We start from the raw sequence: 72,089 nt of genomic DNA, 5'->3' as shown, positions 1-72,089 counted from the left end.
ATAGCAAACATCAACAAGGGTATCCCGAACAACATTATTCTGATATTTAATGCCCACAATACCAACACAAGTCACCGCGTGATCACCTAAAATATCCCCAACAAAAACCCTTGAACAAGCAGAGCACGGCGTCATGATAGAGAACAATGGAACACCCAACCGGTAGCACAGCACACAGCACACCCCGAATAGGGACCTCCCTAAGCCAAGCAGAGGTGTGATATCCTTGCTGTGATTTCCATAATGCTGATTGCCGAGGAGTTAAAGAATTAGAAGATTCTGTAGAAGCGCTAACCTTTGTGAAATATATATCTACCAATTTCTTCATGATTTTAGGGGTAGCGACCTCACTAGGATACTCAAAATGTCAGACTCCACTATTCCATTAAACATACCCAGCGCATCCTCAAAGGCTCGTCCAAGACCAACAACACCAACATGCCATAGAAGTTGTGTCTACAACCCAGCAGATTGCAACCGAGAAGCAAGAAAAGCATAGTGATGAACATCACTTGCGGAATAATCATCAAGCCCTCCAAACGCAAATGGTAAGGTGGAAAGCCGCCACTGCTAGTCCCCAAACCCAGGCCCCGAAGCACTAAGAATACGCTCCAAGGAAGATCGAAGAGCCCCATCGAAAGTGCGCTGAGCCGCCTCAAAAGTACTAGGAGGACAAATACGCAATGTAAAATAGAGTTTAAAAACTCCGGTACATGCCCTAAGTAACCACAGCTCACACCGAGGATCATCCAGCATAGCGACCTTATTTTTAAGGGCAATGGTCTTGGTCACCCTCTACATCACAAGCTCACCACTAAAACCAAAATCGGAACTAGCGGGACCACCAAGCAACTTAACACCACACAAAGGTCGAGCAATATTAGGTGAAAAGACACCCTCAAGCCTGCTTCGAGGGTCTTCTGTAGGCCAGAAAACTTCAGTTTTTTCCACGTTAAGACGTAACCCAGAACGAGGCCCTTCCTCCAAAATCAACTGTAAAACATTCCCCACCACCAACGTATCACCAATAATAGTGTCGTCATCCAAATACCAAGCCTGATGACATACATCAAATGTCTCTCTGATTTTACACACCAGGGGTTGTAAATCCAAAGTAAAAAGCGAAGGACCAAGGGGAACACCCTACTGCACCCCTTGAGAAGACCATAAGGTTTGGTCCCCATAATATAATCTGGCTAGATTAGAATAGCAGAACTCAACCCATCGCAAAATTCCTGGAAAACGGCGACGTACTTTACGTAACATGACTGAACCCACCAACAACATAGAAAGACCAACATCAAAACTACGGTCCTCAATCAACCGATTCACGGCATGAAGAATTGCCTCACCACCTGAAGAGACCCCAACACCAAATTGAAGACCATCAAAGTAACTCCCTAAAGACTGTCTAACCATTGAAACTAGACGCCGCAAAACCGTACTTGTTTCAGGTGTTTTTATGTCCCTTGGGAGAGTTATAACTCGAAGACTAGATTCAATAAGGGCGCTTGTACCTGCAAAACAAACAGAGCTCCAAATGGTCGGAGGTCCGCCTCCGAAGATTAAGATAGTACGGATTTAGAGAAAAACACACGGAAAGTAAGTATCTTCTCGGATTTCGAGATCAGGTGTTCTCTGTTTTCGAGAGCAATAAATGTCTTAATGACTAAGACGTAAAATTTTAGATCTCCCAATTATTAGGGGAATCTCCATATTTATAGGGTCCTAGAAAAGCCTGCCCTATCCTAGGGTTTGATGACCTAGGAATTAGGGCAGCACCGTTTTGCGGCTCACCTCGGGATTTGGGCCTTGAAGGTTGTCATTCCAAGAGGGCATCTCTGGGCGACATGTGCCGTCATTTGGGGAGTCCATTTGGACACCTAGGAGAGTGACACGTATCACCTTATCATTGGTCCACTTGGAGGGGTAAAAATACCCAAATCATTTGCTCCTCACAGAAGTGACGTGGTTGGCAACGTGACGCCTATGACAGGTGTCGGCCTTTTATTGGCCGATTTATTACTTTTTACTGTTTGGGGAATCTACGGTTTTACCCTAGGTTTTCACCCTTTCTATAAATAGGGGTTGACTTCCCCCTTGGATTCACACTTGCGTGAATCTTGAGAGAATCTTGAATCTTTGAATTCAAAGAACTTTGACATCTTCTTGACAGCATCCAACACCCGGCCGTTCATCCGCCTATAAGCAGACCTCAATACCACGCGACTCTCGTACCTTCTTCTAAGGTAACCGTCTCATCTTCTCTTTTTTTTTTGCATTTTTCTTTTTTCAAAAATGGTTTCCCAAACGCACCTGGCACGGCCTAGGTTAGTGATCAGCCGGTCACCGGGGACGGATGAATCTAGAACTAGGAATGCCGAATGCTCGTTCGAGGACTCCGCTTTGAGAACTTCCCCAAATCCGACACTGTCTGTGCCCCTGCAGGACACCATGGCAAGAACAAAGCAGACCAGTCTGACGTATGACGGATGGTTCCTAGTACCATTCGGAGAGTTCTACAGTCTATTCGGAAGGCTCCATTAGAGTGCCTGTCTCTGAGGTTCGCCAGAACCATCCTAGCAAAGTTAGTACCGTGAGCTCCTCAATTCTGGAGTAGTTGGATGATGAACATTAAATCCCTAAGCCGAGTGATTCGGTGTCGGAATTAGAAATGAGGGAGGACACTACTGCCACTAGTTAGAAGGCCCCAAATTCTGAGGAATATTCTTATAATGACTCCAGGTCATTATCCTCTAACGGTGCCTCTATTGACTCGGAGGAGGCGCGCTCAAAATTAGACGCTACCAGGGAGTCCCTGTCAGCGGACAAGGGAGAAGGATGGGCAGAGCCGTATACTTTGCGCCGGCTGGAACGTGCTCCCTATTATTTGCACGTTCCCAAAGGCAGGCGAGAGAAGATGATGGAAGATTTTGGAATTCAATCATGTCATGGGACATAAATTTCTTTTGTCCGTGCCGGATGTTGAGGACACAGTCATTTGGCCAAAGAAGGCCAGCTACGGCGATCAAGGCTTCGGCTGCTAAGAGGCGGCCATACAGGCGGGTCTGTGCCTCCCTCTCCATTCGGCAGTGGAGAGGATCCTTGAAGGATACCAACTGGGTATCTGGCAACTAGCCCCCAATTCTTGGGTAAATATCTTAGGCTATGTTGCCGCTTGTGAGATGCTGGAGGTGGACCCTAGCTTCGAGGCATTTGCTTATATGCATTATTTGAGCAAGACTCCCCAATCAAGTGGGGTTGGCTGGTTTACCCTTACTAGCCATAAGGGGTTTATGATGACGCTGGGAAAGAGAACAAATGGAAGGATTGGAGAACAAATTTCTACATAGTCTCTTCCCCATACTTTCAGCGAAACAGGCGGTACAACCGCTAGAACAAGGAACCTCCCCTCCTTGTTGGAAAGAAAGCCCTGCCGCCTGTCCCAAGGCAGGCGCAGGAGCAAATATTGGATCAGGGCCTTTTCTCTATGGTTGTTCGAACCAATGAGGAAACGGGGGTGAAGGAGGTGACCCCCCAAAGCTACATTCCCCGTTACGAGTGGCTATCGAACAGGACGTATCTAGATGCTTGCGGCCTTAGTTCTGAGAGGCCGAGAGGTAGTAGGCCGTTTGGTTTTTCTTTGCTTAGCTGCTCTTGATGATCTTTTTTTTTCTGAGTTTCTGACTCTTTATTATTTTGCGTGTAGGCGAAACAATGTCAAAGCTCTCGGCCAACAAAAAGTTGGCTGCACATTCTGCAGCCTTCTACCGTTCGTCCAATTTGGGTAAACGGTCGAATGAGGAGCAGCCGTCAGGCGGAACTCCTAAGGTGAAATATTTTCTAGTATTTGAATTGAGATTCCTTGAAATCATAAGTATAATAACATATGAATTCCTTGTAGGGTGTCTCGTCCAAGCCTTCTCCCTCTAAGCAGCCGGAGCCGAAGCTGCAAAAGCAGTCAGGTGGCGATGTTGGCACTTTCGGCATGGCCCGGAAGCACATTGCCCACAAATCCTGGAAGTTTCCTTGCGGCTCCACCCCCATCTAACCATCCTAGAAGCCGGATACCCCCAAGGGGATATCGAAGAGTTGCAAGCCACTCAACACTGCTATCGGCTCAGCAGCAGGCGGAGGCAAAGCCTCCATGGGGGAGGAGGAAGGTATCATCATTCGGCCCAACTCCCAATTACATGATTGAATAACAATTGCCAAAAAGGTAACTGGACTTTATTTTTTCGAAAATTTGCTAAACTTGTATTGTTTGATTTGATAGAGGTTCCGGAGAGGCCGACTATTCTACAGCTGGCCAAAAAGATGTTGAGGGCGCTTGGGCCTGAAGATAAGGCATCTGTCAGAGGAGTCGGCTCCCTCAACCTTGACGCCATCTTGGCGCTTCTTTGTGAGGTAGGATACTTGTGATTTTATCCTCAACAATGAGTATAGCTGCTTGATACTGACCATTCTCACTATTGGCCGAATGCAAGCTATGCTGCGCGTGAAGAGGCTTACAAAGCCAATCCTTAAAAAGTCCAAAGAGGTAACGGTTGCTAAAGCTCGGGCCGCCTCCTCCTAAGACACTACTCAGTTTGAGAATGCCCAAAATGAACTACTGACACTTGATATGATGTATTCCCAAGCGTCGGCCAATCTGTAGGTCAAGAAGGCCTTGGATGCAGTGAGGGGGCGGATAACCGAGCTCTAAAATGAGGTCAAGGACCTTAAGGCCAAGTTGGAACCCCTCAAGGAAGCGGACCAGAAGGCAGACCGCCTGCAGGGGCAGGTTGACAAACGCAAGGGCCGGCTGTAAAACCAAGAGACCCAGCTCAAAACTAAATACAAGTCCTTGGCAGAGGAAGAGAAAAAGGACCTAGTCAAACGAATAAATAAGGACTATGAATCCATCATGCGGATGACCTGGGAATCATTGCAGCCGGGCTCTGACTACCAAATTTGGAAAGCCAAGTTTGACTTAGCGAATGATGAGTTTAACTACCGGCTCATGAAGCAGGCGGAGGAGGCGGCGGCTGGGGATGATGAGGAGTCCGACTCCTCGGACGAGTTGTCCTCGGGGGACGATGAGGATTAGGAGGAGGATGAGAAGAATGATGAGCAGGCGCCGAAGGACAACAAGGATGCGGCTGCCAATGCTGAGGGCCTCCCTTGATTTTTTTAGCTTTATGTTATTTCTGCGGCCGAATGGCCAAATATTTTCTTTTTCGGCCTGCATGCCGAGTAACTGTATATTTTTACCGACCAAGGGGTCGGGTAATTTGATAATTTTTGGCTCTGCCGGCTGACATTTACAGTCGTCAAATTTGACGGCTGTTTATTTATTTTCATCCAGTTGTTTTGACCGGTTTTATTTATATTGGTGTTATGCTTTAAAATTTTTTATAGCTTTCAGTTTTTGACATTATATGCATAGATTTAGTATTTAACTTTGTATACTATGCGATTATCCTTGCCCTTGGCCGAATGTCGGTTGGTTTCAAAAAATGGATTGATTGACTTAGAAATTATTGATACTTTTAGGAGTATGCATGGTTTCTAAGTCAATCAATCACTATGGTGATTGCCCCAAACCAAGCGACAGACGGCCATGTAGAGCAAACGATTTAATAGCTTGAGTGCATCCGGCCAAAGGCCTCTTGAGATCTAGTTAAGCCGCTAAGTTTTTGGACTTAGCTTATAATTTAGAAGAATAATCTGTCCACCTGGATTGCCCCATAGCAACAACAGGCGGTAGAATTGGTATAGCCTCTAAAATAAAACAGTAGCCGCTTTCCGTCTGTGCTAGAACAGTCCGAAAAAACTCAATGCTTTTTAGATTTCAAGTTAGATTAAATCAAACGACTGTGAGTGTTGCCTTAACGCAAACAGTAGGGCCACTTGTTTTTTGTTCATAGAGCAATGTGCCACCCAAACGGGAGATGCTCTCTTCGACGAATTCGCCCGAATGGACGTCGCCGGTTGTTTGACTCATGTTGGAGCAGACAGTCGTACTCATGTTGGATCATACAGTTGTTTGAATAGAATGTATCCGGTCATTGGCCTCTTTTTTGAAGAGTAGATAGCCGCTAAGTCTTTGGGACTTGTTAAAGGTGAGTAATAATAGGGGCGACTGCTTTTGTGCAGTCGTCACTTTTTAGCAAGGTTTTGGGGCGTCTGCTATTGGGGCAGACGGTCCCTTTATAAGATAACTAAACATTGTTAAGCAAATAAGGTCACCTACACATTGTGCAGGCGGTACCTTATAGAGTGAACATTGTCTGTCTGCACATTGTGCAAGCAATGTTCAACTATGTCAAGAAGCTTGAGCTTGGTCCGTCTGCACATTGTGCAGGCGGCGCAGTAATAAAATTTTTTAGCTTGGTCCGTCTTCATATTGTGTAGGCAGCACCCTAATAACATGTTAAAAGACAAGTTTGGAAATAAAGGAAGATTTTCATTAACATGTAAAAAATTACAAAATTTCAGTAGTAGTACTTTTTTAAGTTATCCACATTCCATGTTCTCGGTAGCTGTCTGCCGTCTGGTGTCTCCAGACGGTAGGTGCTACCTCTTACTTCTTCATAGATTTGGTAGGGACCTTCCCAATTAGGGGTTAGCTTCCCTTACCCATTCGCCCTACCGACTGCCTCCCTTCTCAAATATAGCGCTTGTCGCCTGGAGCAGCTGTATAAGGCCCCAGAATGTCCATGCCCCATTTAGCAATCAATACTAGGCTGTGGATAGCCGTCAGGTCAGTGGCCGGTTGATGGATTAGCTTGCCAAATTTTTGACACTTATCGCATTTTTTAACCATCTCCATGGCGTCTGACTCAAGGGTGGGCCAGAAGTAGTGCTGCCAGACGGCTAAGGATCTGCTGCCTATGTGAGAAGCGTAGTATCCCGCATGCAATTCTTCGAGAACTTCTTTCCCCTTTTCTGAGGTAACACACTTAAATAGAGGCTTCAAGAAACCTACTTTGAAGAGCTCTCCTTGCCTCATCTCAAAGTTTGCAACTCGCTTCTTCAGCACGACCACCTCCTGGGGTGAATTAGGGAGCGTGTCGTCTGTCAGATATACCCGGATGCCATCCATTTAGGTAGACCTTTGGTCAAGTAATCTAATGGACTCTTCATCGGATATACTCCTTTTTTCCATGACTTCCTAGAAGACTAACCGAGGCATATCACAGAAGGCGGAGGATCCAATTTTGACAGAGCATCTGCCTGGTTGTTTTCAGACCTGGGCACTTGACTTAGATGAAATTCTTCAAGTGTCCCAGCTTCAGCTTTAACCGCCTAAAAATATTTGATCATGGTCGGATGGGTGGCCTCATAGTCACCATGGTATTGTCTTACGACCAAATAGGAGTCAAAGCAGGCGTCAATCTTTATTACCCCTGCCGCCTTGCACATGCGGATGCTGGCTAGTAGGACTTCATATACGGCCTTATTATTTGAGGCTTGGAACTTGAACCGTAGTGCATACTCATACTTGTCCCCCTCAAGAGACTGACAAATTACGCCTGCACCACAGCCGTTCATTGTGGAGCTCCCGTCCACATACACTTTCCAAACCTAATCAATATTATCCGGCTCAGCCAGCCTTGTCATTTCGACAATGAAGTCGGCTAATATCTTCCCCTTTATTGCCTTCCTTGGTTCAAAAGTGATTTCCAGTCCCTGCAACTCAATAGCCCATTTGAGCATTCGGCCTAAGGATTCTAGGGTTTCATTGGCCGCTTGATCGGTTGGTCAGTGTAGACCACAACCGGATGTGCCAAGAAGTAGGGCTTCAACTTCTTGACAGCCATGTAAAGAGCAGACAAAATTTTTCAACTATGGAGTACCGAAGCTTTGCGTTCCTGAGAAATTGGCTAATGAAGTAGACTGGGAGCTGGATGCCGTCTCTTTCAGCTAAGAGAACAGCACTAAGGGCATGATCTGAGACAGCCAGATACATATAGAACGTCTCTTTGGGCAAAGGGCTAACTAGCCTTGGCAAAGAGTGCTGATGTGCTTTCAATTTTTGAAAGGCCGCCTTAGCATCATCCCCCCATTCAAATCTAGTCTTCTTCCTGATCGCCTGGAAGAAATAGAGGCACTTGTTGCCTGATCGGTTGAGGAATCTCCCCAGGGCCGCCAGGCAACCTGTAAGCTTTTGTACTTCCTTAACAGTGTGGGGCGACTGCATGTCGATAATCGCCTGTATTTTCTCAGGGTTAGCCTCTATCCCCCTTTGGTCAATCAGAAATCTGAGAAACTTCCCAGACTCAACACCAAAGACACACTTCTTGGGGTTAAGCATGACCTTGTGCCGCATGAGGGTGGCGAATGTTTCTCGGAGATCAGCAAGGTGATTCATCTTCTGCTTTGATTTGACTATCATGTCATCAATATACGCCTCTAAATTCCTCCCAATCTGATTAATAAAGACTTTATTAATCATTCGTTGGAAAGTAGCAGGCGTATTCTTCAAGCAAACCGGCATCACAGTATAACATAATAACCCTTGATTAGTGACGAATGCCGTCTTTTCTTGATCTTTTCTCCACAGGGGAATCTAGTGGAAGCCTGAGTAGGCATCCATAAAACTCATCAAGGCATGCCCACTTGTAGAATCAATCAGGCTGTCAATCTTTGGAAGCGGGTAACTGTCCTTTAGACATGCCTTGTTCAAGTCAGTGTAATCAACGGACATGCTCCAGGTACCATTCGGCTTCTTTACTAGCACAACATTCGCAACCCAATCAGGGAAGTTGCAAGACGGAATGAACCCAGCGTCTAACAGCTTTTTTACTTCGGCGGCTGCGGCCTAACTTCTCTCCTCGCCATGATTTCTTTTCTTTTGCCGAATAAGCTTCTTTTTAGGACCCACGGCGAGTTTGTGGACAACAAGATCCGGGCTGATGCCTGGCATCTCCTCCACTTCAAACGCAAAGATGTCTTTGAATTCTTTCAGCAGATGATGTAAGCTTGCACCCAACTTAGCAAAAGCAGTCATCCCCACCTTAACAGTTTTCTCTGGCCGACTGTCGTCTAGAGGAATATCAATGTGCTCTCCAACCGGCTGGGACGGAGGTCATCAGACCGTTTCCCGGTCAGTGATTGTTATTGCTTTTCTTTCTTGACCGCCACCAGCTGATTAGTTTTTCTTTTCTTGGCGGCTGGTTGGGTCGTATGGTCATCCTTGATTTCATCAAGGTCTATTGGGTCTTTTCCTTGACCGGGTGCAACTGCCGCGGGCTTGACGTCCGAGAGATAGCACTCTCGAGTCGTCTTCTGGTCCCCGTTCAGGGAGCTAACCGTTCCATCATCCTTCTCATACTTGACCAGCATGAGAGAAGGGATGATGACGGCCTTGCACTCATTAAGAGTGGGTCGGCCAAGAATGAGATTGTAGGCGGTCAGGTCTTCAACCACCAAAAACCGGATGGTCATGTGTCGATCGCTTCCTTTCTCTCCCTGGCAGACCGGAAATTTATCCATCCGACTGGGTGCACAACTCCTCCCCCTAACCCAACAAGGGGATGGGAGACATCCATCATGATATCTGGACTGTATTTCAGGTTGGGTAGACATTTGCGGCTGATGATGTCTAAGGAGCTTCCAATGTCAATCAATATGCGGCCAACCTTTTGGTTCGCCACTTTGCATTCTATGACCACAGGGTCATTTGCGGCCGACGGACTTTGCCTCTGTCCTTTTCGGTGATGATGACTTCGAGGAAGGCGGATGTGCTAGCCGCCTGTCCTTCTTCAACAGATTGGACCATCTTTCTAAGATGGTCCTTGGTGTCCCGCATGGTTGGGCCACCAACGGCGAATCCGCTTGTTATTGTGCAGACCGGCTCCTCATCGGTTTTAGAACTACTACTAGGCTGGGGAGTCTTTCTGCTAGACTGCCCCGGATTCCCCTTGGAAGCCACTTTGGACTTCACATAAGACTTCAGCGCTCCCTTGTCGGCCAAACGATCAAGCGTCTGCTTGAGGCTGAAGCAGTCGTTAGTGTCATGGCCGACATCCTCATGGTCATGGCAGTGCTTGTTTTTATTTCGATTTTCAGTAGAACCTTTCATTAGAGTCGGCTCCTCCAGAGTCAGCCGATCCTTTATCTCCATGAGGATGGAGTAGCTGTCCTTGTGAAACTCGTACCTTGGAACGTACGGTTTCCACTCATTTTTCTTCTTTTGGGCCGGCTGATTGGAGTTATCAACTGCCCAGATCTCTTTATCTTTTTGCTCTCTTTAGGTTTTAGAGACAGCTGAGCAGGCCGACTCGACTCTCCTTCTGTCTATCAGACTGCTTGGAGTCCGACTGCTTATTTGAGGAGCAGAGTTTGGTCTCTTGTATGTAGGCTTCCGCCTCCATCAGGACTCCTTTGAGGGTGAAGAATTTCTTGCGGACGAGTTCGAACTTGAAAGTCGACCCGTCCTTCAGACCTTTGAAAAAAGTCCATATAAGCCACCTCGTTAGACAATTCTTCAATCTGGATTCTCACCATATTGAACCGCATGTCGTAGGAGCGCAACCCTTCTCTATCCCCCTGCTGCACATTGCCTAAATCAAGGCTCGTTTTCTTTGCAGGGATGTTCATAGAGAAGTTAGAAGAAAATAAGAACGCAAGAGTCTTGAAGCTATTGATACAACCAGCCGGCAGTTACCGAACCACAGTTGGGCTATGCCCTTCAGGGTAGCTGGAAAGCAACGACACCATGCGGCATCACCCAACCCCTGTAAGTACATGAGGTGGGTGTATGCCAGAAGGTGGTCTTCTGGGTTGGCGGTACCATCATAGGTCCCAACCAACACATTTTTAACTTTGGACGGCTATTTGGCCTCAGTTATTTCCCTGGAGAACGCAAAGGGTTGTTCCCCGAGGTTTTGTAGCCGAAGCTTCCAGTCCATAGGCTGATAGTTATATGCCACCTGTCCTCCGAAGAAGGCGGGTTGCATGTAGGGCAAATTAGGCGGCCTGTATAGTGGCCGGGTCATATACTACGCCGAGTTGATTACATGGGGTCCCGACTGGACGAGAGGGCCGCTTGACGGGGTCCCATGCACAGATTGAGAATTCCTCACAAAGGTATTCTAGAAGCTATCATGCTAAGTCGACATGGATGCCGACTGTGACAGCTTCTGGTTCTTCTTTTACTCGATGTATTGCCGAGCATCAGAGAATGTCTTTTTTCTACCATCCGATTGTACATGCTGGATGGCTTTTCTAGTTACTGTCTCTGGGAAACGGGGTCTTGAGAGGTCGGTCTAGGGTCGAGCCTTCTCCTTTGGAGCAGGATGAGGAGTCGGCTAACGGTCCCTGACCGACTTCTCCTTTCCAGCATGAGCTGGTTTCTTGGTCGACTGTTTCCTTCTAGGAGCAGCCGCCCGCTTGGTGATCAAGTCTTTGATTTTGACTAGGGGAAAACTAGGTCTTTTACTAATCCTCCCTAAGTCAAACTAAATTTATAAACACTTAACAAACCTAAATACGAGTATAGAGGTAAGTCAAAGGTCGAACCCAAAGGAACGGTAATGTTCAAGCACTCTCAATTATGCGCCTAAGCTAGGTCAAAGTCGAAGGTGAAGAAGGAATAGTAACAACTAACAAACTAACAATCAAACAAATAAAACACTAGGAATGGGGATCAACAAGCAATCATGATAATTGCAACAACTTGGGAAGATCATGCCAATCAAAGTTTGTGAAGACTAATGATAAGAGCTATGAATTGGAATCAAAGAGCTATCTCCTAATCGTTAAGCTAGGGTTCACTATGAATAACAAACTAAGAGAATCACAATCCAAACCAATCGATAATTGCAATTCCTAAATCAATTGGTTGTGTCATTAGCAATTACAATACAATCTAGCATAATTCTCAAGGCCTAATCGAATTACACACATACAAACCTACATTAATCACTTTAATCTCAACAATCAATCAACACAATTCCCAAATTAATCACAATCAATCAATCACACAAGTTTCACCCAATTCCTAGCCAAACAACTACTCAAGAATCATTATCTATCAACAAACAACTAAGAAATCAAGAATCAACAAAATATCAAGAACAATTACACTATTAAGAATCAAACATCAAGATTAAACCAAACAAACATGAAATTGAACAAAGCAATAAGGATGAGATAGAGTGAGAAATGCTCATTGATTGATTAAGAAGATCTTCAATACAATTGTCACCATTGGATCTTCAATCTCTTAAACCACCATTGAAATCCCTCACTTTATCTCTCTAAAACTACTCATAAACTATCCCTAAAACTAGAGAGAGAAACTCTCAACCTAAGCTAAGATATGAGAGAGAAAGTCTCCAAAACTAATCTAAAAAATCGTCCTCCAAAATAGATTTGAGAAGGCTAATTTATAATAAAACGAGCGAGGGGAAACAGGGCAGACCGTGCGCACGCACAACAGGCCACAGAAGATCTGTGCGCTCACACCACCTAGGCCGCGCGTGCGCACAGCAAGGTCTACGCGCACGCACCATTCCGCGCGCGCACAGTTGGGTCTACGCGCACGCACCACCATCCTCGCGCGCGCACCCCTGCTTGGTGCTCGTGGACTTGCTTCCTTCGCTTGCTCGATCAATCTCTGGGCTCCCGAGCATCCCTATCATTGGTGCACTCGAGGCGATGCCCGTGAGGAAGGCAGCCATTTATTCTTCAAGCACTTGCACACTCCGAACCAAAACATTGCTGCGAAGGTGCTTGTGCTTGCGGAGCTAGCTTGGTTGGCTTGAGTTGCATGCTTGGATTCTCGAACTTAGCTCCATCAACCTCCTTGAATGCGCTCAAGCTTCCTCCTTGATAATTAAATCCCGGGAAACTCAACACACCTACAAAACAAGTCAAAGAAACGGAGAAGCGAGAGGAATAGCCGAGAAATGAATAAAATAATAAGAAAACCATTAAAAGCACGCATTTCTCTAAACTAACACACAAACACACAAATCAAGCATTATTCCCTAAAAACACGAAATAAAAGACTAAAAACGAGTATAAAAATAAGAAGAAAACCTAGCCTAAGAGTGCCATAAATGGCACGCATCAAATTCCCCCAAGCTAAACCTTTGCTCGTCCTCGAGCAAAACAAAATCCAACCCAAGGAAAAATGATGAAATTATTCAAGCAAAGAAAGAAACAAGAAAGATAGAGGATGGGAATATACACTAACTTACTTTCGTAGGAATCACGATCAATTTTAGCAACTAAAGACAAGCCATTTAAACCCCTAGATCGCCCTAGAGGACGAGTAATGATCTCGTAAGGGTTTCCTAAGAGATTAACCCATAACTCTCACAAACCAAACAAACAAGGCAAAGCACGAAAAGGAAGCAAAAAGAAAAGGAAAGAAAACAAATGTTCATGAGAGGACTTTTGCAAATGAAAAAGCATAAATGGATGCAATTCTTCCTAAACAAGTAAGGAAATGGACGTTTCAAGATATCCAAGGTTGATTGAAACATAGGATATGCTAAGTATAGAGAACTACCAAAACGCAATCCACTTTCATCTAAAAACAATTTTAGCACATTTTCCCAATTGGCTTCAAATCTTCCTTTAGCAAGCATCTCTATAGTTCCTCGAAGGAACCGGAAAAATAATAGATTTGAGGTTTTCTCGACATCTTGACTTTGCATCCCCTATCCTTAGGCTTTAACTCATAATGCCCTCCCTCGGTATATGACTCAACTGCTAGGTGAAAAGGTCTTTCCCAAAGGTTGTAATGTAAGGGAAAAAGGGTGAGGGTAGGCTAAAAATTTAGAATTTGGTGGTACACCTAAGTTGTGAAGCAAAGATTGGCCAAATCTTAACACCAAAACAAAGAGATCACCAAACAAAAACAAACTAACACCCCCAAGCTTATTCAAAGCTATAACCACAATCATATATACAAAAAGCGTAAGACGCTTCCCCCCAAGCTTGAACGAAGCATTGTCCTCAATGCTTAAAATAGGGAGAAACGTTTACATCAAAATGTTTTTGAAATTTTTCATTTTTACTTCTTCTTTTTCTTTTTTTAAATTTTCCCAAAGCTCTTTGAATTTGCTTTGCTTATTCTCATTGATTCAAATATTATTATTCACCATATTTGATGTCCTTGCCTCTTTTAACTATAGACGGCTTTTGCTTTCATTTATTCATTTGCCATTATTCACAAGATATACAAAACACAAGCTTGCTTACAAATAAGAACCAATATCCAAACTCATATATTACAATCTCCAAGAACAAGAGCATTTGCTTCACAAAAACCAAAAATGGAACAAAAAGAAACAAAAGGCCCAAAGTTCTAAAGATGTGGCTTGAAAAGAAGGAAAAAAGGCTCAAATGGTTAGCAAGTAGGCAAATGTGAACCCAAGAACTAAAAATAAAGAAAATTAACCTAGAAAAGAAAAATGACCACCCCGAAAAGATGCCTTTGTCCTCCCTAGATGGTTTGGTCTCGTGTTTGAGAATTATGGGTCAAGATTCAAGATTAGCTCCGCAATAGTCAAGGATCCATGCCGCTCATGCAAGAAATTGGAGAAGGCTTGAAAAACAATGAAACCTCACAAAGATGTGGCAAAAACTCACTAAAAGCTTCAAATTCACCAAAGGTGAACGATTGCGAGTTTTCAAAAACAATAGAATCCGGCGTTAAGGTCCCAATAGTTCTTTAAACGACTACCTTAGCATACTCTATCCTATAATCAACCAAAGATACTCTCAAACCGTGCACACTGTTACCATTTAAGAAGAGAAGCATTCAAATATACAAGTCCAAACGTATTATGTCCAAAGCAAGAACAAAACAAAGACACATTGCAAATTTGCCTTGATAGAAACAAAAATCTTTTTGGAATTTTTCAGAATAAAAGAACATGGAAATGCATATACAATTGTGCATGGCATATATGAATCAAAATCCCACCAAACATGATAGAATACCTTCCCCTAAGCTTAAATGAGACAACATGCTCAAAAATAAATCATAGATATCATAGGAGGGGAGAACAAAGAGATTAATCCAACAATTCCAACACATGTCCAACAAAGCATCAACCATTAGAGAAATAGCAAGGAAAGATATTATCGGATGTTAGGTAAGTGTAAATACCCGCAAATGACCCAATTGAACCTTTCAAACCCGATTTTCTCTTTAATTGAATCTTATCTTCCTTATGCTAGCAAATGTTGAATCATAGTTCCTTGAATCTTGATCCAAACCAATGCACCAAAGTATATCAAGTCGTGTACCTAGGAAAAGGCACACAAACATTTCCATGAGAGAAAATCTATTTTAAAAAGAAAAGAAAATGAAAGCAATAAAACACGGGTTACTTCCCGAGAAAGGCTTGTTTAAGGTCCAAGCTTGACCGCTCTAGAAAATAATATTGCAACGTACGCAAGAGCTTGTCAAATTCACTACTACACATTTCATAAGATAGAAAGTAGGCAAATGACGAAAAGAGGATGTGCAACAAGCTTAGTGCACACCCATGAGGAGAGAGATGCCAAGAAAAAGAAGAAAAATCAAAAGCAAATTCGACAAAATAAGAAGAAGAAGAAGAAAAAGAAGAAGAAGAAGAAGAAGAAGAAGAAGAAGAAGAAGAAGAAGAAGGCAAACTCTCCTCAAAATGTTTTTGGGTGGCAAAGTCACCCTTTTCCTCAATAGGGGACGAATAAGGGACATGTAAAACATCATAGACAAGAGCGTCCCCAATAGGCTTATTGACAAAAGAAGGGAGAGACATAGGAGTGTAGGGGATATGGTTGAAATTTCTTGAAAAAGGGGCATGAGAGGAGGGGATAGGAGCAATGGTCTCACAAATGAGCTCTTTCTCACCACCATGCCTCAAATCACCAATAAAGCATGGAAATTTATCATAGAATCCTCAAATGAAGAACACTCATGATCATCATCTCCCTCAAACATCCAACTTCCAAGAGGAACTACATAATCCCCTCCATCACAACTATGAACAACAACTCCCTCAATATCCTCAAAGCCTAAAGTCTCAAAACCATGCATAAATGGATTCAAATTCATTTCAAACTCATCTCTCTCCCATGAAGCATTCTTAATGAACTCACTGAAAAGGCTATGAGTTTTCATTTGACACTCAAAGAACTCTTTGGTCATAATCTCAAATGAATCTAAATACTCATGGATAGAAGAATCACAATCATGCGCAAGAGACTCATCAAGATGGGAAGGAGGGTTGGGGTTTTCAAAATCAACACTATCTTCACCCTCAACACCTTTACCATCACTCAAATGCTCACTAATAGGATCCTCACACTCTCTTGGTTGCTCAAAACCATCATCATCATCCTCAACACACACATTAGATTGGAGGTTTTCACATACAAGCATCAAGGATAACAATTGGCTTTTTAACTCATCACCTCTCCTTTTTCCTCCTAAATACGCTCCTCATTCTTTTTCATTATCTCTAATTGACCTCTCATAGATGTAAGAATCATCTCCTTACTAGGCCCAAGATCATTATCAAGCTCAATGTGCCTAATTTGAGACTCAAATATATCAACAAGAGATTCAAAAGGTGTAGAAGGTTGAGGTTCAACAAAAGAAGAAGATGTATAACCAAGATTGGAAGAATCAACATGAAAATCATGAGCATATACATCACATTGGGGAGTGGGGGCACAATCAAGCATATAAGATTCATTATTAAGGGAACAAAGCACATCACAAGAAGGCATAGTAAATAATAAAGAATATTAAAACACACCATTAGCATCAACTTGAGTATGTACCTCATCATCATGAGCAAAAGAAGGAATAGAATTGAAATCATTTGTTCTAGGTTCACTAATGGGATCATGTGACAAATCATGGCAATTCATGTTAATATTAGAAGAATCAACACATTGCACATCAACATTAGAATCATGATTATCCCTATTATAGATATCCCTAGCAAACAAAACATAGAAATCCCAAGCATCATTTATTGACAATGCTCTAAATTCACCATTATGCATGCTTTCAATTTCATCCATAGTTTGCTCATTCAAACCAAAATAACAAATATTATAAGCCTATAAGTCTATGGAAGTAGACATTAAAAGACTCACCATCATATTGAGGAAAAGAAAAACATGCCATATTTTTTTTTACAAAACAAACAAAAACCAAATAAAAGAAAGGTATATACAAAGACCTAGACTCAAGCAATCAAAAACACTCAAACATAGACACCGTTCCCCGGCAACGGCGCCATTTTGACTAGGGGAAAACTAGGTCGTCCTCCCTAAGTCAAACTAAATTTATAAACACTTAACAAACCTAAATACGAGTATAGAGGTAAGTCAAGGGTCGAACCCAAAGGAACGGTAATGTTCAAGCACTCTCAATTATGCGCCTAAGCTAGGTCGAACTCGAAGGTGAAGAAGGAATAGTAACAACTAACAAACTAACAATCAAACAAATAAAACACTAGGAATGGGGATCAACAAGCAATCATGATAATTGCAACAACTTGGGAAGATCATGCCAATCAAAGTTTGTGAAGACTACTGATAAGAGCTATGAATTGGAATCAAAGAGCTACTCCTAATCGTTAAGCTAGGGTTCACTATGAATAACAAACTAAGAGAATCACAATCCAAACCAATCGATAATTGCAATTCCTAAATCAATTGGTCGTGTCATTAGCAATTACAATGCAATCTAGCATAATTCTCAAGGCCTAATCGAATTACACACATGCAAACCTTCATTAATCACTTTAATGTCAGCAATCAATCAACACAATTCCCAAATTAATCACAATCAATCAATCATAAAAGTTTCACCCAATTCCTAACCAAACAACTACTCAAGAATCATTATCTATCAACAAACAACTAAGAAATCAAGAATCAACAAAATATCAAGAACAATTACACTATTAAGAATCAAACATCAAGATTAAACCAAACAAACATGAAATTGAACAAAGCAATAAGGATGAGATAGAGTGAGAAATGCTCATTGATTGATTAAGAAGATCTTCAATACAATTGTCACCATTGGAACTTCAATCTCTTAAATCACCACTGAAATCCCTCACTTTCTCTCTCTAAAACTACTCCTAAACTATCCCTAAAACTAGAGAGAGAAACTCTCAACCTAAGCTAAGATATGAGAGAGAAAGTTTCCAAAACTAATCTAAAAAATCGTCCTCCAAAATAGATTTGAGAAGGCTAATTTATAATAAAACGAGTGAGGGGAAACAAGGCAGACCGTGCGCACGCACAGTAGGCCACAGAAGATCTGTGCGCTCACACCAACCAAGCCGCGCGCGCACAGCAGGGTCTGCGCGCACGTACCATTCCTTGCTTGGTGCTCGTGGACTTGCTTCCTTCGCTTGCTCGATCAATCTCTGGGCTCCCGAGCATCCCTATCATTGGTGCACTCGAGGCGATGCCCGCGAGGAGGGCAGCCATTTATTCTTCAAGCACTTGCACACTCCGAACCAAAACATTGCTTCGAAGGTGCTTGTGCTTGCGGAGCTAGCTTGGTTTGCTTGAGTTGCATGATTGGATTCTCGAACTTATCTCCATCAACCTCCTAGAATGCGCTCAAGCTTCCTCCTTGATAATTAAATCTCGGGAAACTCGACACACCTACAAAACAAGTCACAGAAACGGAGAAGCGAGAGAAATAGCCGAGCAATGAATAAAATAATAAGAAAACCATTAAAAGCACGCATTTCTCTACACTAACACATAAACACACAAATCAAACATTATTCCCTAAAAACACGAAATAAAAGATTAAAAACGAGTATAAAAATAAGAAGAAAACCTAGCCTAAGAGTGTCATAAATGGCACGCATCAGATTTCACCCTTAAAGCTCATCTCGGGTGACTGGGGCTGATCCTACCGCTTGGGATGGATCAGCCAGCTGTCCTGAGGACTTGCTTGTCTGTCCAGGGGGCCTGCTCGTACCCGCCTTGTCAGCATTGCGCTCCCACCTGTCTTTATGACGGATGCACTTAGAGATGAAGGACCCATCGTGGGCCACATAGGTTTTGATGTCTCCATTGTCACCAGAGTCATGGTCCGACTGGACCACTACATTTTCCAGAGGTCGATTGGTCTCTGGAGGCGGTACAGGTAGATCTTGTGAAGCCATCTTTGAGGTACTCTCCCCACAGACGACGCCAAATGTTTCTGGTGTTTTTATGTCCCTTGGGAGAGTTACAACTCGAAGACTGGATTCAACAAGGGCACCTGTACACTAGTACAAAACTAACCTTAGATAACATCCAAAAAATATTACGTAAAGTGGTAAAAGTGTTATTATAGACAATAGGTAACACTTTATAGGGTGATACTTCTGCCCACGTTCCCTACGGTCTTTTAGTAACACTTTGGGTAACGTATAGCAACACTTTCAATAGTGATATGTTCTTTTATTTTTCTTATTATATGTTATTGTTGCTGAAATCAATGTTGATTTTATATAATAAACGCATGTGCAATTGTTAATTATATATGTACTTTGTAGTACTCTGTATGTACTTTTCTGAAAATGGAATGTACTTTTCTGAAAACGGCATGTACTTGTCTAAAAATGGCATGTACAGTTGTTAAATATATATACGTATGTACTTTGTTTTACTCTGTTTTGTATTTTTCTGAAATCAATGTGCCGTTATCAATGTGCATTTAATAAAGAACATTACAAATATATTGAAGAACATAATATATATAAAAGAGAACATCATGTTGCTATATAAGAACATCATCTTAATATATATGTATTTTGATTTACTATTTCAGGTTTTACCGAGGCAACTGAATCAGAATTATTTAACTAGAAAAGTAAAGTCTGATGAAGAGGCTTATGATTTGTATAATAGTTATGCATTTAAACATGGTTTTGGTATACGTAAAGATAGGTTGAATCGTAGAGAAGACAAAGTTACACCTAGGCAATGTTGTTTGGTGTGTTCTTTTGCTGGCTTTAAGCAAGAGAAGAAGCCTGGTGAACAACCAAAAGTTTACCAAAAGAGGAATTTTCGCACAGGTTGCAAGGCTCATATACAATTTGATGTTGATAAGGATTCTGGTTTGTATGTCGTGGTCAATCACACTATGGATCATAATCATAGTAGGGTTCCTGTTTCAAAGAGACATTTGATTAGGTTTCATAGGAAGGTAATGGTACATTTTTAAAATTATTGAACATTACTATACACTATTTTTAAAAGATGTTCTTTAATACGCATCATATGTTATTTTCTAAATACATGATGTTTTTTGTTTCAAGCAATGTGTTTTTTGTATACAGGTTACTAATGAACAAGTTGTGATGCTTAGTACCTTGATTGAGAGTAGTATACTTGTTGCTGATGCAGTGCGTGTTTTAAAGCATCAAGCTGGTGGAGAGGCAAATCTTTCATTTCTCTGTAGGGATGCGTATGGTGCTTTATCTGAACATAAGAAAATGAAGTTTGATGGCTGTGATGCAAAGCGGTTGCTTAGCTATTTTAAGGAGAGGAAAACCAGTGAGTATGACTTTGATGTTGATGAAAAAGGTCATTTGCAATCTTTCTTCTTTTGTGATAATAGAATGAAGGTAGATTGTGATGCTTTTGGAGACTTATTAGTCCATGATACAACGTACCGTACAAACAAATATGGTATGATTTGTGGAACTTTTGTTGGCATGAATCATCATAACAATAATGTCATGTTTGGTATCGGCTTCTTGATCAATGAAAAATGGGAGTTGTTTGAGTGGTTGTTCAATACTTTTTTGAAAGCCAAGGGTGGCAAACACCTGTGACAATAATGACTGACCAAGCTCAAGCAATGGCCAAAGAAATTAAGGTTGTCTTCCCAAATTCCCGACATCGATTATGTACGTGGCATATTGGGGAGAATGCAAAGAAAAATATCAGAGGACTTAGAGCAAAGGAAGGTTTTAATGATTTGTTTGATATTGTTTTAAAGTATACATATACTATTCAAGAATTCGAGCACTATTGGTGAAGGTAACACTATGAATTACCTTTTTTTTTTATTTATGTAAATTATTTACTGTTGCAATATTATTTAATGTTTTAGATTATGTTCTTTATTTTCTTGTATCATGTACTTCGTTATGCTAGTTTATGTTCTTCTCAAGTATATACAATGTGCTGGATAAAAAAAAGATACATGTTCTTTTCTATTTTATGTGACATTCTTTTCACTTAGTATAATGTTCTTTAATTCTACAGCATGCAGAAAACGTACAAATGCACAGATAATAAATGGCTGCAAAATCTGTATAATATCAGAGAGATGGGGTGTCTTGCATATTCCAAAGATTATTTTAGTGGCGGTGTTATGTCATCTCAGAGGAGTGAAACTGCGAACAAATCAGTTTCCCGTCGACTACATGTCACTGATGGTCTTTGTGATTTCTAAACTACTTTTATTGAGGTTGTTGATGAGTGGAGGAGTAGAGAAGATAGTAATGATTATGATAGTATGACTGGAAATCGTCATTTAGTTTGGGCAGATATTGGATTGTTAGAGCATGCTAGGAAAATTTATACTATCCAAATCTATTTACATTTTGAAGACAATTTTGTCAACGGTGTTCCTTGCACGGCCAAGGTAATAGGATTTCAACCTCCTCTTTATGAATATCATGTTGGGCATCCAAAAAAAGATTTGATCATGCATACTGTTGCATTCGATGAATCAATAGTTACAGTTGATTGTACTTGTAAATATTTCGGTGACGTAGGTTTGTTGTGCAAGCACTCACTTCGTGTCTTACACTTAAAAACATTACTTATATCCCGAAGAGATACATTTGCAAGAGATTGACAAAAGCTGCTATGTGCACTAGAGTTGATGACAATGATGTTGCTGAAATGGGTGTCAATCCTTATAGTGTTTGGAGATTGTATCATATTCGTACATTTATCACACTTGTAAATCAGGTACAGAATGACTTGAGTGCTCGAGCAGTCATTGAGGAAGCAGTTGAAGAATGCACTGCTAGGATTAAGCTCTTAATGAGAGAAGATAAATATGTGCCACCTGAGTCGTCAAAAACTGGTGAACAAGATGTTACTCAAGATAAAGGTGATGGCAGTCTATTAGAACCACCAGTAATTTTTGAGGAAGTGGCTGTAGAACATGGAGGCCTTGAAAAAGAACATAGAGGCATTGAAAAAGAACATGCAGTTGAGGTAAATGTTAAGGATCCTATCCAGAAAAGAAAAAAGGGTCACAAGAATAGTAGGTGTAAAAGCACACAGGAAAAGATTTCAAAGAAGCTAAAAGGTCAGAAAATAAAGTCATGGAAAAAGAGAAGCGCAAAAGGTGTTTCAAAGATGAAACAACAAGCACAGACTACGATTAAGGTATATGATGTTCTTTAGTATATTATATTATATTATATTATTTTATAGTTATACTTTGTTCTTTCATGGTATACACGTTGTTCTTTTACTTATACTTCATCATTTTTTTTTGAAGGATTTCCTCCCTGTACCTGATGGAAATATTTTGGCACATTCTAACGAATTTGGAAGTTCTTTGGAGTTTTTTGAGCCTGATGACTATTTTAGAGTGAATATTATACGCTCACCAAGTAGAGAATAAATGATATGTAATATTTAGTCTACGAAGATGTTTTTTTTTTCCTTATATATATATATATATATATATATATATATATATATATATATATATATATATATATATATATATATATATATATATATATATGTATGTATGTATATTTAAGATCTTATAAGTGAGAACACTCTATTTCAGATTAATTTTTGTTTACAAGACTTATTTTGCAAATAAATGGAGATTACTCTAGTTCAGATTTAATTTAAAATTTATTAAAAGAGAATACTAGTTTTCATAGAATATATTGTAGAATCAAAAGAATATTAAATTTTTTTAAAAGAACATCACATACATAAATATACTTAACATGTAATAAATTATAAAATTTATTAAAAGAACATCACATACATAAATATACTTAACATGTAATATAATTAGCTGTATGAACAAAAAAAATTAAAAAGAATATTGCACACATAAAAAAGAACAACACATGTATTCAAAAGAACATTGAATAGAATCAGAAGAACACATGTTGTATATGTATATTCTATACTTCCTTCAAAATCAAGATGCTTTTCTTGTTTATTAGACCCAACTATTCAAAAAATAAACAGTGCTAATTGTTAAAAAACGACCAAATATACAGAAACAACCATGAACAAAATTAAAAAAAAAAAAAAAAGCATCAACTTCATAAACCAACACAAATGTCTCTAATCATTCCTAATTACCTTGAAATATTTCTTGGCCTTCATGGATACATCTGCATGATGCTTGTTCAGATCATCCACAAGTATCTCATATGTGTACCGCATTCTAAGAGTCTTCAATGCATCAAACTGTTAACCCCAAAAAAAAAAAGTATATTATTGTATGTTATAAGAAAAAAAAATTCAGTTATGATATTTTGTGGCCTTGATTGCAAAAATATTGTAATGATTATCTTACATCATCAGCCTTTAGCCCACATGTCCATTTACGCTTCCCGAAATATGTCTCCATGTGGCGCATTGTGTATATTCCGCAATCAACATTGTTACTCAAAGTTTTCCACGACATGTCAATCAATTTTATTTCATAATTGAGTACTTTTTCCCATATCTTAATCACATACTGCTTCAGGTACAATGCAAAGGCATGCCTCTTTCATAAACAACAAAAGCATATAAAGGTTATATAAAAGAACATAATACCTAGCTTTAAAAAACATAACTTTTTAAAAAATAAGTTAAAGAACACCCATACTAGTTTCTCTGGACAGTCATGATACTTGTCTGAAAAGGGAACACCCTCTCCAAGCGGTCTATTATCCTGAATTTCCACAGCCTTTGACTTTGTATTTATGACAATCACATAAAAGTGATCATGTGCATACACAGGGAAAAAGAATTGAAACAGGAAGAAAAAAGAACATGCAGTAAAAAAAAAAAGAACAATGAATATATTACAAAGAACATTATGTAATCTTGAGAGAACATCACATGTATCCAAAAGAACATTTTTTAAAATCAGAAGAACATAAGTATGAAAATTAAAGAACATGTGTAATCAATTACATCACATGTATCCAAAAGTGCATTTTTTATAATCAGAAGAACATCAAATGAATCCAAAGGAACATCACATGTATCCAAAAGAACATTTATCAAAATCAGAAGAACACAAGTGTGAAAGTTAAAGAACATGTGACTTACCAGCTGATATCCTTGAACAGATTCTATTTTGCAATCAATTAGCCAATATTTGATAGTTTCTTCGAATTTAAGAAACTTAATACCAGCTGTAGCTTCTTGACTATCATCAACATACGCCTCGCTCACGCATAACAAGTTCTATGTTAAAAAAATAAAGATTTGAATAAAATTAATAATACATTCATAAATTTAATGACACAACAACAAATTATCATTAATTGAACTACACTTACAACAGCGGTATTCGGGAAGAAAATCCCCTTTTTGTCATCAACATAATTTTTTGCATTGAGGATGACACTAAAAGCATCAACTATGTCGCTGTATATGTAGACATTGTCACCCATTGATCTGATTAATTTTCTTGTCAACATTGCATACCCATCATCATAAAACAACTCACTACATAAAAAGAGAAGAACGAAAAAAAATAAATTATAAAAGGACAGAAAAGCATACTCTTAATCAAGTTCATTTGAAAAAGCAAATTCTAGTACAAGGAATAAAACCATACTCTTCATCAAGTTCATTTGAAATTGCATATTCTAGTAACGCTTCTTTGAACTCATCTGTTCCTTCTATCAAATGAGAATATTGCACTAGGAAAGGAGACCTGTAGACCTGTCCTAACTTCCTAAGTCTCTTTGTAGGTTCAGGACAATCACTGCAAAAATAATTTTACAAAGAACATATATTAATATATAATAAAAAGAACATACATTTCATATGAAAGAACAAACATATATTTTACAAAGAACATATAGATTTAAATAAAAGAACATATACCTCTGTTCTTCCACTTTCTCCTTTCCTTTTTGTCTATTTTTGCACACTACCTCTTCTGCAGCTGCCTCACTGTAAAAGCACACACATATAATTCACTAGTTCCACTTTTAATGACATGGAGAACATCATATTAAACTAATAAGAACATTATAGGAAATCTAAAAGAACATAACATCATATAGATCATTATATGACACCACAAAGAACATTATATAAAATCATAAAGAACAATTTATGAAATCATAAAGAACATTACATGATCGGTTAATATTATAAAGAACATTACAACATCAAACTAAATATTACATAACTATTATAGATTAATATTCCAAATCATTCAAATCTAAATAAATATACCACGGAATTCAGAAATCACATTTTAAGATTATTAGTTACCCTGTCTTTTCACCACCTAACAACTCCCCTGGTGCACTTGCTTCTAGTTGTTGATAATTGAAGACTGATTCAAAATCACCAATGTCATCGAATTGCTGGTTTCTCAAATTCAGAGGACTTGATGTGCTCAATGCAAGCTTCAGGTCTAGATCACCTGAGTATTGGGGTGGTGTAGTCAATGGGGTATCCACAATAAAAGCTAGTGGCTCAATATCAATGGGTTGAGTAGCCTCATCATCACCTCCAATTTGCTCTTGCCCCTTGGTTTTTCCTTGCAAACCAGAATTCTTCACAACATTGTCAATCATCTCACCAAACCAGTCAGATGTAAAGAACTCTGTATCTTGGCTAAGAATGGAACTTCCCTCACCCTTTTGAGAAGGTGCATGACTTTTCACTTCTAAAAATTTTAGACCAGAAAGTTTGGACCACATTGAAGTTACATTGTACAATGTGGTATCCCCATCCAATGGTCTACTATGGAACCTCTCTCCCATTTTCAGAATTTTGGAGAGGTTCACAAAGTCAGAAGCAATTTTTTCTATTGCTTGGCGAAGCAACTGGGTATACTTCTGTAAAAAAACATACAACATAAAATAAAAGAACATGGAATCAGATGAAAAAGAACATAAGTATAACTATTAAAGAACATGCAACAACTATATACATTTAATTAGATGTAAAAGAACATAAGTATAACTATTAAAGAACATGCAATAGCTTAAAAAAAAGATAGTTTAATTTACACACTAGATACATTCTATTAGATGAAAAAGAACATAAATATTACTATTAAAGAATATGCAATCATATGAAAAAGAACATACACATTATTGGAGATGAAAAAAGAACATAAATATAACTATTAAAGAACATAATTATAAGAAAAAGAACATGCAATTATATAAAAAAGAACATTTAAATATCAATGCATACCTGTAAATTGGAAGGTTCTTGGTGAGGTTGTTGTTCCTCTTGAACCTGTTGTTGTTGCTGTCCATATTGAACCTCTTGCTGTTGCTGCTGTTTTTCTTGGTCTTATTGTTGTTGGTCTAATTGTTGTTGTTGTTCTTGCTGCTGTTGTTGATTTTGAAGCTCTGCTCCACCTTCAATAGCTAAAGACTGGGGACCACCATCTTGGATTTGAATTCTATCCAATAGTGTGTCAAGCCCAAAGCCAAGCTTCCTCTCAATAGCAATTCTTTTTGCTATTTTATCACTATCCCATTCCTTGATTAAAGGAATTTGTCTAGGCATACTCACAATTTGCCTTTGTAGTCTATCAAAGTAACAAACCTGTTAACCAAAAACCCAGTATGATAAATATAAAATGAGCATCACATACACATAAATTGAATGAACATAATAAAAGAATAAAAAGAAGTAAGAAATACCATAAGGAATGGTAGTGGACCAGGAAAGTATCTCTTCACATCTCCTTGATAGTAAATAGCATTTTCTATCAAGCTTTGTACTGTGTACGAACACCAATCAAAACTTGAAATTTGACTGGTGTCAACAGCTGTGTGCATGAATCTAGCCAATAAAAAAACAAACAATAAGAAAGAAGAACATCACATATAATAATAAAGAACATAACAACCTTAATAATAAAGCACATATCAATTAAATAAAGAACATAACATACAATGAGAAAAAAACAAAAATATATATTATTATAAAGAACATTACAGTTAAGGATAAAGAACATTATATGTAAAGAAAAAGAACATATAACACAATCAGACAAAAGAACAATATATTTAATGATATAGAACATTATATTTTATAAAAAAGAACATCATGTTTAACAATAAAGAACATTACTTGAATAAGGGTTGTGTGTTAGACACAGACTTAATGCAGCAATTCACCACCAGCGGTAGGAAACTCCTCTTCCATATATCATCAAGGGGGTTATTTGGTTTTAATAACTCATCAACCAAAGCCACCAACTTGGAAATTTTTCCACCATGATATTCCTTCAATTCCTTTATCACCATCATCAAACCCTCATCCTCATTCGCAGGCTCCGCTATTTCTTTACCTCCCAAAGGTAAACCATACACCAAATGGACATCAACAGGTTTGATGTCTATTATCCTATTTCTAGAACATACAATACATACCTCATTAGCATCCACGCTCAGAACCAATGTGGCATTAAAGTTAGGGGAGATCCTAGGCATATCAAGGTGTAGTATACCTCCAAATCACATATCCCTTATAGCCTGCAACTTCTCTTCTTCATTCTCCAACCCCTTTATTAAATTTTGCAAAGGTTGTACAGTGTGCCTTTGGGCGATTGTAAATTCCTGATCTTTTCCTCCTTGTACCCCCACATTCACTTCAGCTTCAACAGTTTTTTTCTCTCTTACAACAAGTCCTTTATCCTTATTATTATTTCTTGGAATGTCCTTTGACACTTCCACTATTGTATTTGGAGCCTTAGACTGTGAAGCTGATTGAGGAGCACCAGTTTCACACTTCTCCTTAACAAAAAAGTAAGGCTCTCCCATTGGAGCCCTCCTCTTCCTCAATGTTATTTTTCTTTCTTGGTGAACATCTTGGCTTTCTTCTTCAGCTGTATGCTTATCAACTTTCTACCTGTAATTTCAAAAATGAAAAAACAAAAAAAAAAAAAGAACACATACATGTTTAATGTCTATGCCATGTGCAATCTAATGAAAAAAAAAACATACAAACTAATAAAAAAAACATTAGATATAATCTACACACCTTTTTTTAGTAGCAATCTGTTTGAAATGATAGTCTTTCTTCTTCTTTGAACCTTTATCCTAATTTTGTTGTTCTGTATTTTCAGCCTTCACTTCCAATGGTTGACAATCTACATCCCTATATTATATTTATACAATATTAAATAACGCACACAAATTCTAAAAAGAACACACATAAGTTGGAAAGTGCATAACTTGCTTGAACAAGTTTCACTTACATGAACAAGTTTTGCTTGAACAAGTTTCACTTACATGAAAAAAAAGAGCACAGCTTGCTTGAACCATAAAGAACATATATGATTGTTAACCAAAAGAGCATGCATTACATAAAAAAAGAACACACATAACATAGGCATTAAAAAGAACAAACAATATATAAAAAATGAACACACATAGATTGAACCAAAAAGAACAAGTATGCCTCTTATAAAGAACACAATGCTTTAATTTAGGGAACATCAACATTGAATCGAATGCTACTACTGTTTTCGAATTAAAAAGAACACAATGCTTTTAAAAAAAAACATACTACCTTCATATAGAGAACATGCACTGAAAAAGAACAAATATGCCTCTTATAAAGTTTAATTTAGGGAAAATCAACATTGAATCGAATGCTACTACTATTTTCGAATTAAAAAGAACAAAATGCTTTTTAAAAAAAAGAACATACTACCTTCTTATAGAGAACATGCACCTAAACATACTTTAAATAATACTTCATAAGTTGACCCTACCATACAGATCTACCATTTTTAATGAAGTTGACAGTACATTGAAGTCCTAAAAACACAAAAAAAAAAAAAACAAAAAAGATATACTATAAATCCAAAAGAGTACTTCTTTATCTTACTTGGAAGTATCATCTTCTGCTGCAATTGCACTTAGAAGTGCGGGATTCACAATTGGACCAATAACAGTCGGATAGTACGGTTTTTTACCACTAACTAGTAGAAACTGATTGAGAGTAGCATTGTCTTCAACTTCTTCCTGTGTGTCTCCGATTTGCTGCTCTCTAACCTCCTCTTGTATAATACTGTTAATTCAAAAACCAAAAAATAAAAAAAAAATACAATAAAAAAAAATAAACAAATGAACAAACGAAAAAAAATCAAATCAAGAACTCTAACAACATAGTTCATTACGGACCAAAACAAAAACATAAAAAAAAATACAATAAAAAATAATAAACAAATGAACAAAAGAAAAAAAAAATCAAATCAAGAACTATAACAATTTAGTTCATTACGGACCAAAACAAAAAAAAAATAAAAAAAAAAAAACCATTGCATGTCACAAAATTTAACTTACAACTCATTAGACTTGGCCATTATATCAAAATTCTTTAGTTGATTGCACATATTTTGAATTTTGAGAGGGCAATTCTTGAAAATTTTAATCGGTTTTGTAGCTTAGGGTTTTGAAATTTGAGAATTTTAGAGAGAATATAGCGAGAGAAAATGTAGAGAGAGAAAGATTTTTTTGGGAAATGATATTTACCAAATGATTTTCTTACAGTTATTGTGGGACCGTGGACAGTAACTCCCCAAAATTACCTCCCTATTTCACGCGTTCTTTATTTCAAACGTAATGTACTTTATAATTCTAATGTTCTTTGTAATTTTGCTGATGTTCTTTCCGCCTTTTTAAGAATTTATTAATATATGTGTTTTATCTGTTGAGGGGTGTCGTTTTGGAACGGATGTACGATGAGCACTGTACACCCGTGTGTATAAACCACGGATTAAATTTGTTGTACAAATTTGACACTTAGAACACACATAGTAGCCACCAAATCAAACCCTTTGTTATATAATCATGAATTTGATATCAAACACATCCTCCTCAATACAGAAGTATGCATATGTTAGACTACTACAAAAGGCGTGCTTTTGAGACGCTTTTAAGCCTTTTTTTCGACACAGAAAAGCGTCGAAAATCTCTCTCGACGCTTCAAAAAAGCGTCGAGAATAAGTGAGTCAAAAAATTTGCTGGACATCAAAAAGCGTCGCGAATCTTGACGCTTTATTGTGTCCAAATTTTTATATGAAGCGTCGAAATTTGCAACAGTAGGCGCACTTTCTTAACTTTGGCGACGCTTTTTCTAGTCAAGAATCTATAAATTGGTGACGCTTTTCTATGTCCAGATTTCATACATATGTTGTCTAACATTTTCACGACACTTTATCCTGTCCATATTTTCTAATTTTGGGACGCTTTTTCTTGTCCATATTCTCTTTAAAAAAATAACTAGAATACCAAATTAAAATATTTCATTCATTGCCAATTATTTCTAGTATACTAATACTACCAAAAAAAAAAAAAAAGTTATATGTATAACAAAATTATGTCAAATTTTTTTAATTGCATATAAATATATTATAGCATCCATACAATATCTCATAGTAATGTGTTTTCTATTACAAATATAATTCCAGCTTATACTTCATTCATGACTAGTTGTAGTGGAACAAATTCCGAATCACTAATTGAAATCTTTAAATAGCTTAAATATATCTTTCTTCCATCCTTGAAATACTCCAGTGTTAGTTATCAGCCCTTTTCTAGCGTTTCTCGGTATCCACACATGGATGTCTACATATGTTGACCCTACAACACATTTCAACATATGCACCGATCAATACATCAACAAGCGAATCTAAATATAATAACATGTCAAAATAATTAACACTAGCTAGGGAGCCATCTGCAGAAAATACAATTTCTGAAAATTATTTTCCACCAAATAATTTAAGCAAACCAAAATCACAACCAACTTTTATAACAAATTATGGAGTAAAGAACTTACCAAAAGTATCAAGACATAAGACAAGACATCAGTTGCCATTGTTATCAAAATTCTTAATTTTTTATTTCTACAATGAATATTAATAATACATGAATATGCAGAGCCCTGATAAAAAGAGAGAGAGGATGGTGAAGTACCTTAATCTGCTTGCAGGGGGAAGTAAACAAAGTTCAGATTGTGACAAAATGCTCAGACGTGCAATCCAAAGAGGATAAAAAGCCATTAACCTTTTAGACTTTCTTGGCTATTTCAGAATTTAGATAAAGTTTTGATCAAACTATGCAGAAATAGAAGCTCTATTACTTCTATTTTTAATTTGATGTAATGAACTTTTAGTAGTAAGACGGTCTAAAAAGGTTTCAGCTTCACATAAAAAGTAAATTTACTAAAAAAGATGATGCTTAACGTCACATTTCAGTATAAAAATCAAACAGCAAGGCAACAGGACCAACCTAAAAGCCCAACGAAGGCAAGGGGATCAACAAAGAAAACAAAGGATTGTAATCAAAAATTTGAGGCCTAACAAACCTGTAAACCTTTTTAGACCGTCAAGCGCATTGTCTTGCAAAATTAGCAATGGAAAAGGGTGGAATCGATGGAATGGGGAAATTATACTACACCCCACCAGGTAGTACTAGAGATATCTATGCAAGGGAAGCAAATGAGAGTGCTGCTTGATGGGGAAATGTGCTTGTTTACTCTACTCGGTCTAGTAGCTGTAGTTCACTTTGTCATGCATATTTTGCATAATTTTGAACTTAATTCGGTTAGGTTATTTCAATGTCTTATTTGCTGGTGTATGTTTATTAGGAGCTTGCATTGGTACTACTATTGTAAGCATGCTCCTGATGATATTTGGTTAACTCTTTGTATTTGGATTTTTGTTTAATATGATCTAATTTCCCCTTTTCCTTAATAAAAAAATAAAATAAAATTAGTAGAAAACAGTAATTAAAATATGATATCATAGCTTTGAAGCAACCATAGAGGGCACACGTTACCCCTCGATCTTACAGTATAAATCTATATTAAACTATTCACATGCATTCATCTATAAGGTCCAAGAGTTATGATTACATGCAAACAAACCACAATAGCATCTTAGCAACATGAATGGCAAGAGATAACATACCCAAGTGCACCAAAAGTGCCAGCAAAAATAACTGCAGCAGAATTTCTGGCAGCTAATAATGCCTGGATAGGAATGAACAATACGAATCAGGAACATCAAAATTTATTGGATAATTGTAAAGGAAGAAAAATTTGTAGGGTACAAATTTAGTGCAATAAATTCTCAGAAATGCATGCCCTTATGAAATGTTCACAATTTATAGCTTATTATACTCCGTACTATTTAAAAATTAGAGTGTATTCCTCTGAAATCACAGGATTGAGTCACTACATGAGATAAACAGTAAATGTAGAAAAATAAGAAAAAGGCTATCAATCAAAGTCAACTTGACCAATAAGGCTTTTGACAAGTTTGTTAGTGCTTACTGCAATAAAGAATGTCTTGTCCCCAAATTCAGAAAAGAAGATCAGCAAGAATGCCTGCAGAAGAACAAATATCAGCCAAGTTACTAAAATACAGCATCGGAAATGAAATAGATCTATCTACTAGAAGGAGCTATGAAATGGAGAGGCAACCATGAGTAACACATATAAGGAAGAAAATATACAACATAATATCTTTCATAATGTCATGAATGAGAATGGCAAGCAAAAAAAAAAAAAAAAAACCTAACTTATATCATCTTTCGTAGTTTTGTTTATTGTAAAAGGGTGAAGGGGAGGGGCATAACTGATTAAGTAGTCCACATAATGAGTATTTAAGGGCTGTCGCAGTAACAATGAAGGTTTTACAGAGAGTCACACTTTGTGTCCAGATTTGGATTAGTAAACATCCATTGAACTCTTTGTCCAGATATTACTACTCCCTAATAACCTATTAAGTTCAATAAGCTACGTACATAGCAAAAGTAAAACCATTACATTTATTTAATTAATTTACAGATAAAGCTCTATATATAAAGAACATTAGAGGGGTCAATGAGCATATTGATTTTAGAACATCAGTCATATACAATCAAATATTTAGCTAAATTAATCCGTCTCACGGAAACAAGTCAAAGTATACATGCTCTCACGGAAACAAGTCAATACTAGCCATAACCAATTGAAGTGATGATGGTTTCACACACTAAAGAACATTAGAGGGGTCAATGAGCATATTGAATTTAGAACATCAGTCATATACAATCAAATATTTAGCTAAATTAATCCGTCTCACGGAAACAAGTCAAAGTATACATGCTCTCACGGAAACAAGTCAATGCTAGCCATAACCAATTGAAGTGATGATGGTTTCACACCCTAAATTATCAACCATATGAAACAAAGCCACACTAAATCAACCCTTTATTATACCAATCCACACTAAATCACCAACCATATGAAATATAGCCACATTAAATGCTGATAAAAGCAGCCCATACACTAGAATCCTACATTACCCATCAAAGTCCCTTCTTTTAAAGTCAGTTACAACAATTTCAAAATATTTGACTGATTAAATCAAAACAAATATTGATTCAATTAATAAGCACAGTTTAATCGAACTATAAATCATCTACAATGAACTTTTTCCACCAAGATCAAATAAGCTAATTAATACACCTTTTCTCGCAACTTATCTCTATGCAACTAATATTTCAAATTAGACCATTAATTTCTAGAAATGTAAGCTCACAGAAACAAAAACATAGAATTCTAGTAATATTAAATAAAAAAATATATATATATATATATAAATCGAAGAAAAGAAGACACCTTGAAAAAATTGTACTTCAAAAAGCACTAAGCTCATCAAAATTGTGCTTAAAATAGAAATAAACTCATCAAAATTGTGCGTCAACTACAGAATAAAAAAAGCTAATTTTTCATAAATTAAATTAAAATAGTAACACAAGAAAAAAAAAAAAAAAAAAAACATAATAATATATAAGGAAATCCTATTATCTCTATTGTTCATGAATCAAGCTCATAAATGACCTTAATTTTAGAACATTTTTAAAATAAAAAACAAATTGATAAACAAATCTACAAAACTGTAAAAAAAAATGAATCCAAAAAAGAAAGGGTGTACCTCAATATTTTCGGCAGAGGGACGAAACTGATTTCATATGTAGATGAAGATCTGGATTTGAAACTGTGTACCTCAATGTGAAATTGGTTCAGAGAGAGACGAAGAACTGAATTGTAAATTGATGTATATTAATTCGAAATTGAATTAGAGAGGATGAAGATCTAAACTTGAAATTTATGTACCTCAATTCGAAATTGATTCAAGAGAGTCGAAAATTTCATAGTACCTCATTCGAAATTGACTTGGAGAGGAAGATCTGAGATTGAAATCCATGGTTCTATGAGTAGATTTGTATTCTGAATGAAAGAGAGGAAAATAGTTAGGGTTTGTGTTAATGTTCAACTGTTTAATATTTCCCTAAATTCTAAAATCGTGGGTTTTTTTTATTCACGTGTGGTCACGTGCTAGATGATCTCGACGCTTTTTGGAGTCGAAAATTAATTTTTACCCTGAAAAGCGTCGACAAAACACGCATAGTATAATTACTCGTTGACGCTCCTTGCCCAGCGTCGAGAAAGCACTCATTTTGTAGTAGTGAGAGTACCAAACAAATTTTGCTAGTGCAGTAGAAAATATGCATTTAGAAGCTCGGAGTTAACATCTAATCCACAAAGGTTATATTATAAGTGTGATTCATGTAATAGCTTCAAATGGTTAATTTAGGGAGTCAAAAGGCTTTATGGGGCCATTTAACACAATAAGGGCAAATACGTCAATTTGCAGTAACTGAAAATTAACGGCCAGACCTCATTAATGGCACGAGGTGTCATTGTACAATTCGTCAGTGGCATTTGGTGAATTTTGAAAAGGTTGAAGGCATTTGGTGGATTATTAAAGTGCTTGATAACATTTGGTGAAATAGCTGAATATAAAAACAAAAAAGAAGGTTGGACGCTAAAAAGATACCTAAACTTGACAGGCTGTAGCATTTCGGTAATAACTTTTTATTTGTGACTTTGATTGTGACGAAACCAACACCAAATGAAAGATAAAACTAGGAGCTACAAATAAATAGGTGGCACGACACGTAACTTTTTCTAGAACTCCGGCTATGACCAAAACAAGTTGACTCTTGTGAAGGATACGAAAATAAAAATCCGGGTTGACTCAAAAATAAATAAAAAAAAAGACTAAGACTCGATTATAATAATAAAAAAAAGGATTAGATAAAAGAGAGAGAGAAAAAAAAAATTAAAAAAATAAAAAATTCACAAAATAATTACACACATAAACACATTGTCACACATGATGCAATGAAGTTCGCAACCTAGAGTCAAGTTCTATGTTCCACTATGGTCAAGCTTATTTAGGTGTCAAAAGGTAGCATGGTTAAGAGTTTGGACGCGTTAGCAAGGCAGCCTCCCTTGAGGGTGTATGCTAATGGGAAGCTCCATGAGTTCGTGATGAAATCTAACTCGACTCCATGGTTTGGGTGGATTTAAAAAGTCGGATGAACCCTTATTGTCATGAGCGTTTTTAGGTTGATAAAGCTTAAATCCCCTGGGCTAGCCACATACGTAGAACACGTACTATTATGGAAAAATAGGTAAGCTAAAATGCATATGAATATGTGACAATGGAAATTAAATCGCAAGAATACAATTCAAGAATCTTTCAAGTCCTACCCACTCATCTCAATTAAATACCGATCACTCAAATCGATAAATAACCAAAAATCCTCCCTAGTGGAGTTGCCAAATTGAATTTTAGGCGTCGTTTGAAGCGCGCCTACATTAAGCATGTTGTGAATATTCTTGGCACTCATAGAAAGTGGGAATCGACATTAACGATTAAGGGCAAGGAAAGTAGGGAGCCTCCAACAAGTTTTTAAGGAACTTTTAAACTTTTCACAGAGCATTTAAGGAAACCACAATTAAGGGACAACGAACGGCAACAACGATTGACCCGTGAAGATTACACCCCATTCATAATCCATGATATTATTAAATCCATATAGTTCGTAACCACGAAAGGATTATCGTGGATAATGGTACGAAGTGAGTCATGAAGTCACATTCGCCTGTATTGGCCTCTACTCGATTCTTATTGTGAAAAGTTATTCCTGCGATCTCAAAGGCATACAAACAAATATTCAACTCGCTCCAAACTATTATTATGCTAAATTTGTTGAATATCAATGGAACATATAATTCTAAAATATTTGTGATCACTTGATTAAACAATAAGATTAAAAAGGATCCTAAACCGATTGTCCAAATTATCTTATTAGGCGTGATTTTCAATTACATATTCCCCTTAAACATGCAATATGGTGATCATAACAATATAATAGAATAAACATCAATATTGGAAGCAATTTAAACATAACAATGTTAGTCAAATCAAATAATAATAATAATAATAATAATAATAATAATAATAATAATAATAATAATAATAATAATAATAATAAGAGTAATTAAGTGATTAATTACTCACTTTTCGCGTTTCCTTGAATTGCTAAATCATGAATAAACTGTTAGTAACTTCAATAAAAATGTAAATTAAATTGAAACAATTAAATCAAAAGTAGAGTTGATTTGGTCCAAAACTCAATTAATTCTATCTTTCACGCCTTGGTTAAAGTATAGAACTTCGGGTGTTGCATGAACTCCTTGGAGTGCGCATAGGGGAAGTATTATGAAAGAATAGGGAAGGCTAGTATTAGGCTAGAGCATAGAAGAGAGAAAAGAGAATGATTTTATGTATAAGAGAGGAAGAGAGAATGATTTTGGTGCCCCGAAACTAAGGAAATTAGGTTTGTATTTATAGAGAAAAATGTGTAGGGTGAAGCACGGAACCTTAGAAGTGAGGCGTCGCGAAGAAAATACCCTAGAAAAACACCGTACTACGTTTCAAAATACCGTGAGATGGTACCCAGTGCCGTGACACGTCACCAAACACCGTGGCGCGGCATTTATGCAGTGATGCGACAAATCCAGTTTTTACGCGTTTTTTAAAGCTATAATAACTTTTGATCCGTAACTCGGCATAAGGCATATAATATATCATTAGAAAGCTTATCAATTCTACTTTCTAATCCAATTAAAATTGGTTTATAATATTTTTTAGATTTAAAGATATAGCCGTTTTAGTGAAAGGGTGTCAGTTTTGGGCCGAGTTTAGTGTTTTGCTTATATCTTCTTCATTTTAAATTGGAATTGAGCTTATGATATATCGTTGGAAATAATATTGAAAGGCCTATCAAACCAAATAATATTTTATCAATATTATAAGTCCATAAAATCATATTATCTCGGTTTTGTGATGTGGACACGAAAAGTGGAAAGTAAGTTATGGTTTAGCAAAATGGACTAGGAATTGGGTTGGTATATGAAATGTATTGGGTTGAATATGGATTTAAGCACTCCGAAGATGAAATACTAAACTCGACCAATGATGGTGGTGAAAGGTTGTTCATCATCGGGTTTGGTTTTGGGGAGACATTTTTAGGTGTCTACATAAACCGTCCACGAGGTAAAGGTTACACCCCTTTTACGATCACATGGATCGATAACTCCATAATGGTCCTGAACTATGACTGGATAATCGAGGATGATGGTACAAATCCTACCTAAAAGAGATTAAACCTGCCCTAAATAGGCCTCTACTTTGTTCTTCTCATATTCATGTGCGCTTTCCAATTAACATACAATCATTATATTAATCCTAAACCTGTTTAATCTATGTTGGTTGATTATTAATGCACAGATAAATCTATTATTGGTGATCACTTTAACTAAAATCACATTAGCCTAAATCGAATTATTAATTATCTTATTAAGCGTGATTTCAAGTACAAATTCCCTTTAAACCTGCAAGAGAAGGCGTGATCAAGCAATAACAATGATAAAACATAAATAATCAAACAAGACATAAATAATAAAATTGACATAACAATCATCATTATCATAATATCAATCTCGTCAAAGCCTAATAATATTAGAAAGATCCTAGGCATGATACTAACATGATTAATAACAAATCCTAGCATGTCAGTAAACAATAAAAATCAAAGCTTTATCCCTAACATGATACTAGAAATTCAATAAAGATATCCTAACATTTTACTAGGAAATAATAAAAGCATCCTAACATGATAATAGGAATAAAATATTCTGAACATGATTTATATATCAAAAGAATAGGAAGAATTAATCTAATTACTTACTTTGATGCCCCGTACCTCTTTCTACTAAAAGAATACACACTTTAGTAACTTCAATGAAATATTAATTCAAACAATTAAAATAATCAAAGAATTGAAATTTAGATTTGGGACCAACCCCTAAGAACTATCAACCTTTCACGTTGAGGTCTAAGGCAACTTCTAGTTTGGCTAGGTGTGTCTAAATCTCGTGAATGTGGAATCATGATCAAATCAAAGAAGAATAAAAAAGATGTGTGTTTGTAGAGGCTAGGCTTAAAAAAAGAATGAAGAAAGAGAAAGAAGAGATGATGATTTGGGTGAATTGAAAACGGGGAAAATCGTCCTTATTAATAGAGAAAAACGTTCGAAAAAGATCAGAAAAGAGTCAGAACTTGACTCGGATTAAAAAAGATTCCATCGCGGCGCGACAAGGTTATCGCGACGTGATAGTGTTATCGCGTGGCGATAAGCCCATCGCGGCGCAATGGATTCTGTACGATAATATTTTGTACGGAGTTTGACTTCTAATCAAATAGGGTTAGCCAAAGTCCGTACTTATCTTTATTAAAACTGATTTTAATCCTTTTAAAACACTTGTTTTATTCCATGTAAAATTCTTGATCATTATCTTTATCAAAATAAATAATAAAATATAATTCTAATTCCTTTAGAACTCAAAACAACCTTCTAGATAAATCTAGAAAATTAAGATAAATTCTAATGAATTTAGGAATACAATTAAAATTAATGGACCCTCCACATGATCATTGGGTCTGTACACGAAGCTCGGTTTGGGCCTATTTTAATATTTTGATCAAAACGTCCTCATTATAACTCGAAATGAGCTTATAATATATCATTGGAAAGCACTTTTCGAACCCCATCCAACTACACAATTATTGGACCCATTTTATGGACCAAAATAAATTGGTTTAGACGTTTTTCATGAATAAGATACAAAATGAATGATTTTTGAAATACGAAATGAGTTATTTTGATTTTTAAAAAATTTAGGAAAGAGATATCCACGAGACTCTTCAACATTTCACCTTGCTCGATATTCAATGACGTGAAAGGTACTCATCGCTGGGCTTGGTTTTTGGAGAGATGCAAGCAGGTGTCTAAAGAAGCCCCCACTTTGACTAAGTTTGGAGAAACATAAGTTTCGAAAATAAAAGTCAAAGTAGTCGATAGGGACGGAGAATGACTCAGAACATTCTGCGACCCTAAATCATTCTTTACAACGTCGATACCTACAAACTAGCGTTAGTTTAAACAAATAAAGGAGTTAGAAATGCGTATCTTTCATCGTTAAGCACACGCCTCTTGGTAACATCTTTTCTTGTATTTATTGTGAAAACCTCCACGGTGCTTCGTGAATGCCGTCAAAGGTAACATTGCTTTGATATCTTCATTTGTAATGACAATCTTCCACACCCTAGAGAACATCGTCGAAGGTGACAGTGCCTCGCTGCTGTTGATGTCGTGGCCTAAATTCGCTGTTGTTGATGTCCACTCGTCTTTGAACAAAAGAGCCTTCTTTTTAGGAATGTTCACTCGTCTCTAAACAAAAGATCTTTGGTAAGGATGTCCACGCGTCTCCGAGCAAAAGAGCTTTGGAAGGGATGTTCACTAGTCTCCGAACAAAAGAGCTTTCTTTTTTTTAGGAAAGTTCACTCGTCTTTAAACAAAAAAACTTTGAATAAAATGTCCACGTGTCTCTGAATAAAAGAGCTTTGAATGTCCACGCGTCTCTGAACAAAAGAGCTTTAATAGGATGCTCACGCGTCTTTGAGCAAAAGAGCTTTGAAGGGATGTCCACATGTGTCTAAACAAAAGAGCTTTGATAAAATGTCCATGCATCTTAGAAAAAAATAACTTTGATGAAATGTCCACGTGTCTCTGAACAAATGAGCTTCAAATGTTTGTTGAGATCATTCGGTTGGCTGCGAACAAGAGCTTCGATGAATGGTTGTATCCTGTAAAATTAAAGATTACAAAAAGACTTTGCTGGTGGTTTTCTTAGGGTTAACCTAAGGCTTGATGTTCTTGACTCATTGTGATTGGTTTTACTTGAGGATGGCTCAAGTTTTGGTGTTACTTAACTCATTGTGCGACTCAATGTGTTTAAATCAACTCGACTCGATGAGTTTTGACATGTGTGTGCAGACTCAACTCGATGTGGTGACACGACATGACTTAATGTGCATGACTTGCGTGTGAATTATGTTGTGCAACTTGAAAATGCAGAAAAAGCAAAAAAATTTCCATCATTTTTGTGGAGGGTATCGACTTTCTCTCGAAAAAGAAAGACGTGAAAAAAGGATGAAGTCTAGAGTGTTTGTGTTGGTGAAAAATGAAGTCTTTATTTGTACTTCCTAAAAAGGAAAGAAAAAGAATTAATCTAGCGATGGTGCATGTTGAATGAGCTTAATCAAATGTATGTATTGTGTTGTATCTCATGGTGAAAGAATTGTAACATCCGAGACTTTCTCAGTTGATGACTCGATGATGAAAGTATTTGGGTAACTTAGGCACGGAGGCTAAGCACTATTTATACTTTGTGATGCAATAATGATTATGATAACGAGTGAAGAATTATTCTAAGATGACAAGGCATGCTTTAAAGTTGTATCAAGATTTCATGACTAAGGGTTCCTAAAGGAAGGATAATTTAGCCATGTATGTGTGACGTGTGTGAAAGTGACACTACGGTTAGGCCGCAAAGGCTAATGATGTGGAAAATTATATTGAGAAGAGTCAAATGATGGTGATTCCTAGGCTGGGTAGGCTAATGAAGTAGGGATAAAGCCCCCAAGTTTAGCTCTTAATGGATAGGGATGAGCATTGGAGATCCCTTGATATGATCATGTATGAATGTAAATATGAATGAATGAATTTTATTACGGTCACACCCCAATGTGAGGTTGCCTACGTATCCGTTAGGAATCAGGCCAATCGTAGCTCTAGCCGAACCTCACACAAGTGTGTGTATACCTCATAAAGGTCTTTTGAAGGGTTGTAATGTGGTTAGGCTAAAGGTTGAAGAAGAAAGGATAAAAGCTCAAGACCCAATATATGCCCCCAAGGTGTGCAACCTTTCATTTGAATCTTTGTACTTGTATGCTTGAGGTTTCTCACTTTTGAACACTTTTTCCTTTATTTTTTACTCTCTCTCTCTTTTTTGCTTTTACATTTTCTTTTTCGAGATTTGTATTTAAATCTTTCTTTTTATTTTGGAATAAGTGTGGGAAATCCCGATCATGCAGTCTATCACTCACTTGGCATTCACGTTTCTCAGGCACGGTACCGAGCACTCGATAAGAGACGCAATTTGAGATATGTTCATATCAAAGATACGTTCATATCAAATACATTGGACACTTGCCCTTTTGCACACTTTTATTGCTACATGATTTTTTGAACTTTTGAAACTTTGGTAAAAATCACTCAAGCTTTTGTATTTGGAAATTGCATAAGTTGCACACCATCCCATCCCATCCCAAGGTTAGGTAGATATGGGTTGAAAAAAAGAAAGATTAATTGTTATACAAGGCTCAAAGTGGTTTATCAAGAAAGGAATTATATATTTGAAAAGGTGAAGGTGATATGATGTGGCTACAAGAGGTGCCTCAAATTATTGTTATACCTTGTGCTTACCTCAAACCATTTCTTGCTTCATTTTTGAGTGAATTACATTTGTGCTTAATTCTTGAGCAATTTCTTATGCATATTCTTGAATAATGATAATTGTAAATGAATTGCTCATGAATTGCTTTGCTTCTTGTAGATGGCTCCTATCCGTCAAAAGAAGCGTGCTAGATCAAGTTCAAGCAAAGCTAGGCACGTTGTTCCACCTCCTCCCGAGTTGGTAGAAACATACGACGTTGAATTCTCTAAGGAATTACATTGGGATCGGTTCAAGCAACTATCCAAGCGGAAGCTCAAGTCAACAAGATTCTCTGATTAAACAACAACCAAGCTACTTGGAATTGATGATGACGTTCGCTACCTCGCCAAGAACCTCGGTCTCTTAGAGTTCTTGGATTTAAGTGCCCCTACCTATGCTAGGGTGACCTTTGAATTTCTATCCCTTGAAGTGGTCCGAGAGACAAGTGGTGACTCCTCAAGGAATTTGACCTTTCAACTTTTCAATAATGATCATAAATTGTCGGAGTCACAACTATGTTCTTACTTCCGGTTTCCATGGGCCGTTGATGAAGACCATCTTATCTATCCGGCCAATGGTAGAATGACAAGTGACCATGGGTATGATGAGCAACGATGGTGGAGGCGTATCTCCGAAGAGGGGAAATATGAGCCTCAAACTTTTAAGTCCTCATCAATTATTCATTCGGATATGAGGTATTTCAACCGTATTCTCACATACGCCCTTTGGTCGAAGGATTCTTTGGGAGCCATCTCCCGAGAGGAGCTTTGTTGGCTATGGATAGCCGACCAAGAGTCGCATGAGATAGAGCTCGTGGATTTCACGCAACACTTGATCAATCGGTTCTTAGACATTCGTGATGGGCTTAGCCTTTCGTGAAGCATCCAAATAGGAGGGATGATCTCTATCCTTGCTCTTTGCCTCAATGACTCTTATAAGGATTTGTTATGCGAGCTCCCTCCTATAATCGACCCTCGGGAAAGGACACTTTCTCATTTCCTCAATGTCTACGCCCTTGTAAACCAAAAATTCATTGATCGTACCAAGAGACATAATGTTTTCATATGGAAGGTATCCCGAGTGAAGGATTGGTTCTTGATTCCAAGCAAGGAGGCTACTAACCGCAAAACGAAGAATGATTCTTTGACTTGGAGACCTCCAAGGTGCAATATTGACCCCTCTCTTCAACGGAAGACGAACCATACAAGAACCGCCTCCAATGATGCTCTCTCGACGAACTTCCAAGCTTTACCCCCGGTTGAACGGGGAGGTACTCCTATCCCTCCTTCTATTTCTACTTCTACATTTGATTTATCTACTGTTCATGCCAAGCTTGACTCCATTGCTAATGTATTGTGTTCCATGCCTTCGGGGCAAAATTCATCTCTTGGCTATGATTTTCATGCTAATCTATTGTATGACTACCATGTGAGGAGGGGGGAGATTGAACCTCACTTGAACTACCCATACCTCCCGGTTTAACAAGGACCTATCCCTTAATGGGAACCCTTTGACCCTACCGTGGGTCCTAGACCTTGTTACCCCTATTGGGAGGGTCCTCATATCCCTCCTAGTGCTATCATGGGCACCACCCCGGCCATTACGACTATAAGCGGCCCGATGGATGCGATTATACATATAATCCCATTAACCCTATGCCTTTTCCGGACCTTGAGACTTTTGGTAGGTGGGGTAGGTCGGGTGAGCCAGTCTTAGATGATCGGTCTCATTTCTTTGCGATTAATCGAGCTAGGAGGGAGGGAAGGTTAAGGGGTAAGGCTCCCGTGGAGGTGAGCAAAATGGCTAGCTCAAGTCATGTTATGGAGACCGGTGAGGGGAGTTCCCATTCGACCCCTTACCATAGTGCGGAGTGAGACTATCATGACTACCCCCCTTTCTTATGTGCTTTATATGATGTTCTCTTTTGCCTATATGTTATTAGGTTTAGAGTTTGGGGGGTAGTTCATTTTGAGCTTGGGGGTGATTTATGTTGTTTTTGTGCTTCACCATTTCCCTCCTTGCTTTTGTAGTTCACTCTTGGTCTCTTTTGCTTCTGGTATTGATCATTGTGTATCTCTTACTTCCCTGATGATGATGATGATGATGATGATGATGTACTTCTGCTGATTTCTCTGTCCAGTTCTTGGTATTGTTGTTTGTTTTGCTGATCGTTGTCTGATGTGTATCTCTGCTTCTTTATGATTATGCTTCCTGATGATGATTGTTGGATATCTTGTTTCCTAACTCTGCTTCTATCTGATGATCCTATTTCCTAATTTCGTTACTTGACCCTATTCCAATGCTATCATATATTGTTTTTTTTTCCTTATTTGCATACATTTTCTCTTTTATATTTTTCTTATCTTTTGTATTGAAGTTACTAACAATTTTCTTTGTATATAGTCCTTTTCTTTCTCACCTTGCTTCGTTGCTTATGCTTTGGATATTGATGTTTCATTAAGGTTCTCTTTCACTTTGTTTGATGTAGCATAGCTTCAACGCCCAGTGAGATCCTTCTATTATTCTTCTTTTTATTTTCCTTTCTTAGATGCTTAGTTTAGGTTTAGATTAGGAGAAGTTGAACAGTTCGAGGATGTTTGCTTTTTAACACTTTAGTGTGTTTGGGAACATTGGCGTTGTGGCTGAATGTTCACTTGTTTGTCGATTGGGACTTATGTGTTAGCTTACTTCCTTGTTGCATTTCTACTTCTCCTTTGCTTTTCTATTTTTCATTTTATATCTTTTTGCACATTTTCTATTTTCTTATAGTTTTCCTTTTCCTTTTTGTTTCCTTTTTCTATTTTCTTCTACATTCCTTTTTGTATTTTGCTTTCATATGTTTTGATTTTAAACTTTCCTTTTCTTTTATAAGAAAAAAAACAGAAAAATCATAAAAATTAATAAAACTACTAAAATCACAAAATAAGTTTTGAAAATAAAATTAAAATGTTTTTGAGGCATTGCTTTTCTTTCTTAATAATTTTGCTTTTGCTTTGGACTTAGTTTCACTTGGGCTTGCACATTGGCTATCATTCTTCCTAAGAACAATGGTTTGCACGGTTTGAGAGTATCTTTGGTTGACTCTAGGATATGACATGCTAAGGTAGTCGTCTAGAACTATTGGGACCTTGAAACCGAATTCTCTTATTTTTGAAAACTCGCAGTTGTTCCCCTTTGGTTAATTTGAAGCTTTTAGTGAGTTTTTGCCACATCCTTGTGAGGTTTCATAGTTTTCAAGCCTTTTTCAATTACTTGTATGAGCGGCATGGATCCTTGACTATTGCGGACCTAATCTTGAATCTTGATTCATAATTCTCAAACACGAGACTGAACCATCTAGGGAGGACAAAAACATCTTTTCGGGGTGGTAATTTTTTCTTTTCTAGGTTAATCTTCTTTATTTTTAGTTCTAAGGTTCACATTTGCCTAGTTGCTAACCATTTGAGCCTTTTCCCTTCTTTTCTAGCCACTTTTTTAGAGCTTTGTGCCTTTTGTTTCTTTTTGTTCCATTTTTGGTTTTTGTGAAGCAAATGATCATGTTCTTGGAGATTGTGGTATATGAGTTTGGATATTGGTTCTTATTTGTAAGCAAGCTTGTGTTTTGTATATCTTGTGAATGATGTCAAGTGAATAAATGTAAAAGTCGTTCAAAGTTAAAAAAAAGGCAAGGACAATCAAATGCAAAGTTGAAAAAGCCGTCCATAGTTAAAAGAGGCGAGGACAATGAATAATGTGAAAAATGAAAACTTGAAAACTTGAGAAAGAGCAAAGCAATTTCATTTAGCTTAGGAAAAATTGAAAAAAGTGAAAAATGAAAAAGTTCAAAACATTTTGATGTAAACGTTTCTCCTTATTTTAAGCATTGAGGACAATGCTATTTTCTAGCTTGGGGGGGGGGGGGGGGGAAGCGTCTTACGCTTTTTGTATATATGATTGAGGTTATAGCTTTGAATAAGCTTGGGGGTGTTAGTTTGTTTTTGTTTGGTGACCACTTGGTTTTGGTGTTGAAATTTGGCCAATCTTTGCTTCACAACTTAGTTGTACCACCAAATTCTAAATTTTAAGCCTACCCTCAACCTTTTGCCCTTACGTTACAACCTTTGGGAAAGCCCTTTTGGCTTAGTGGTTGAGTCTTATACCGAGGGAGGGCATTATGAGTTAAAGCCTAAGGAGAGGGGATGCAAAGTCAAGATGTCGAGAAAACCTCAAATCTATTGTTTTTCCGGTTCCTTCGAGGAACTATAGAGATACTTGCTAAAAGAATATTTGAAGCCAATTGGGAAAATGTTGTAAAATTATTTTTAGATGAAAGTGAATTACGTTTTGGTAGTTCTCTATACTTAGCATGTCCTATGTTTCAATCAACCCTCGATATCTTAGAACGTTCTTACCATAGTTGTTTTAGAAAGTTTGATATCCTCTCGTGTTTTGATCATGTGCAAAAGTCCATTGTATAAGCACCTCTTTTCCTTTTAAGTTTTAATTTTCTCTTTTCTCTTTTTATGCTTTGCCTCCTTTTACTAAAGAGTTATGGGTTAATCTCTTAGGAAACCCTTATGAGAGCATTATTCGTCCTCTAGAGCGATCTAGAGGTTTAAATGGCTTGTCAATTGTTGCTAAAATGGATCGTGATTCCTACGAAAGTGAGTTAGTGTACATCCTTCTATTCTCTAGTCTTTCTCGTTTCTTGCTTGCCTAAATAATGTCATCATCTTCCTTTAAGTTTGATTTTGTTTTGCTCGAGGACGAGCAAAAGTCTAGCTTGGGGGAATTTGATGAGTGTCATCATCATCCGTTTTTTTTGTTGTTTTATTCATTTCTCAACGATTTCTCTCGCTTCTTAGTTTCTTTGACTTGTTTTGTAGGTGTGTTGAGTTTCCCGAGATTGGATTACCAAGGAGGAAGCTCGAGCGCATTCAAGGAGGTTGATGGAGCTAAGTTCGAGAATCCAAACATGCAATTCAAGCTAGCTCCGCAAGCACAAGGACCTTGGAAGCAATGCTTTGGCTCGAAGTGTTCAAATGCTTGGAAGATAAAGGAGCTGCCCTTCTCACGAGCATCGCCTAAGGTACACCAATGATAGGGATGCTCGGGAGCACGAAGATCGATCGAGCAAGCGAACGAGGCAAGGCCACGAGCACCAAGCAGGGGTGCGCGCGCGGCATAGGTGGTGCGTGCGCACAGACCCAGCTGTGCGCGCGTGCAGCCTGGGTGGTGCGCACGCACCACAAGCCTTGATCCCCTTCGCTTGATTTTCTAATTATAGCTTTTGACTTTCTTTTTTTCAGTGGGGGACGACTTATTTTGTACTTGATGCTTATTTTCCAGAAATAGTAGAGAGAGTGATGAGCGTCATTTATGGCGCTCAAAAGAATAAGATTTAGGTTCATTTTCTTTATTTTCTTTCATCATTTTCATATAATTCTTTTAGTTTTATTTGATTTTCCATTTCTTATAATTCACTTTAGTTCTCGATTGGTGTTTACGAGTTTTTCATATTTTAGTTGATAATTCATAATTTTAGTGTTAGTTTTACCTTGCTACGCTTCCTCTCTTTGTTTTAATTGTGTTTTGTAGGTGAATAATCAAGTCAATTTGCTCATTTTGGGAATGCCATGTTCGCGGGCATCATCTCGAGTGCACTGATGATAGGGATTCTCGGGAGCGCGGAGTTTGATCAAGCAAGTGAAGGAGCCAAAGCCTATGCATCGCACAGGGGTGCGCGCGCGCGGCACAGGGGTGCGTGCGCGCATACCCAGCTGTGCGCGCGCGCGGCTGGGCTGTGCGTGCGCACGGCCTGTGCGGCCCTCTTCGCTCGATTTTTCTTATTTTTAGGTTTTGACTTTCTTTTTGGAGGACGATTTAACTTTGTACTAGAGAGAGAATTTTTCCAGAAATAGTAGAGAGAGAAGCTTAAGATTTACTTGTTTGTACTTGAATTTGATCTTAGATTTCAATTTAATTTTGAAATTCCTTCTTCAATTCAATGAATGTTTGTAAGATTTCTTTCCCTTATTTACTTTTAATGCAATTCCTTCTAGTTTCTTGGATTTTGATTGAGATTACATTCCTTGTTTTAGAAATTGTTGATTGATTGATTTTCTTTTTATTTAGCTTTAAATGAATATGAATTTGATTGAATTTGTTTTGTTTCTTAATTCCACCATGTTTAGTGAGTAGATTAGTTGCTAGGGAGAAGGGGAAGCATGCTTAATTGATGATTTTTGCTAGTTGATGATGCTAAATTGATTTGAATGGTGCAATTAAATTGGTTGACATAGTTGTGCGTGTGATTAATTAGATTAGGAGTGATCAACCTATAAGATTAATCTAGATTGCATTGCAAATTTCAATGACATGAACCCTTGATTTGAGAATTGCTTTAATTGATTGAATTTGATTGTGATTTCCTAGCTAGCCATTCATAGTGATCCCTAGCTTGGCTTATAGGAGATAGCCCTTGAATTCCTTTGATTGCAACTATTGTTTGTCCTTTGCAATGTTTGAATTGATTAAGTGATCTTTCAATTAGCATAATCATTGAGCTTGCATGTGGAACCCATATCCCTAGTGTTTAGTATATTGAATTTCTCGATTCATCTAGATTTCTTGATACCTTCGTTACCAACCGCATCTTCCCACAAACTTCGAAGTAGCTTGACATAGGCTATAGCTTACACCTATTCATTCCCTTGGGTTTGAACCTTGACTTACCATATACTCGTATTAGGTTGGTCGAGTGTTTATAAATTTTCTTTGGCTCTAGGAAAGGGTAGAGGACGACCTACATTTTCCTCGTGTAAAAAATGGCGCCGTTGCCGGGGACTGATATTGGTGCTTTGTTATAGTTGTTGAGTCTATTTCACCATTAATTGAAAATACAAAAAGATTTTCTTTAAGGCTACATTTGTAGTCGTGCTACTAACCATTTCTTTTGAGATTTTATGTATAGAGCACGTGATCATTCACTAGTGCCATTTGATCCGGAAATTGAGAGAACTATTGCAAGGTTGAGGAGTGCTAGACGATCTTTGAGCCTAGCATTTCAAGTGAAGAAGAGCCACAACAAGAAGAACAAGCAAGAATGGGAGAAAATCCGAGGGTGGCATTGAAAGAATTGGGGATTCCCGGTGCATATAGATTTGAGAGTGGGATTGCTCCACCTGCAACACCGGGAAATGATTTTGAAATAATACCGGCAATGATCACTTTGATAGAGAGGCGAAAATTTAGTAAGGCCAAGCATGAAAGCCCACTAAACCATCTTAAGGAGTTCAAGAAGTATTGCAATACTATCAAGGTGAACGAAATTTCCCAAGAATTCATCCGCCTCAAGCTCTTTCCCTTTTCTCTCATAGATCGTGCTTTGGAATGGCTAGACAAGGAGGTAAAGCCGAATTCTCTAAGGACATGGGACGAGGTCACCATGGAATTTCTATCCCGTTTCTATCCTCAAAAGAAAACGGCGGAAGATAGAGCTTTGATTCAAGGTTTCAAGCAAAAGCCAAATGAAAGCCTCTATGAAGCATGGGAGAGATACAAGGAGTATCAAAGAGAATGTCCTCATCACGGAATTCGAACTTATAAAATCATTCAAATTTTCTATGGAGGTCTTAGCCCTCAAGGAAAATCATGTTTAGATGGAGGAGCCGGAGGTCCTATCATGAACAAAACGGAAGAGGAAGTGGTGGACATAATTGAGGACGTAGTGAGGTATTATAGAGATTGGCAAGATGGAGAATGAGAGTCAACTAGCAAGAGTAGCTCTTCGGTGTACTCAGTTGATCATCTAAATGCAATCAACAATCTATCCTTTCAAATGACGAACTTGGGGAAGGAGATGTCCGCTATCAAGGCAAAGTTGGAAAGTGCTACCTACCAAGTTTCAAGTCTTCCCTCCCAAACTAAGGGGAGAGGTACGTCTTCTAATTCTCAACCCCTTCCTTCTTCTAGTAACATGCCTAGTGGATGCTTGTTTTGTGATGATTGTGGGTCGTATGAGCATGATGTTTCTAGTTGCCCTCATGCATGTATGGATGTTTGTGATGATCAAGATGGAAATGTGAATGAGCATGTGAACTATGTGTCAAATAATCATGATTCTAGGTTTGAGAATCAAAGAGGTCAATGGAATAGGAATTACAACAATCATGGCAAATTTGACAACTATAACCAAGGTGGTGGTTATAGAAACCAAGGGAACCAAGGTTCTCGAGGTAACTATAACAATCAAGGTTATAGTAGCCAAAATCAAAACCAAAATTATGGTAATCCAAACCAAGGTTATGGGAATCATAATCAAGGAAGTGGTAACCATAATCAAGGTTATGGTCAAAATCAAAGTAGGGGTAATTGGAACAATCAAGGTAGAGGCAATTTTCAAAACAATGCTCAAAGAGGCCCTCCACCCGGATTTGCTCCAAAGGCCCAAAATGATAATTCCTATGTTCAATCCTCTTCTTCTTCACATAGAACAAATTTGGAAGACATCATTGAAAATCAAACAAAGTTGTTGAACACTTACATGACCGTAAGTGATAAGAAATTTAATGAAATGATGACTCATAATAAGATGCTTGAAAATCAAATTTCTCAACTTGCTAATGCTTTGAAAGACCATGCTAGTCCTTCTTCTTTACCTTCCCAAGGCCTAGATCCTAAGAGACCGGTTAATGCTATTGTCATAAGGAGTGGTAAGATCCTTGAGGAGAGTTTGCCTAGGATGAGTGAGACTAAAGAAGGCACAAAAGGGGCTTTGGTTGAAGATGAGAGAAATGGTGCATCTTTGAGTGAGGTTGAGATTGAGAAGACTAGTGAGGTGAGAGTGGAGAAAGAGATTGTGAAACTTAAGCTTCCTTATCCACAAAAATTCATGAGACACAAGTTAGATGAACAATTTGGAAGATTCATAGACATGCTTAAGAAACTTCATCTCTCTTTACCATTTACCGAAGTTGTCACCCAAATGCCCAACTACGCAAAATTCCTCAAAGACATTTTGAGTGGTAGGAGAACATGTGATGGTGCAGAGACGGTGAACTTGACCGAGAATTGTAGTGCTATCATAATGAACAAGATGCCACCTAAGCTAAAAGACCCCAGAAACTTTTATATCCCTTGTGCCATTTATAAAATGCAAATTGAGAATGCCTTGTGTGACCTAGGAGCTAGTGTTAGACTTATGCCATACTCGGTGTACCAAAGACTTGAGCTAGGAGAACTCTTACCTACTAACATCCCTTTGCAATTGGCCGATAGGTCAATTAAATTCCCTAAGGGTAAGGTAGAGGATGTTCCTTTAAGGGTCGGGAAATTTGGTATTCCGGTGGATTTTGTTGTGCTTGAGATGGATGAAGATGCTAATATCCCCATCATTCTAGGGAGACCATTCCTTGCTACTTCGGGTGCTTTGATAGATGTAAAAAGTGCTAAAATTTCGCTCAAAGTAGGGGATGAAGTGATAGAATTTGATTTGAATGATAGCATGAAGTATCCAAGTTCTTCTCTAGAAAATTGTATGTTAATTGATTCTCTCGATCATGTTGTGTCTTCCATGCATGAGCAATTGCTCACTTCTAACGATGCTCTTGAGAATGTTTTGTTAAATAAGGAGAAGATAGGTACCCCAAACAAGGAGATGGGTTTATATGAAGATTTGCTCAATGGAAGCTTTGAGGATGATGAAGGGAAAATGTGTTTGAGCATTTCTAGCCAAAAAGCGTTGCAAGTGGCAACATCGAAGGAAGATAAAGGTGCTCCAATGGTTGAGCTCAAACCCCTTCCATCACACCTTAGGTATGAATTTTTAGGACCCAACTCCACTTTTCCCGTGATTGTTAGCTCTTCTTTGAGTGAGCATCAAGCTCAAAAGTTGTGTGCTATTTTGAAAAAGCACCGAAGTGCTTTGGGTTATACCATTGATGACCTCAAAGGTATAAGCCCCGCTTTATGTACACATCACATAACTCTTGAGGAGGGTGCTTTACCTTCTATTGAGAGGCAACGAAAGCTACACCCCCAAATGGGAGAGGTAGTGAAAAAGGAGATCACCAAACTTTTGGATGCGGGAATCATATTCCCCATTTCTAGTTCTAGGTGGGTTTCTCCCATTCACGCTGTCCCAAAGAAGGGAGGTATGACCGTCGTTCAGAATGAGAAAGGTGAGCTCATTCCGACGAGGACGGTCACGGGATGGAGGATGTGTATAGACTATAGACGTCTAAACACATCAACAAAGAAAGATCATTTCCCCCTTCCTTTTATTGATCAAATGCTTGAAAGACTAACAAGGCACAAGTTCTATTGTTTTCTTGATGGTTATTCGGGATTTTTCCAAATCCCTATCCACCCGGATGACCAAGAGAAAACAACCTTCACTTGTCCAGGTACATTTGCTTATAGGAGAATGCCATTCGGCCTTTGCAATGCTCCCGTGACATTTTAAAGATGCAGCGCATGATGAGTATATTTGGAGATATGTTGGAAGAGGAGATGGAGGTTTTTATGGACGACTTCTCCGTAGGAGGTGTTTCATTTGAGGCATGCCTTAAAAACCTTGAAAAATGTCTTGCAAGGTGTGAAAAGGTGAACTTGGTCTTGAATTGGGAAAAATGTCACTTCATGGTAGAGGAAGGCATAGTCCTTGGCCACAAAATCTCTCATAAGGGGATAGAGGTGGATAAAGCTAAAATTGAAGTCATTGAAAAGCTTGCACCTCCGGTGAACGTAAAGGGAGTGAGATCTTTCTTAGGGCATGTCGGGTTTTATAGAAGATTCATCAAGGATTTCTCGCTCATTGCAAAGCCTCTTTATGATCTTCTTCAAAAAGATGCCGGCTTTGTGTTTGATGATAAGTGTTTGGAGGCATTCAATAAGTTGAAGAAAGCTCTAATCTCTACTCCTTTTGTTCAAGCTCCAAGATGGGATTTACCATTTGAGTTGATGTGTGATGCAAGCGATTCGGCAATAGGAGGTGTTTTGGGTCAAAGAGTGGACAAGAAAGTTCATGTGATCTATTATATGTCCAAGACTCTAAATGGAGCTCAACGGAATTACACTACAACGGAGAAGGAATTTTTTGCTGTGGTTCATGCTTTTGAGAAGTTCCGTTGTTATCTACTGGGTTCCAAAACCATTGTCTTCACGGATCATGCGGCTCTCAAGTATCTTTTTGCCAAGAAAGAGTCCAAGCCAAAGTTGATTCGGTGGGTTCTTGAGCTCCAAACCTTTGACATTGAGATTAGGGATAAAAGAGGAGCGGAAAATGTTGTGGCGGATCATCTTTCTCGTTTGGAAGATTTTCAAATTCAAGATGATGGTTCTCCAATTGAGGATAGAATGCTTGATGATTTTTTGTATGCTATTGAAGCAAGGGAACTCCCATGGTTTGCCGATTTAGTGATCTTTCTCGCATGTGGGGAGTTTCCTCCTTCTTTTTCTAAGAATCAAAGAAAGAAGCTCAAGAGAGAGGCAAGGCATTATGTGTGGGATGATCCCATCTTATACAAGCGTGGGGTCGATGGTTTACTTAGACGTTGTGTGCCAAACGAATAAGTGCCTAGTGTCTTGAAAATGTGCCATTCGGATCCAAGCGGGGGCCATATGGGTGCCTCTAAGACCGCCACTAAGGTCCTTCAATACGGATTATGGTGGCCACATCTCTTTAAGGATTCATGGGGCTTTGTCAAGACATGTGACCGATGTCAAAGAGTTGGGAACATCTCCAAGAGAAATGAAATGCCTCAACAACCCATACTTGAGTTGGAAGTGTTTGATGTGTGGGGTATTGATTTTATGGGACCATTCCCCTCATCTTTCGGAAATCAATATATTCTTGTAGCGGTCGATTACGTGTCTAAGTGGGTTGAGGCCATTTCCTCCCCAACTAATGACCACAAGGTGGTTATGAAGTTGTTTAAGAAGATAATCTTTCCAAGATTTGGGGTTCCCAAGGCGGTGATAAGCGACAACGGTTCTCATTTTATTCACCATGCCTTTCAAAAGATGTTGAGAAAGCATGGGGTCCATCAAAGATTCGGCCTCCCATATCATCCTCAATCAAGCGGTCAAGTGGAAGTCTCTAATCGTCAAATCAAACTTATTCTTGAAAAGACGGTTGCGAGAAATCGAAAGGATTGGTCGGATAAGTTGGATGATGCTCTTGGGCCTATCGAACGGCTTATAAGACCCCCATAGGTACCACTCCATACCGCCTAGTCTACGGCAAGTCATGCCATCTCCCGGTTGAAATTGAACACCGTGCTTTGTGGGCAATTAAAAAGATAAACTTTGACTTGGCAAGTGCGGGGGAGAAAAGGTGGTTAGATCTTCATGAGTTAGAGGAGCTTCGGTTTGATGCTTATGATTGTGCTAGTGTGTATAAAGCTCGTTCCAAGGAAACACATGACAAGCTTATTGAGAAGAAAGATTTTTGTGTCGGCGATAAGGTTCTTCTCTACAATTCAAAAATGAAGTTGTTTCCCGGAAAGCTCATGTCAAGATGGAGCGGTCCCTATTTGGTCAAGAATGTTTTTCCATGTGGTGTTGTAGAGATCTCAATGATGGATTCTTCTTCTCCATTTAAGGTCAATGGCCATCGTCTTAAGAATTATTTTGATGGTGCTTTTGTTGGCCTTGTTCACTCATTGCTTTTTCGGCAACCACCTTAATTGGTGGAGGACGTTGAGCTATGACGTTAAACAAGCGCTACCCGGGAGGCAACCCGGTTTTCTAACCTTTTTCTTTTGATTTTACATTTTTCTTTATTTCTTTTATCTTTGAGATTTTTCTTACTTCTCTTTCTTTTTAATTGTTTTCTTGATTTTAGGTACCATGAGACTGATTCGGAGACAATTTCCAACAATTTTGGTGTTATTTCAAGCTTTCTCGAGGTTTGGTTAAGTTTAGGTGGAATATTGTTGGGGTTTTATGCTCTCATGTTTGCATTTTTATTGATATTCTTCTCTTTTTTGAATGCGCTTTCAAATATCCCCTTATGCAAACACGAGAGTATATTCATGGCTGACATATTATTGCTTGGTGCACGCGCACCAAAGGCTACGCGCGCACACCAAAGGGGTCAAAATTTTTTCACTTGTTTTGGCAAAAATTGCCGGTTTTTGAACCATCCCCGTACCCCCTTGGTGCGCACGCACCGCAGGGGTCAGAGTTTGGCCTGAATTATTGAGCATAACTAACCCTACCTGGTGCGCACGCACCCCTGCCTGCGCGCACGCACCAGGTAGGCAGGTGTTTTTAGCGTTTGTCGCCGGCCAACGCAAACCAGCCCCTGCGCTGGTGTGCACGCACCAGGCTCCTGCGCGCACGCACCAGCCGCAGCAGCCTGGCGCGCACCCCCCCTTATAACCCCAAGTTTTCCACCTTATTTCCCCTTTCTCTCTCCCCGATTTTCCCAGCTTTCCCTACTCTATTCTCTCATCAAACCCTATTATTTTTTCTTGCAAAAGCATATCAATTTCATCTCTTTTATTCTCATTCTAACATCATATTACATTTCACTCATCAAATTTTCGAATTTTTCAAGAAAAATACCAGATTTTCGAACCAAAAATTCAATATTTTGGGTTTATTTTCGAAATTTTGAGAATTTGTGTTGAGGTTTGGAACTTATCTTTGGGTGTTCTATTTGTTCTTAAATCTTCATTTTGGGCAATTTGCAAGTAATTCAAGGCTACATTGAAGTATAATTTCTTATTTTCTAGTCATCTTCTTCCACATTGTTCAAGCTTAAAACCTTATTTTTGCTTTCATGGTAGAACTCCATTGTTGGTTCCTTTAACTTGTAATTTGTGTTGAATGATATCATTGAGTGTTAAATTGAAGCTTTTTCATGATGAATTTGTATAATTTTATTGACTCCTTGATTCACCATTGTTGGTCATTTTCTCTCTCATGGGTATTCTTTATAATGGTTTTATTGCTTTGATAATTCAATGCTTGAGGTTATTTTGCTCAATTTGACTCATGATTTTGTCTCTTATGTTCATTTTTGCCTTTAATCCATGCTTACTTGTTTCAAATTTATGATTCTATATTAATGGCATTTTGTTCATATGTAGCCATATCATGATTTGGTCTCTTGTTTCTACTTTGAGATAATTGCTTTTGTGCTTGATTCTTGAGCAATTACTTATGTTTCTTATTGCAATATGACATATGTAAGATTTGCTCATGAGTTGTTCTTCTTCTTGTAGATGGCTCCAATCCGTCACAAGAAGCGGGCAAGATCAAGTTCTAGCAAACCAAGGCATGTTGTTCCACCTCCACCCGAGGTAGAAGAGACATATGGCATTGAGTTTTCTAAAGAATCACATTGGGATCGTTTCAAGCGTCTATCTAAGAGAAAGCTTAGACCAACAAGATTTTACGATCAAGCAACAACCAAGTTTCTCGGCATAGATGAGGATGTTCAACTTCTTGCAAAGGGCCTTCATCTTTTAGAGTTCTTGGATTTGAGCGCCCCTACTTATGCTAGGGTGACCTATGAATTTCTTTCTTCTCTTGAGGTAGTCCGAGAATCGAGTGACAGTTCCTCAAGGACTTTGACATTCCAAATTTTCAATCATGATCACTCATTGACGGATTCTCAACTATGTTCTTACTTCAAGTTTCCTTGGGTCGTGGACGCGGAACAATGTATCTACCCGGCACATGATAGAATGGCAGAGGATCATGGATATAATGAGCAATGTTGGTGGAGAAGTATCTCGGAGGAAGGGAAGTATGAGCCTCAAAATTCCAAGACCGCCTCCATGATTCATCCGGCTATGCGGTATTTCAACCGTCTCCTCACTTATGCTCTTTGCTCCAAAGATTCTTTGGGAGCTATCTCTCGAGAGGAGCTTTGTTGGTTATGGATAGCCGACCAAAATGACTTTGAGATTGAGTTGGTGGATTTCACATAACACTTCATCAATCGACTATTGGATATTCGGGATGGAGTTAGCCTATCGGGGAGCATCCAATTGGGAGGGATGATTTCTATCCTAGCTCTATGCATCAATGAAGACTACAAGACTTTGTCAAATGAGCTTCCTCCAATTATTGATCCTCGAGAAAAATCTTCTTCTCATTTCCTCAACATCTCCCCCCTTGTGAACCAAAAGTTCCTCGATTGTACGAAGAAGGATGATGTCTTCATTTGGAAAGTTTCTCAGGTTAAAGAATGGTTTTTAATCCCATGCAAAGAGGCAACCACCCGACCAAGAGTGAAAGACTCCTTATCTTGGAGGCCTCCAATGCAAGATATTGCTCCTTCTATTCGACGTAGGACGAATCAAACAAGAGGCCGCTCGACCAATTCTCTTTCATCGAATGTTCAAACTATTCCCACAGTTGAACCGAAAGGTACACCTATTCCTTCCCCCTCTTCTACTCCTTCTACATTTGATTTGTCAACCATTCATGCTAGTCTTGATTCTATTGCTAATGTGTTATATTCTATGCCTTCTATGCAACCCTCTAATCTTGGTTATGACTATCATACAAATCAATTGTACGATATGCATGTTCGGAGAGGGGAAATCGAGCCCTATGTGAACTACCCTTATCTCCCGGTCCAACAAGGACCTATTCCTCAGTGGGAACCTTTTGATCCTACCATTGATCCTCGACCTTGCTACCCTTATTGGGAGGGCCCTCATGTTCACCCTAGTTCTATCATAGGCACCACCCCGGCCACTTACGACTATTGGCGGCCCGGTGGTTGTGATTACACATATGATCCGGCTAATCCTTCGCCCTTTCCGGACCCTGAGACTTTTGGGCGGTGGGGTAGGTCGGGTGAGCCGGTCTTAGATGATTGGTCTCATTATTTTGAGGATGATAGAGCTAGGAGGAATGGTAGGTTAAGGGGTAAGGCTCCCATGGACGTGAGTGAGATGGCTAGCTCTAGTCATGTGATGGAGACCGGTGAGGGGAGTTCTCATTCTACCCCCTACCATAGTGCGGAGTGATACTACCATGGCCACCCCTTCTTCTGTGCTTTTTATGATGTTTCTCGATTGCCTATATGCCTTTAGGTTTAGAGTTAGGGGGGTGGTCCATATTTCCCCCCTGCTTTTGTAGTTCATTCCTAGTCTCCTATGCTTCTGGTATTGATCTTTCTGTTGTTCGGTTTTATGATGATGCTGCTATATTTCTGCTGATTCCTCTGCCCGGTTATTGGTTTGTTGTTTGTTTCGCTGATTGTTATCCGCTGAGTTTCTCTGTGTCTTTATTATGATGATTCCTGATGATGACTGTCTGATTTCTTATCTCCTGATACTATTTTAGTCTGTTGATTCTGACCCTTGCTGCTGCTATTACTGGCTTTTTCTTTATTTTCCTACATTTTATTTTCTATTTTCTTCTTTTCTTTTGTATTGAAGTTACTAACAATTTTCTTTGTATATATATTTTTTTGTTATTTCTCACCTTGCTCTATTGCTTATGCTTTGGATTTCGACGATTTATAAAGGTGCTCTTTCACCTTTTTAATGTGCAAAAGCTTTGGCGCCCTGTGAGGTCTTTCTATTTCTTTTCTTTTTCTTTCCTTGGTTGCTTAGTCTAGGATTAGTTCTAGGAGAAGTTGAATGGTTCGAGGTTGTTTGGTTTTTAACACCCTAGTGTGTTTGGGAACATTGGCGTTGTGGCCGAATGTTCACTTGTTTGTTGATTGGGATTTACGTGTGTTCGCATTATTTCCTTTTTCATTCTGCTTCTCCTATATCTTTCTATTTTTCATTTCATTTTCCTTTTCTTCTTTTTCTTTTATTTTCATCTTCCTTCTTGTTTTCCTTTTTCTCCTTTTCTTATTCTTTTCTTTTCTTTTTATCTCTTTTCTCTTGTAAAAAAAAAAAATAATAATAAAAAAAATTAAACAAATAAACTTAAAAAAAATATAAAAAAAAACCTTGTTTTTGTGAATATGAATAAATGTTTTTGCTTTTACTTTGGACTTAATACCACTTGAACTTGCACATTGGCTATTTTTCTTCCTAAATACAATGGTTTGCACGGTTTGAGAGTATCTTTGGTTTATTCTAGGATAGAGTATGCTAAGGTAGCGGTTTAGACCTTTTGGGGCCTTGAAGCCGGATTCTTTTGGTTTGTGGTAAGACGGAGTTGCTTCCTTTGGTGGATATGACACCTTTAGTAAGTTTTTGCTACAACCGTGTGAGGTTTCTCTGTTTCAAGCCTTCATCACTCTTGATTGTGCGGCGTGGATCCTCCACCTTTGCATCCCTAATCTTGAATCTTGACTCATAATTCTCAAACACGAGACCGAACCAACTAGGAAGGACAAAGGCCATTTTTCAGGTGGTAATTTTTCATTTCTAGGATTTTCTTCTTTCTTTTTAGTTCATTGGGTTTACATTTCCCATCTCGATAACCATTTGAGCCATTCCCCTTCCTTTCAAGCCACATCTTTAGAACTTTGTACCTTTTGTTTCTTTTCGTTCCTTTATTGGTTTTTGTGAAGCAAATGGTCATGCTTTTGGAGTTTGTGATCTATAAAGTTGGAAATTGGTTTTATTTGTATGCGAATTCGTCTTTTGTACATATTGTGAATAATGGCAATTGAATATACTCGAAAAAGCCGTCCAAAATTAAAAGAGGCGAAGACAATTGCTTTGATATAATGAAAAAATTTGAAAAAAAAAAAAGATGATTTGTTTCTTTTCCCTTCTCTCGCATTGGGGACAATGCTTCCTTTTAGCTTGGGGGAGAAGCGTTTACACTTTTTGTATATATGCTTGTGGATATAGCTTTGAATAAGCTTGGGGGTATTAGTTTGTTTTTGTTTGGTGAGTTCTTGGTTTTGGTGTTGAGGTGTGGCCAACCTTTGCTTCATAATCTAGGTGTACCACCAAATTCTAAATTTTAAACCTACCCCTAACCTTTTGCCCTTACGTTACAACCTTTGGGAAAGTCCTTTCGACCTAGTGGTTGAGTTATACACCGAGGGAGGGCATTATGAGTTAAAGCCTAAAGAAAAGGGATGCAAGGTCGAGATGTCGAGAACCCTCAAATTCTATTCTTTTCCGGTTCCTTCGTGGAACCATATAAACGCTTACTAAGGGAAGATTTGAGGCCATTAGGGAGAACGCGGTTAGATTTGAGGCCATTGTTTGATTTTTATTACCACTAAAGCCAATTTTAAAGTTTTTAGGCGCCTAACGTTTTAAATCTAATCAGTTTTATTTAACTACATTATTTAAAATTTAATTTAAATTTTCAAAAAAAAAAAGTATTTTATTTGTTTTATTTATTTTCGAATTACTAAACTATTTGAAATAAAATGAATTTAATTATTTATTTTATTTTCTTAACTTCTTTGCTTGTTTTATTTATCGGTGAGATTTGGGTAACTTTAGAAAGGGCTTATAGGATAGATTATTTCTTTCTATATGCATTGTAATTAATTCTTATGTGTTTTTATTATTGTATGAAATAATTATGCAAATTATTTAATTGTTTATGTTTTACCTAACGGTGCTACTTTATTGTGATCACCTAGTATCATATTTAAGGTTTAAAGCATGTAATATGGAATTATATGTGATGATTTGTGCTATGTGACATGTGTAAATAATTATTATGTGAAGCATGTAGTTATGTGGCTTATAATATATGTTTATTTAATTATATTGTTTACTTAATGCTGAATTTTGGAGGGGATCGAATCAAGGGAATTATTTTTCTTGTGCGTAGGAATGATTAATATTTAATAATCATTTCCTTTAAAAGTGACTTATTAGGGGAAATCGTGTGGCCTTGCCCACCTTTCTACCTTAATATATTTTATGAATGTGACGTGTTATGCAAGTAGAGTTCTTTTGTGTCAACGTTGGCCTAAGAGTGCGTTATATTTCTAGGCAGCGAAGGAGGATGACCAATAATGATGCTTTAGCTGATGCTATTAAGCTTCTAGCTGAGAACTTGAACCAAAAGCGCAATGATAATCCTGATCCTGCGGGTGTGATGTTTAAGAAGCTTGCTCAGGTCAAACCACCATACTTTAAGGGAGGTGGAGACCCAACTTTTCTGGAGAATTGGATTAGGAAGTTCGATAAGATCTTTGCTGCTTTGAATTGTCCTGTGAATATGAGAGTGGATCAAGCTGCCATGTATTTGAAAGAAGAGGCAGATATTTGGTGGAGGGATAATGGAAATGTACTTCGTGCTGAGGCTAATTTTGGTTGGGAGACTTTCAAAACCAAACTTAGGGAGAAGTTTTCTTCATTTCATGCTTTTTGTAGTTAGTTTCTCTATTTTATGCATTTTCTAGTTTACTTGCTATTTTTCCCTTTTACTTGCTTTTTATCCTTTGATTGTAGGTTGTGATTGATTGTCCAAGGATTCCCGAGCTTCCTCTCCATGGTCTTCCATTGATTTTCATGCCTAAAGCTTGTGCAAGAAGTTTCAAGTCAAAGGGAGGTCCAAGGAGGATGCTTCAAGGTCTTGTATATGCCTTTCTCATGGCTTATTCCCTTCAAGAAATTCAAGAAAGTTCCTGCCTACCTTGTCCTCCATCACCATCATCTAGGATGTGTGCACCGCATGAGCTAGGACGAAGAAGAAAAGAAGGAGGCTGCAGCTTTGTGCGGGCGCACTCGAGGAGTGTGCGGCCGCACATCCGTCGAGTGCAGCCGCACACCTGGTGCGTGCGGGCGCACCTTTCTGGGTGTGTTCCCGTGCGCGCCACTCTCTCTCCTCCGAGCGCCCGCACCGGCGTGGGTCTACTTTTGGACGTCAATCCTAACTTCCTCTTTGTATTGATAGTTATTTCTTTCCTTTTATGGAGAGAGAATTAGATCTTTATTGGAGAGATTTAGATTAGATTAGATTTTAGAGAGAGAAAAACACTAGTTTTTAGCATTTTTAGAGAGAGAAAATGTGGGTTTGATGATTGATGATTGAAGATTGCTACATTTGATTTGATATCTATCAAGTTTGTAAGGATTCTTTACTCTTTAATGCAATTTAATGTTTGATTTCATTAGTATTGTTGTCTGATTTGGTTAATTGATAGTTTGATTGATTTTGATTGAATTTGTTGGTTTCAATTTGATTTCAATTGATGAATTTGGGAATGATGATTAGTTTAGCTTTGATTTTGATGTTCTTAATGGATTGTGAGTAGTTTATTTGCTAGGGTAGTGGTGAAGCATGTATTAATTATGAAGTGAGATTAATTTGGGGGAAATTGATTGAGTTGATAATGTGATTAAATTGGTTGATTGATTTTGTGCATGTGTGTGCTTGGTTAGGCTTGATCACCCTTGTTATTCACACTAGATTTTATTGTGAGTTCACAATGATACGGACCATTGATTTGTGGCTTACATTTACTCGATTCAGATATCTTGTGATGTTTCCTAGCTAGTGTTTGATGTAGTTGACGCTAATTAGACCTCTAGGAGAATAGCTTGATGTACTCTCTTGGTTGCAAATCCGGTTTTCCCTCACATTGCTTGACTTGATTGGTTGAATTCCCAAGTTGATTGAACTTTGTTGTTGATGCGTGTGGATCCAATCCCCTAGTGCCTTTGCATTTGTTTAGTACAAGCTTTTTGCATTGCCTAGCTTAGCTCTAGTTTCTACCATATACCCCTACTAGACTTCGGAATAGCTTGACTTAGGCATTATGCATTCGACCTCCATTCCTTTGGGTTCGACCTTGACTTACCACTACACTAAATAGGGGTTAGTTGAGTTACAAATTTTGTTTGATTGGGTGGGGTGGTAGCCCAACGACATACCGTTCCTCTTCCCATCAAAATGGCGCCGTTGCCGGGGAATGGTGCTTTGAGTGCATGTTGTTGTTGAGTCTATTCCACTCTATTTGCAAAATACAAAAAGATTTTACACTTTAGGCTACACTTGTAGCCGTTCTACTAATATTTTCTTTGAGTCTTGTGTGCATAGATCCCAAGCCATGGGAGGAAATTCAAGAGTTGCCTTGAAGGAACTAGGAGTGCCCAGTGCATATAGGTATGAGAGCGGCATAGCTCCACCTACAACACCGGAAATTGACTTTGAAATTCGGCCGGCAATGATCACCCTAATTGAGAGAAGACAATATAGTGGGGCTAAGAATGAGAGCCCATTGAACCATCTTAAGGAGTTTGAAAAATATTGTAACACAATCAAGGTCAATGGAGTATCTCAAGAGATCATTCGCCTTAAGTTGTTCCCTTTCTCTCTCATAAGAAGATCTTTGGAATGGCTAGATAAGGAAGTGAAGCCCCATTCTTTGAGAACTTGGGATGATGTCACCAAAGCTTTCTTATTCTGTTTCTATCCTCAAAAGAAGACGGCGGAGGCAAGAGCTTTGATTCAAGGGTTCAAGCAAAAGCCATATGAAAGTCTCTATGAAGCATGGGAAAGATTTAAGGATTATCAAAGGGAGTGTCCACACCATGGGATTCTTACCTATCAAATCATACATATCTTCTATGGTGGGTTGAGTTCTCATGGGAGAGCAAGTTTGGATGTCGGAGCCGGAGGCCCAATCATGAACAAAACAGAAGAAGAACTGGTTGATGCAATTGATGAAGTGGTTCGTCATTACATGAATTGGCAAGAAGTGGAGAGAGAACCAACAAGCAAGGGTTACTCAATCGAACAACTTAGTGCCATCAATGATTTGACTACTTTGATTGCGGATTTGGGGAAAGAAGTTATGTCCCTCAAAGAAAAGCTTGAGAAGCCCCCTTCCCAAGCTCCAATTCTTCCCTCCCAAATTAAGGGGAGATGTACATCTTCTCACTCTAACTCAAATCTTTCTTCTTGTTCCATGATTGTGGAATGTTGGCCTTGTGAATTATGTGGAATGAATGATCATAATGCTTCTATGTGCCCAAATGTTCCTTGCAATGAATGTGATGGAAGTGAAATGGAACATGTGAATTATATCAATAACCATGCTTGTGAACCTAGAATTGATGTTCAAAGGAATGTTGGAAATAGGAATTATCATATGAATCATGATGATTATAACCAAAATGGAGGTTGTAGAAATCATGGATACCAAGGGATTCATGGTAATTATAACCATCATGGTTGTAATGGTCATGGTCAGGGCCATAGACATGGGGATCATAATCAAGGTTATGATAACCATGGTCGACAAAGGAGCCAAAATCAAACTAGGGGTAATTGGAATAATCAATCTAGGGGATATTTTCAGGCAAATTTTCAAAGAGGTTCCCCAATTGATTTAGTTCCAAATTCTCAAAGTTCAAGTGATAATTCCTATGATCAATCATTTTCTTCTAGGGAATTTTTGGAAAGTGTCATTGAGAAACAACCCAAAACTTTGGAAATTTATATGGCTTTGGATGAAGAGTAGTTTAATTACATGTTGGCATATAACAAGGATATAAGTGAAAAACTTTCTCAATTGACTAGTGTGTTCAAGGGATATGCAAACTCTTCTTCTTTGACTCCACCTAACCTAGATTCTAGGAACCCTATGGATGCCATTGTTACTAGAAGTGGTAGGGTCCTTGAGGGAGGTGTGCCTAAGAAGAGTGTTGCTAGAGAGAGTACTAGTAAGAATCCCATTGAAGTTGAAGGTGATGAATGTCCTTTGAGTGAAAATGTTGATGAGGAACGAGTAGAGAAGGTGATAGAGAAAGAGAAGGAGAAAGAGAAAGAGGTATGCAAACCAAGGCTTCCCTATCCCCAAAGATATAATAGATATAAGTTGGATGAGCAATTTGGGAAATTTGTAGAGATGCTTAAGCAACTTCATCTAACTCTTCCTTTCACCGATGTTGTTGAACAAATTCCAAACTATGCTAAGTTCCTTAAGGAGATTTTGAGTAGAAAAAGGACTTGTGATATGCTGGAGACAATTAGCCTTACCGAACATTGTAGTGCAATTATCATGAACAAGATGCCTCCTAAGTTGAAGGATCCCGAAAATTTTTCCATCCCTTGTGCCATTAACAAGACCCAAATCGATAATGCCTTATGTGACTTAGGAGCTAGTGTTAGCCTTATGCCATATTCGGTTTATCGAAGATTAGGTCTAGGAGAACTTCTACCTTCCAAGATTACTTTGCAATTAGCCAATAGATCGATCAAGATTCCTAAAGGAAAGGTAGAAGATGTGCCTTTAAGGGTTGGGAAATTTGTTATTCCGGTTGATTTTGTAGTGTTGGATATGGATGAAGATGCTACAATACCTATCATCTTAGGTAGACCTTTCCTTGCTACATCGGGGGCTATGATAGATGTTAAAAGTGCTAAGATTTCTCTTAAGATTGGAGAGGAAGTAGTTGAATTTGATTTGAATGAAGGAATGAAATATCCCTCCTCTTCTTTTGAAAATTGCATGAGAGTTGAAGTGCTTGATAATATTGTGAATTCCATGCATGAGCACTTGCTCACATCTAATGATCCTCTTGAGTGTGTTTTATTGAATAAGGAAAAGATAGGTATCCCAAGCAAGGAAGTGCAATTGTATGAAGATTTGCTTGATGGAGGCAATATAGGGAGTGAAGAAGAAATTTGTATGGGGATATCAAGTCAAGATGCTTTGCAAGTGGCCTCAACTAAAGAAGGTAAAGGTGTTCCCATGGTAGAGCTCAAACCTCTACCATCACACCTTAGGTATGAATTCTTAGGCCCTAATTCTACATATCCCGTTATTGTTAGTGCATCCTTGAGTGAGAGCCAAGCTCAAGCGTTATATGGTGTTTTGAGAAAGCACCAAGGTGCTTTAGGGTACACAATTGATGATCTTAAAGGCATAAGCCCCGCCTTGTGTACACACCACATAACACTTGAGGAAGGCACCCTACCTTCTATTGAACGACAAAGGAAGCTACATCCCCAAATGGGAGAAGTAGTCAAGAAAGAGATCACCAAGCTTTTGGATGCGGGAATCATATTCCCCATCACAAGCTCAAGGTGGGTCTCCCCCGTGCATGTCGTTCCTAAAAAGGGGGGTATGACCGTAGTTGAGAATGAGAAAGGTGAACTCATTCCAACTAGAACGGTCACCGGTTGGAGGATGTGTATAGACTATAGACGTCTAAACACATCAACCAAAAAGGATCACTTCCCTCTCTCTTTTATTGACCAAATGCTTGAAAGGTTGACTAGGCACAAATTCTATTGCTTCCTTGATGGATATTCGTGATTCTTTCAAATTACTATTCATCCCGAGGATCAAGAAAAGACAACCTTCACATGCCCCTATGGTACTTTTGCATATAGAAGAATGCCCTTTGGATTGTGTAATGCTCCGGCGACCTTTCAAAGGTGTATGATTAGCATTTTTGGGGACATGCTTGAAGAAGAAATGGAAGTTTTCATGGATGATTTTTTCCGTGGGAGGTGTTTCATTTGAGGAATGCCTCAAAAATCTTGAAAAATGTCTTGAGAGATGTGAAAAGGTCAATTTGGTGCTTAATTGGGAAAAATGCCACTTCATGGTGGAAGAAAGGATTGTGCTAGGCCATAAGATTTCTCATAAAGGCATTGAAGTTGACAAAGCTAAGATTGAGGTGATAGAGAAGTTGCCCCCTCCGGTTAATGTGAAAGGAGTAAGATCGTTTTTGGGTCATGCCGGGTTTTATAGAAGGTTTATCAATGACTTTTCTCTCATTGCTAAGCCTTTAAATGATCTTCTCCAAAAAGATGTTGATTTTGTCTTTGATGATGCTTGTTTGGAAGCTTTTAATAGATTGAAGAAAGCTTTGACTTCTACTCCTATTGTCCAAGCCCCTAGATGGGATTTGCCATTTGAGCTTATGTGTGATGCAAGTGATACGGCCATAGGAGGTGTGTTGGGTCAAAGAATTGACAAAAATCTCCATGTCATCTATTATATGTCGAAGACCCTCAATGGTGCTCAAAGAAATTACACAACAACGGAAAAGGAATTCTTGGCTATTGTTCATTCTTTTGAGAAATTCCGTTGTTATTTGTTGGGGTCTAAGACTATAGTCTTCACCAATCATGCGGATTTGAAATATCTCTTTGGAAAAAAGGAATCCAAACCGAGGTTGATTCGTTGGGTCCTTGAGCTTCAATCTTTTGATCTTGAGATCCGGGATAAAAAAGGTGCGGAAAATGTTGTTGCGGATCATTTGTCTAGACTTGAGGATTTTCAAGTTCAAGATGATGGGTCCCCTATAGAGGACCGGATGTTGGATGATTCACTATATGTTATCAATGTGAAGGAGCTCCCTTGGTTTGCCGATTCGGTGAATTTTCTTGCTTGTGGGGAGTTCCCTCCTTCCTTTTCCAACAATCAAAGGAGGAAGCTCAAGAGAGAAGCTAGGCACTATGTTTGGGATGAGCCAATCTTGTACAAAAGAGGTGTGGATGGATTATTCCGCCGATGTGTGTCAAATGAGGAAATACCAAATGTTTTGAAGATGTGCCACTCGGATCCTAGTGGTGGTCATATGGGTGTTTCAAGAACGACCTCTAAGGTGCTTCAATGTGGATTATGGTGGCCTAACCTCTTCAAGAATGCTTGGGAGTATGTCAAAAGTTGTGACCAATGCTAAAGGACCGGGAATATTTCAAGAAGGAATGAGATGCCCCAACAACTAATACTTGAGTTGGAAATATTTGATGTTTGGGGTATAAATTTTATGGGTCCTTTTCCATCTTCTTATGGGAATCAATATATTCTTGTTGCCGTTGATTATGTGTCAAAGTGGGTGGAAGCCATTGCTTCTCCAACTAATGACCATAAAGTGGTGATGAAATTGTTCAAAAAGATAATATTCCCTAGGTTTGGCATCCCCAAAGCGGTTATAAGTGATAATGGCTCCCATTTTGTGCACTATGATTTCCGGAAGATGTTGAAGAAGCATGGAGTGAACCAAAGACTTGGTCTTCCTTATCACCCTCAAACCAATGGACAAGTTGAGGTATCAAATCGTCAAATTAAGTTGATTCTTGAGAAGACGGTTGCAAGGAGTAGGAAAGATTGGGCAATTAAGCTAGATGATGCCTTGTGGGCATATAGAACGACTTTCAAGACTCCTATTGGTACCACTCCTTATCGCTTGGTTTATGGGAAGTCTTGTCACCTTCCGGTTGAGCTTGAGCACCGCACTCATTGGGCTATTAAGAAGATCAATTTTGATTTGGCTAGTGCGGGTGAGCAACGTTGGTTGGACTTACATGAGTTAGAAGAGCTTCGGTTGGATGCGTATGATTGTGCTAGCTTGTATAAAGCTAGAACTAAGGAGGCGCATGATAAGCTCATTGAGAAGAAAGAGTTTGTTCCGGGGGATAAGGTGCTCCTTTTCAATTCCAAAATGAGGCTTTTCCCCGGAAAATTGATGTCTCGTTGGACCGGTCCTTTTGTTGTTCAAGAGGTGTTCTCAAATGGCTCCATTGAAATTTCTCCTTTGGACTTTTCGAGGACTTTTAAGGTTAACGGACATAGGCTCAAGCGGTATTATGATGGAGTATTTATGGGGGTCATCCATGATATGACTCTCTATGATCCACCTTGAAAGAGGTGGAGGATGTCTAGCTTAAGACTCTAAAATAAGCGCTTCACGGGAGGCAACCCGTGTTTTCTAACTTTTTCTCCTTGTTCTTTTGACTTTTCTTTGTGTTTTGATGGTGTTTTTGTGATTTAATCTTGTTGTGTTTGATGTTGTAGGTTGGTTTGAGTTGATTTCCAACAATTTTGATGCCAATTTTGAGGTATATTTGTCCCAATTCTTAAGTTGGAAAAGTGGGTAAGTATGGAGGATGGTGAGTACTTGTATTTATTTTCATGATTTTCATGTTTTTCACTCTCTAATATGAAGTGTAGCTACTGCCTATATGGTTCCCCATGACCATCATAGGGGGTGTGCGCACTAGGTGGGGGAGGAAGGAACTCGAAAAAAAAAAAAAACTCCTGTTTTTGTGCGGGCGCACACCAGCCATGTGCGGCCGCATACGAGCTCTGTGCGGGCGCACACCTCCCATGTGCGGCCGCACCTAGCTGGGTGTACGAAGCTTTGCTTCCCCTCCTCTTTTAAGGTCGATTCCCCTTCTCTCTCTCTCTCCTACTTCATTCTACTTCCTTCATAGATCTATTGGGGTTGCTCATAGTTATTCTTCATCTTCATCATATTATTTTTCATCTTTCTACATCAAATCTTCATAATTCTCACTAGTTTGTTACCCAAGTCTTCATTCTACTTCACTAAAGGTAATATTTTCTCACTCCTAGTTTGAAATTTTGGGTATTTTTCAGTTGGAACTTGTTGGTATGATTGTTGGAGATGTTTTTGTGTAGTATTGTTTTTCTTGCTTTAATCTTGTGATTTCCTATCAATTGAGAGTATAATTGCATGTTTTATGTGATAAAGTTTCAATTTTTATACCTCATGAGACTTTGAGCGTGATTAGTACTACCCTCACTCTCACCACCATTACTACAACTACTTGTTCTAATGTTGATGACTATGGAAATAATGATGTTGGTTTTGTGAAATTTAATTATGATGATGATATTATTTGAGCATATTATGAGTTTTGGCATGAATTTTGTTGGATTTTCATATGATTAGTTTTAGGGTATTTTGTTGATGTTGATGGTGATAATGGAGATAATGGTTTGTTGGTAATATAGTATATTGTTGCTTCTATTAATTGTGATTTGAGGTAATATTTGTGTCAATTGCGATGCTTTGATTATGCATTATTCAACTCTATTGAATTTTTGCTTAACTCTTTGAATATTGTACACTTTATTTTTCCCCATATTGATGATTGATTTTTGGCATACTACTCCTATTTTTGAAGCCATTCTCTTTGTCCATTATTTTGTAGATGGGTGGTTCAAGGCAAGCAAAACTTACTAAGGTTACAAATTCAAGAGGAACCATTGATCCACCTTCTACAATCAAGGAAACATACGACATCAATTTTAAGGTCCAAAAGCATTGGGACCGATTTGAGAGTCTATCATCGAGGAAAATATATTCTACGAGATTTTATGATCACGATACCACCACTCTTCTAGGGATCGACGATGATGTCCGAATGTTAGCTCGGAATTTAGGCCTTGAGCAATTCATCGATCTTAGTGCTCCCACATTTGCAAGGCTCACATATGAATTTCTATCATCTCTCGATGTGCACACGAGTGGCAACGACAATGAATGTCCAACACTATCTTTCCAAGTGTTCAATGAGGATTATACTATTCCCCTCTCATTCCTCAACAAGATGTTCCATTTCCCGGAGCCGATCGAGGGTGTGCCTTTGATTTATCCGGCTTATGAAACTCTTCATCACGACCATAAGTACGACGAAGATGATTGGTGGGATAGCATTTCTAATGAAGACGCTTATTGTGCTCAATCTTCAAAGTCGGCCTCAATAGTCCATGATGCGATGCGCTATTTTAGCCGCATCCTTACTTATGCATTTTTCTCCAAGGAATCTCTTGGAGCCATGTCTCAAGAACAATTAAGTTGGTTATGGTTGGCAAGTCAACCCAAGGATGATGAAGTGGAGGTGATCGATTTTGCAAGGCACTTGCTCGACCGTTTCATCGACATTAGGGACGGCTTCTTTCTCTCGGGGAGCATGTAAATAGGGGGTATGATTACCATCATTGTGTTGTCACTTAACAAAAAGTATGCATCCAAGATTGGGAATCTTAAGGAGATTAGGGACCCAAGAGAGAAGTCTTCATCTTACTTGTTGGGCACGTTTGCCTTGATCAACCAAAAGTTCATTGAGCGCACCATCATGGATGATTTGTTCATTTGGAAAGTGTCAAGGACTACCGATTGGTGCCTTATCCCCTACGAAGGATCTTTGGTGAGGGACAAAAATTCACCCTACCTTTGGAAGCCGCCCAAGAGAGATATTCCAAGTTCTTTTCGTCGGGTTTCCATGCCTCCTTCGGGAAATGCTCATCCAAGGTCTAAGGCCTCATCATCTAAGGGAGGTAACCCTAGTACTTCTTCTCCTTCTCCTCTTTCTCCTTCATCTCCTTCCTTGCATGACATGTCTAGCTTGCATGAAAAGATTGATGCCCTTACTTTTGCCTTGTCTTCTTCTTCTTCTATGGGGAATGGTTGTTTGGAGGGTAGCTATGATTATCATGTTAGGAGGGTGTATGATTATCATGTTTCTAGGGGGGACATTGAGCCTTATGTGAACTACCCGTACCTCCCGGTCCAAGAGGGCCCTATCCCACAGTGGGAGCCTTATGACAAGGCGGTGGGGCCCCGTCTCTGCTATCCCTATTGGGCGGGCCCACATGTGGCACATAGTGCCATTCGTGGGACCTCTAGGGGGGATTATGATTACAAGAGGCCGGGTGGGTGTGACTGGACTTATGATCCAGCTAACCCTGCTCCTTTCCCTTCCCCTGAGACTAAGGGGAGGTGGGGTCGTTCGGGCCCCCCTGTTTTGGATGATTGGTCTGAGTATTTTGCTGCTGATGCCCTTAGGAGGTTAGGTAGGGCTAATGGTAAGGAGGTTGTTTCCATGTGTGGGGGGGAGCTCTAGTTCTACCCCCTACTTTAGTGCTGAGTGAGCCATGTTGGCTACTCCTCTCCGTTTGCATGTTTTATGATTGTGTTTCATGTTTGCCCTATGGTTGGGTTTAGCTTGGGGGAGGGGTAGCTCATTTCTAGCTTGGGGGAGTTAGTTTAGGTTGGTTGTGGTTTGCATGTCCTCCTCCTTGCTAGTGGTTCATTTAGCATTATTCCTTCTTCGCCTCCATATCCTTTTTCTGATCTGATGTCTCTGTGATGTTTTCTCTGCTGATTTCTCTGATGATGACTTACTCTGATTCCCTTTCTATCTGCTCTGCTGTTATTCTGCCGATTCTTGTTGATGATGATGTTTCCTGATGTTTCACTGTCTCTGATATATATTTTTCATTTAATGTCGTTATGCTGCCGAATTTTTAGCTGATTTCATTTGGAAGTTACAGACAATTTTCTTTGTATATTTAGATTCTTTTATTTTCTTTTTCTCACTTGGTTTCTTGAAGAAGCTTCTGTTTATGGAATGCGACGAGGTGGTTTCTACTTGCTTCGTTTATTTTTGCTGAGCTTGGAAGCCCGGTGAGACCTTTCTTATTTTTCTCTTTATTT

General features: G+C 38.4%; 1 protein-coding gene, 1 long non-coding RNA gene and 2 other non-coding genes across 8 annotated transcripts; 1 reads left to right on the top strand and 3 right to left on the bottom strand.

The window, feature by feature from the left end:
* Positions 1-19,586: 19,586 nt before the first annotated feature.
* Positions 19,587-20,804, top strand: LOC145577982 (protein FAR1-RELATED SEQUENCE 5-like). The gene is made up of 3 exons (XM_081635393.1): positions 19,587-19,616; positions 19,796-20,173; positions 20,307-20,804. The coding sequence occupies exons 1-3, from the start codon at positions 19,587-19,589 to the stop codon at positions 20,802-20,804; spliced, it is 906 nt and encodes a 301-aa protein (XP_081491519.1).
* A 9,666-nt stretch (positions 20,805-30,470) lies between these two features.
* LOC145579153 (uncharacterized) lies at positions 30,471-34,503 on the bottom strand. 5 transcript variants are annotated; one of them, XR_014099056.1, is made up of 4 exons: positions 34,395-34,503; positions 34,169-34,274; positions 32,521-32,574; positions 30,471-32,217 (listed from the first exon to the last, which is right to left on the bottom strand). It is a non-coding gene; the product is annotated as an uncharacterized LOC145579153 (long non-coding RNA). The 5 variants fall into 5 exon arrangements; XR_014099058.1 differs by having other exon boundaries at positions 30,471-30,824; positions 31,161-32,217; positions 34,169-34,487; XR_014099057.1 differs by having other exon boundaries at positions 30,471-30,824; positions 32,156-32,217; positions 34,169-34,487.
* Positions 34,504-49,456: 14,953 nt separating this feature from the next.
* On the bottom strand, positions 49,457-49,563 carry LOC145580328 (small nucleolar RNA R71). The gene has a single exon (XR_014099393.1). It is a non-coding gene; the product is annotated as a small nucleolar RNA R71 (small nucleolar RNA).
* Positions 49,564-63,314: 13,751 nt separating this feature from the next.
* LOC145580372 (small nucleolar RNA R71) lies at positions 63,315-63,420 on the bottom strand. Its single transcript, XR_014099431.1, has one exon. It is a non-coding gene; the product is annotated as a small nucleolar RNA R71 (small nucleolar RNA).
* Positions 63,421-72,089: the final 8,669 nt, after the last annotated feature.

This window comes from Chenopodium album, chromosome 14 (assembly GCF_948465745.1).
Source record: "Chenopodium album chromosome 14, dcCheAlbu1.1, whole genome shotgun sequence".
Taxonomy (NCBI): Eukaryota; Viridiplantae; Streptophyta; class Magnoliopsida; order Caryophyllales; family Amaranthaceae; genus Chenopodium; species Chenopodium album.
The sequence above is the reverse complement of the archived record's forward strand: the minus strand, read 5'-3'. Positions and strand labels throughout refer to the sequence as shown.

Coding starts and splice junctions, on each gene's coding strand:
- LOC145577982 (XM_081635393.1), top strand. CDS start 19,587: ATGGCATGTACAGTTGTTAAATATATATAC. Junction 19,617..19,795: donor CAGTTGTTAAATATATATAC/GTATGTACTTTG, acceptor TTACTATTTCAG/GTTTTACCGAGGCAACTGAA. Junction 20,174..20,306: donor TGATTAGGTTTCATAGGAAG/GTAATGGTACAT, acceptor TTTTGTATACAG/GTTACTAATGAACAAGTTGT.